General features: G+C 36.9%; 3 protein-coding genes and 1 long non-coding RNA gene across 4 annotated transcripts; 1 reads left to right on the top strand and 3 right to left on the bottom strand.

Annotated features, from left to right (window-relative positions):
• Nucleotides 1–11,501: 11,501 nt before the first annotated feature.
• Nucleotides 11,502–12,876, top strand: LOC119082895 (cell wall adhesin EAP1-like). The gene is made up of 2 exons (XM_037192557.1): nucleotides 11,502–11,587; nucleotides 11,654–12,876. Exons 1-2 carry the CDS (start codon nucleotides 11,537–11,539, stop codon nucleotides 12,482–12,484), a joined length of 882 nt encoding a protein of 293 aa, XP_037048452.1. The 5' UTR covers nucleotides 11,502–11,536; the 3' UTR covers nucleotides 12,485–12,876.
• A 25,616-nt stretch (nucleotides 12,877–38,492) lies between these two features.
• Nucleotides 38,493–39,744, bottom strand: LOC119082902. The gene is made up of 3 exons (XR_005088741.1): nucleotides 39,679–39,744; nucleotides 38,870–39,189; nucleotides 38,493–38,696 (listed from the first exon to the last, which is right to left on the bottom strand). It is a non-coding gene; the product is annotated as an uncharacterized LOC119082902 (long non-coding RNA).
• A 4,822-nt stretch (nucleotides 39,745–44,566) lies between these two features.
• LOC119082894 (replication protein A 70 kDa DNA-binding subunit-like) lies at nucleotides 44,567–46,228 on the bottom strand. Its single transcript, XM_037192556.1, has 5 exons — nucleotides 46,017–46,228; nucleotides 45,665–45,910; nucleotides 45,456–45,612; nucleotides 45,201–45,402; nucleotides 44,567–45,145 (listed from the first exon to the last, which is right to left on the bottom strand). The coding sequence occupies exons 2-5, from the start codon at nucleotides 45,892–45,894 to the stop codon at nucleotides 44,847–44,849; spliced, it is 888 nt and encodes a 295-aa protein (XP_037048451.1). The 5' UTR covers nucleotides 45,895–45,910; nucleotides 46,017–46,228; the 3' UTR covers nucleotides 44,567–44,846.
• Nucleotides 46,229–50,599: 4,371 nt separating this feature from the next.
• On the bottom strand, nucleotides 50,600–52,292 carry LOC119082928 (sperm motility kinase Y-like). The gene is made up of 5 exons (XM_037192584.1): nucleotides 51,645–52,292; nucleotides 51,456–51,575; nucleotides 51,146–51,253; nucleotides 50,917–51,072; nucleotides 50,600–50,842 (listed from the first exon to the last, which is right to left on the bottom strand). The coding sequence occupies exons 1-5, from the start codon at nucleotides 52,290–52,292 to the stop codon at nucleotides 50,600–50,602; spliced, it is 1,275 nt and encodes a 424-aa protein (XP_037048479.1).
• Between the last annotated feature and the right edge of the window lie 12,951 nt (nucleotides 52,293–65,243).

The following is a 65,243-nucleotide window of genomic DNA, read 5'->3' on the forward strand; positions in this document are numbered from 1 at the left end:
GAAAAAATTGTCTTGGTTTTTCGAAAGTCTACTGTTACTGTAGGGTAATTGAGTGCATAAAGAGGTCGCAAAGTGACGTACTGATGTCAAAAATAGATTTATGAATGTGGCAGTAACGTTTTGGAACACTGTGGGCGGGTGCAATATTTTTGATGACAAATTTGTAAACTTGTAAATATTTTCCAGTCATTTTCAAATAAATAAAATAAAAAGTTTTTGTTTCATTTGAGAGATAATTGAATGCCGAATAGAATGGTGGCAAAAAAAGTTTTAAATTTGGGCCCTTGGACTAAGGCCGCTACTCGGCCCTAAGTGTTTTTTGCACATAAATCGAGCAAATCTCATCCGATTTTGCTAATTTTTGTTTTATTTGAGAGGTAATTGAATGCCGAATAGAATGGTGGCAAAAAAAGTTTTAAATTTGGGCACTTGGACTAAGGCCGCTACTCGGCCCTAAGTGTTTTTTGCACATAAATCGAGCAAATCTCATCCGATTTTGCTAGCTTTTGTTTCATTTGAGAGATAATTGAATGCCTAATAGAATGGTGGCAAAAAAAGTTTTAAATTTGGGCCCTTGGACTAAGGCCGCTACTCGGCCCTAAGTGTTTTTTGCACATAAATCGAGTAAATATCATCCGATTTTGCTAATTTTTGTTTTATTTGAGAGGTAATTGAATACCGAAAAGAACGTGGCGAAAAATGTTTCAAATTTGGTCCCTTGGACTAAGGCCGCTACTCGACCCTAAGTGTTTTTTGCACATAAATCGAGTAAATCTCATCCGATTTTGCTAGTTTTTGTTTCATTTGAGAGATAATTGAATGCCGAATAGAATGGTGGCAAAAAAAGTTTTAAATTTGGGCACTTGGACTAAGGCCGCTACTCGGCCCTAAGTGTTTTTTGCACATAAATCGAGTAAATCTCATCCGATTTTGCTAGCTTTTGTTTCATTTGAGAGATAATTGAATGCCGAATAGAATGGTGGCAAAAAAAGTTTTAAATTTGGGCACTCGGACTAAGGCCGCTACTCGGCCCTAAGTGTTTTTTGCACATAAATCGAGCAAATCTCATCCGATTTTCCTAGCTTTTGTTTCATTTGAGAGATAATTGAATGCCGAATAGAATGGTGGCAAAAAAAGTTTTAAATTTGGGCCCTTGGACTAAGGCCGCTACTCGGCCCTAAGTGTTTTTTGCACATAAATCGAGTAAATATCATCCGATTTTGCTAATTTTTGTTTTATTTGAGAGGTAATTGAATACCGAAAAGAACGTGGCGAAATATGTTTCAAATTTGGTCCCTTGGACTACGGCCGCTACTCGACCCTAAGTGTTTTTTGCACATAAATCGAGTAAATCTCATCCGATTTTGCTAGTTTTTGTTTCATTTGAGAGATAATTGAATGCCGAATAGAATGGTGGCAAAAAAAAGTTTTAAATTTGGGCACTTGGACTAAGGCCGCTACTCGGCCCTAAGTGTTTTTTGAACATAAATCGAGTAAATCTCATCCGATTTTGCTAGCTTTTGTTTCATTTGAGAGATAATTGAATGCCGAATAGAATGGTGGCAAAAAAAGTTTTAAATTTGGGCACTCGGACTAAGGCCGCTACTCGGCCCTAAGTGTTTTTTGCACATAAATCGAGCAAATCTCATCCGATTTTCCTAGCTTTTGTTTCATTTGAGAGATAATTGAATGCCGAATAGAATGGTGGCAAAAAAAGTTTTAAATTTGGGCCCTTGGACTAAGGCCGCTACTCGACCCTAAGTGTTTTTTGCACATAAATCGAGTAAATATCATCCGATTTTGCTAATTTTTGTTTTATTTGAGAGGTAATTGAATACCGAAAAGAACGTGGCGAAAAATGTTTCAAATTTGGTCCCTTGGACTAAGGCCGCTACTCGGCCCTAAGTGTTTTTTGCACATAAATCGAGCAAATCTCATCCGATTTTGCTAGCTTTTGTTTCATTTGAGAGATAATTGAATGCCGAATAGAATGGTGGCAAAAAAAGTTTTAAATTTGGGCACTTGGACTAAGGCCGCTACTCGGCCCTAAGTGTTTTTTGCACATAAATCGAGTAAATATCATCCGATTTTGCTAATTTTTGTTTTATTTGAGAGGTAATTGAATACCGAAAAGAACGTGGCGAAAAATGTTTCAAATTTGGTCCCTTGGACTAAGGCCGCTACTCGGCCCTAAGTGTTTTTTGCACATAAATCGAGCAAATCTCATCCGATTTTGCTAGCTTTTGTTTCATTTGAGAGGTAATTGAATACCCAATGGAAAGTTGGCAAAAAAATTTGGGTTTCTAAAATAATGTCGTAAATTGTTGGTTTTATTTGAAAGATACTTCGAACGGGCTTTCGTAATTGCGCTATGCGCAATTTAAAAAATGAACACTTTCAGTAAATTTGATCATGCCCAACTTGACTTGCATTTTGGTAACAGACGCATTAGAGGGTTGTAGACGTATTAGGGTTCCGGGCGTATTATGTTTACGGACGAAATAGGATTACGGGTCGTACGGGGCTAAGTCGCAGCAAACGCTCCGACTGTTCTGATGCCTTGTTATATACCAAGGGGCTGCCGCCCCCTGGACCCCCGCTTTTTAGCCCCGTACGAAGTACAAGGGGCTAATAGGATTACGATGCCGTGTGTAATTGATGGAATTCGAAGCAGACGTTAAGGGCAAAGTGTTTGCCTATGTTCATAGATAACGAATCCGCAATAAAAATTCCGTCCGTCCGTCCGTCCGTCTGTCCGTCCGTCTGTCACGTCGATATCTTGAGTAAATCAAATCCGATTTCAAAAAATTTTTTTCCCTGAAATATAGTCGAAATAGTGAGGCTAAGTTCGAAGATGGGCAATTTTGGGTCGACCCCTCCCGAGCTGTGGCCCCATAACTGATTTAACGTTTTCCGAAGATATCTGCGGCTATTCAAAGGCTAAACATGTAAGTGATACGTCAAATAAAAGGTATTTACAATACCGATCGACGAAGAAAGTCTATGGAAATAAGATGATCGACTCGTTAGTTAGACCGCTTGGTGTGAACGTCGTACGGGGCTTCGTAATTGCGCTATGCGCAATTTTTAAGACGTGCACATTTCACAAGAATTTTAGGTTAGTAGGTTTAGGATAAGAGTAGGACGACCGACGAACTAGGGTCGCGTACGCAATAGATGTACGGGTTCGTACGGGGCTCAGTCGCAGCGAACGCTCCGACTGTTCTGACGGCTCGTTTTATTCACCTACTGTGAGTTTTTAATCGCCCTGCAGGCAGCCTTACATACATGGGGCTCTGCCCCAAACCCCGCTAGGGGCTCTGCCCCTTAGACCCCGCAATGGGGGTTGTACCCCCTTGACCCCCCACTGCGGGGGCTGCCGCCCCTCGACCCCGCTTTTTTTTGTGGGCTTTTATTTTCACGGCCTGCGGCGCATAGCAAAAACTGAAAACAAATTTTGAGAATAACTACTTTACAACTACTGTTACAAAATCTGTTCTTAAATTTTTGCAACTACTTCTGCAACCACTTTAGCAAAAGTAGTTGGAAAAGTAGTTGCAAAAGTAGTTGGAAAAATAGCGGCAAAAATATCGGCTAATATTGAGAGCTGCTTTTGCCACAAAAAGTAGTTGGAAAAGTAGTTTAAAAAGTAGTTGGAAAAGTAGTTGCAAAAGTAGTTGTAAAAATAGTTGGAAAAATAGCGGCAAAAATATCGGCTAATATTGAGACCAGCTTTTGCCATAAAAAGTAGTTGGAAAAGTAGTGGCGAAACCAGCTATAGTTGGAAAAGTAGTCACAAAGCCACCCTTTTTCAACTTCTTTTACAACTACTTCAGGATTTTTGCTAAAAAGCTGAAATAGTGGCAACAGCAGTTGCAAAAAAAATGTATCTAGCCTTCAATCTAGCCTTGCCTGCAGTGTTGCCAGACTCCGTTTTTTTTACAACTACTTCAAGAGACTAACGCAACTATTTTCAACTTGTGATTAGTTTTATGTAATAGCCGAGGTTCTCTCTTTACAACTATACCAAATATGACATCCACGGATCACGACCAACATATTTTTCAATGGCTTTTTCGGCGCAAACTCCTTGTACCAGCCCAATGGAGGCTTTCTCTATCAGAATTAACCTTAACCTCAAATGGTCATTGACTTGTCGATGGAAACGTTGATCAGCCACACCGTGAGACGTGTACGTGTATTAAATCTATTTTATTAATTGAACATTTGAATTTGTTTTCAGTTTCGAAATGTAGGGTGCGCCTAATTACAAAACAACAGTGCCAGATTCCCGGGAACCAGTTTTCGAGAAGTATATATATCATCAGACTTCAGAAGGAGGCCTCGGCGGCAGAACTGAACATAAACCCTATTCAAGTTGCAGTATAGTTCCACAACAGACGTCTTTGCGAATTACTAAAGTTACAAAATAATGGAAAGAAAAAGAAGTCATCAGCATTACCGACGCAACCAATTCAACTGTTGACTTGCAATAAAAAGGATAATGGACCGCCAGCTGCACTGATGCCGACCGGAATGCAACCACAGGAGCTCAATAAGAATCAAAGGACAAATGAAACACCAACTATAGCGACTTTACCGGTCTTACCGACGACGACAAATGAAAATGCAGCCCAACCGGAAACTTGAGGTTACGTAGGTGTTGACTTTTATAGCGGTTTGGATTTCACACCTTGCCAAAGCGAATTCAGTTAAGGTTCTAATTTTACTTCTTCAAATAGTACACCGACACTTGACTTAAGACTTTTTTATGGACTTTTGATTGGTGTATCGACTATTTGTGATTACCTTAATTGCATCACATTATTTTGTATTGATTAAAAATGTTTGTTTTTAGGGTAAAAAATTTTGTAGTATAAAGAAATCAACAAAAAAACTTGTCAAACAATATCTTTGAACTTTCCAGAAGGGCTAGCTCTATGAGCCCCTAGGGGCTATTCATTTAAACACGCTCCGTTCAAAATTTCTGATTAACGCCCTCACTTGGAAGGGCTGACATTTGGGGTTTAGCAAAATGTCAGGATTCGGCACATTTCAAGTGAATGCGGAGGTGAGTCCAAAATTTAACGACTTTTGTAAGCCAACATCTATTACGGTTGTAAATTAATTTTCCATACAACGAAGTCAACCCTAATCCCGTGATACATCTAATCCCGTCAAACACATAAGCACATCCCGTCTTGGTCACCTCAGTACACCACGCGTCACCTCAGTGCCCCACGTGTCACATCGGTACCCCACGCGTCACCTCGGTGCACCACGCGTCACCTCAGTGCACCACGCGTCACCTCAGTACACCACGCGTCACCTCAGTGCACCACGCGTCACCTCAGTGCCCCACGTGTCACATCTGTACACTAACCGTCACCTCGGTGCACCACGCGTCACTACCCCATGCTCCAATGTATTAGCGGCCTTGTTGCCTTGTTCGTAGCGCTGGTCGCTTCCTTCTTTTTAAGAAGAACAAACTGCGTCAAGAACTCCGCTACGTTCATGATCATTTTTCTTAATATTCAGACAACGTGGTTAAATAAAGGACGCATTCAAGTACAAGAAACACGTTCTCTCACCTCAACCACTAACTGGCAAGCATATTTAAGTACAGCTATCAAAAATTAGTTAATATCACACATGTAACATTTCTAACATTGGTTTGGAGATAAACCCCTCAAAATGTGAGTTGTTTTTCTGTGGTGATCGGATCGAATCAGTAGTTCAAGATTTCGAAGCAATATCTACTGGTATCAAAATTGTAACCGATGATCTGGAACTTTTGGGAGCACCAATTTCTGAGGGATCAGAAGAAAAACTTATTTTGAAGAAGCACAATGAGTTGAAAGTGATGTTTGAGCGATTGGATCATCTGAATTGTCACACAGCATATTTCCTACTTAAGACATGCTTCACAGTCCCAAGGTTGACATATTTGCTTCGTACGAGTTCATGCTTCCGTCACAATAATCATTTGAAATCGATCGACGAGGACGTCAAACGAACATTCGAATCAATAACCAATTGCCGTTTGAACGATGAGAAATGGTCCAAGGTTTCAATGCCAATTCGCTTTGGAGGAATGGGAATTAGAAAATGTGAGGACATTGCACTTCCTGCATTTTTGAGCTCAATTAATTCAGTTATTAATCTCGTCACACTCATGTTACCAAATATATCCGATGAGACAATGATAGCCGATTATACCAACGCTCTAAATGAATGGTCGCTAGTGTCCGATTCACTTCCAGATAGAAAGATTTATCAAAATGAATGGGATGATTTACTTATGTTAGACAAAATGGAATCATTCAATTTTCAATCCAATAAAGACAAGGCAAGACACCTAGCATCTTTACACAACGAGTCAAATGCATGGCTGTCAGCTTTACCTTCCAAATTCGTTGGCACATTTTTGGACAACAACACGTTCCGAATCTCTACAGCTATTCGTATCGGTTCCGATCATTTGTAAAACACACAAATGCATTTGTGGTGATATAGTATCAACCGATGGAACACACGGACTAAGCTGTTCAAAAAGGGCAGGCCGTCTACCTCTTCATGCAGATCTCAACACAATCATTCAAAACGCTCTTCATTCGGCTATAATTCCTTCGAGAAAAGAACCACCAGGAATGTTTCGTGATGATGGGAAGAGAGTTGACGGAGTAACCCTTGTGCCATGGAGTCGTGGTCAAATGCTAGTTTGGGATGCGACATGTTCCGACACACTTGCACCATCTTAGCAGCAAAAAATAAACATCGAAAATACAAAGTACTACTGGAGCAGAACTTCTTGATCCTTCCATTTGCTGTGGAAACTTTGGGGGTTTGGTGTTGAGAAGCGATAGATTTCATCGACAAACTCGGCAAAAAAATATCACAAGCAACGGGAGAAAGAAAATCAACAGGCCTCTCACACCTCCTCATTTCCTTGATTTTCCTTATTTTTATGAAAACCTCCTTATTCCTCCTTATTTTGGTAAAAAATCCTTATTTTCCTTAATTTTCGCAAATTTTACTGACAGAAAATCAAAAATTAATAAAAAAAATCGCTGCGCGACAAACATTGATTTTAAAATTACTTTTATTATTTAACACAAAGAACTCTAATAGAAAAGTGAAGTGGTGGCGCATTGTCATTCCAATATGATTGATTTACTGGACTTACCATGTTTTTCTGTGGTTTCCTTCTCGAGTATCACTTATAATACAAAGGTTTTTAAAATGGAATGGAATTACTCATTTATGCGCCTTTCAATTCTAAAAGAAACTGTTTCACATTTTTTTAAATTTCTTATTTTCGGACTTATAGAGGCCAAGCCAAAGTAAATGGCATTCCCTCAAAAAGGGGTTGCAATTTTTTTTTTCGATATAATTGAAGCAAGAGACACAAGAGACACAAATGTTGGTTATGATCACCGGTTAGTACCGATTAACCTTAGGAACTTATATTCGAAAATAAGGTCGATCTTCAATCGAAATTGGAGGCTTGCAATAAAAGATTTCTGCGAAACTTACCCATAACAAAAAAGTGGACAATCGCATCATATGGAAATAAAACCCCATGACTGTTTGTTCTATTGCAAGCTTAGTAGCATAGTGCCTACTGAGTTTTCCATTACAATAAGTGACTCAAGTAAGCTTTCAGCAGGATTTCTTAGATAAAAATCTGCTGAACGTATTCAGTAAAGATCCCATCAGAAGGTGTCGGACAAAATATATTAAAAAAAAATCCGTGAAACAGTTCGAACCTAAAGCCTCTGCTAATCAAATTGATATGTGCAAATATTGATTGCAATCTTTAGTCTATAGACTACTAAACTTTCGAACGATACCATACACGCCCTATTTGGTTCGATAAATATCAATTTTCGTTGCTCGAAGTCGAGTAAACTCGGTACACTTCAAAAAACATGAAAAACCTATTTTGTACTTTTCGAACAGACACTTACAGTCAATACCCTCTCTAGCAAACAAACTGCTTTTTTTAAGAGCTTCCGAGCGTACGCTGAAATTGTAGCCTACATTTCTGCGTTTCGAAATTTTTGATCGCTGATATCTTTTTACGAGAGCCCCTTTTAAAAAATGTACGACCACATTTTCGAGTAAAAATATGTCAGCTTTGAATAAAAAATAAAATTGTCTGTGAAAGTTCCATGTGCTTTGAGAAAAGTGTACCTTAGATGCAAATTTGGGGCACCGGTACAGTTTTCTTAAAGCACATGGAACTTTCACAGACAATTTTATTTTTTATTCAAAGCTGACATATTTTTACTTGAAAATGTGGTCGTACAAATGTACAATGTTCAATAAGGGCTCTCGTAAAAAGATATCAGCGATCAAAAATTTCGAAACGCACAAATGTATGCTACAATTTCAGCGTACGCTCGGAACCTCTTAAGGTGGTGAAAGAATCCAGTCGCCTTTGGAATTTACATTTAGATTACAGCGTAGTCAGTCAAAATGTAGAATAGTGTTTGTAGAATACAAAGAAATAAGGTGTGAATTTGGCACAGAGAGCTGAGAGTTTGGTTGCTAGAGAGAGTATTGTCACAGTTCATGACAAATTCGTTAAATTTGTAAAATAGCGAAAATTTTAAGTTGAAAAATTTGTATTTTTCTCCTTATTTTTCCTTAATTTCAATTAACAATTTCCTTATTTCTCCTTATTTTTGAGCTGAAACCTCCTTAATTCCTTAATAAGGAGTCCGGAATTAGAGTGAGGGGCCTGAATCAAAGGCGTATCTAAAACAACGGATAAGTTTAGCCATTTAAAGAAACAATGCTGCGAGTGTAATGGCTACATTCGATACGTCCGAAAATATGAACGAGATATTTTATATTTTGTAAACGCTTTATTTCTTGTAAAAAAAAACGTTTTGTAATTATGAAAAATAAATGAAAAGTTAATATCACATTTTTGTTTTATGTAGGATCTGATATTTCTAGTCCCACAGACTCTGACAGCTGTTATATTGAATGAAATATTTGAATTTTTTCCCAGTCGAAATTTTTGTCGCACACAGTTTACTGGTATACAAACCAAAAAACCATTCAATATCAAGACTGTCAAATCTGTGGATCTAGAAATTATGTAGAATCTGTTGAAAACGAAAATGTGATATAAAGTAAATTTCTTTAAATGTAATTTGTCAGATTTAAAAAAAATGGGTATGTGCGACTATCAAGCTAAATACAAAAAATTATCACATTATACTCACCCCTCTGGAGCTGGATTGTCGAATATCTGTCGTTGCACTCGTATCGCCGACCTTATCGCCTTAATATCCTTCTATGAGGCGAGTACCGCTATATAATATGGTGGTCGATAAGTTATTGTATGGTTCATTCACTCTCTTCTGTTATTCGTAAGTTTCATGAACATGCTGGATATGGCCAACATTTGTGATTTTTTGTGGCATTTTTTGAACTTTTGTGTTTTCTCGGAGGTAGACTACATCAATCTGGACAATTCCAGTGGCTATCGAAACTTTATATTGGCACCAAACGTTGAGGCCACTTAAAAAAAAAATCGAATGAAAAGTTATCATCAAAAATACATTCCATGGGGGGTCGGAGTGTAGATTACGTTTCAGCTTGCCACCGTTTAATGAATGTGTATTTGAGGAATGGTGGCCATTCTATGGCTTGTAAATTGATGTGATCATCAACTTCTGGAGATTTTAACGCATTGCAACACATCGTGCGGCACGTTTTAACCATAATGTGTTTAGGACATAATGTACAGAATTTTAGAAGTTTTAACGGAGGGATGCTCATTCTATAAAAATTACCAGCTTCATTCAAAGACAAATGCAACAAATTTCGACGATCTTACCTGTATCAGTAGCGTATTTGAATTATTTTTTTGGCCAGTAGCTTAAGAATCCGACAATCCTTAACGTTAGGAGATATTTGTCTTACATCATCGGTTTTGTAGAACTTTTCGACGATACCAAATATGGTCTTCATTAAGTCCTTTTCCGTTGCCGTGTTTCGTGACTGCTATTTCAATCTAGATTTACAATGATACCTCACTTGTCATAGAAGTGACAGGTTCAGGATACTTTTTTTGGGTACAAAGTGAATGATGTTCCAACACACGAAAGCAAAATATTTATTTTAGAAGAATAGACGAATTATGCTGCCTGTATCCACTGATCTAACCATAAACATTCGCCAGGTTCGAAATTTCAACTTTTAAAGTTCATCGAAATTTACAGTCTTTGACTGACACAATATTTTTGTTATTTTCGAACAACGGTACAGGACACGTGAGATATCTGTTATTGCCCCGTTACTCCTTGACAATACCTATCCAATGAGCCCACACAGATGTATGTCCATAGCCTGCAGCGGCAGTAAATCAAGTATAAAAAACACACTTTTTCGACTTTTGGTGGAAGTTCTCCAGCCAATAAAAGAATATTAAAATAAAGCGACTGCGGTTTTAGACTATTGGGGCCAAGGGCTATCTGGGCATGTAAACAAAGAGTCGCTAAAAATAGCTCCGACGGAGCCTGGTCCACTTTCAAAAAAATCTCTCTAAAATAAATAAAAGCTGGGTTCGTTATTTTTCAATCACTTTGTTAAATATTTATTTATTTTCACAATATTCTTCTAAGTTCTTTTATAAAATAATTATTGTTATGAGTGGCGTGAACAATGTAAGAACTTGATTGAGTCCGATGTTCTGACTGACTCGCGTCTCTCATGGAGCCTCTATTTACGTAATCTCAACTGTTCTAAATTGTGTCATAATCTAGAATGACGTGATTTCTAACCAATCATATTTAGCTGATGCAACATTTTAAATTATTGCATCATCTACATAAAATATCCAATAACATCAATGAAATACATCATGTGACATCAATTTAAACCAATCATTCTTCATTACTAATTTTCAATCACATAGCAACCCTAACGGCAGCCATGTTTGTATAACACAATTCTAGACCATTCAAATCAGCTATGACATCATTTCAGACCAATCATATTTCTTTAAATTATCAATCTGGTCTCCCTTAAATTGGAAGCCATATTTAAATCTCTGATCATGTCGAGACATGTTCATCAACCATATTTAATTGTTAGATCGTCCTTCTAATGAAATAAACACCCTCTTGCATAACTTAAACCAATCAGCTGACTTTACACCTTCACAGTACCAGTATAGGTTATGTCTACACCGAACTACTTGAAAACTACTACTTGCCAGTCCAAACTAAGTAGATAAAAGGACTTGCGTCACACTTCCACTGTAAGTGCTGTCATGCCATACATATATTACTTGCAAATCATTATTGTTTCTTGCATATTATATAATAACAAAGTTACGCTTGGGACTATTCGATAAATCAATATTTATTCAACTGTGTACATCCCATCAGTGTACAATTCAACCTTGTATTTTCATTGAACGAAGTTTACTTTCGTATTTAGGTCTGCATAATTTATATAAAAACCGCCTAGTATCATTGTATCGACGATCAGTGAGTTTAAATCAACAGTAAGGATGATGCACTACATTCTCTCGACATTTTGCTTGACTGGCTTATTATTTGGAGTAACATTGATAATTTTAATTGTTCACACATTTGAAGTTAATTTTTGAAATGTAATTTTGAAATAGGTCATTAACGGAAAACCTCAATGGTGGAATCCATTTTCCGGCGCAGGCACAACAAGTTTTGAAGATGATTTGAACAGCGCTGTCGATGAATTCGAAGAATTATTCAGTGGCTTTGTTCCGGTGATGCCGCCCAGTGAATTTCCAGGCATACCAACTCTTCCTGGAATCCCAACTCTTCCAGGCACACCAAATCTTCCTGGAATTCCTACTCTTCCAGGCACGCCAACTCTTCCAGGAACGCCAACTCTCCCTGGAACCCCAACTCTCCCTGTAACACCAACTCTCCCTGTAACACCAACTCTTCCAGGTACACCAACTCTCCCTGGAACACCAACTCTACCTGGAACACCAACTCTTCCAGGGACGCCAACTCTTCCAGAGACGCCAACTCTTCCAGGAACGCCAACTCTCCCTGGAACACCAACTCTTCCAGACACACCAACTCTTCGAGACACGCCAACTCTCCCTGGAACACCAACTCTTCCAGACACGCCAACTCTACCTGGAACACCAATTCTTCCAGTGACGCCAACTCTTCCAGTAACGCCAACTCTTCCTGGAACACCAACTCTTCCAGGAACGCCAACTCTTCCAGGAACGCCAACTCTCCCAGGAACGCCAACTCTCCCTGGAACACCAACTCTCCCTGGAACACCAACTCTTCCTGGAACACCAACTCTTCCAGACACGCCAACTCTCCCTGGAACACCAACTCTTCCTGGAACACCAACTCTTCCAGACACGCCAACTCTCCCTGTAACACCAACTCTTCCAGGAACGCCAACTCTCCCTGGTACACTAACTCTCCCTGGTACACCAACTCTCCCTTGAACACCAAAGTAGTTCTAATTCACCGCTGTATATATTGCTGATTATGAGAAAAATTACGAAATTACTTTAAATGACCGGTTTACAAAAAACTGATACTTCTCACAGGATCACGATTCTATTAGCTTAAATTATAGCAAAATAATTGACTCGATGGTCTTTAACTATTGGAATCTAATCGGAATTATAAAACTTGTTGCACACAGCCATTAATTGAAAAAAACTTTTGACTCAATCGATGACAATATCTTCTTATTCTTTAGCGGTTCAGTGACCCAGTCGCATTGATGTAATCGGTATAGGGAATGCAATCCCGGTACCAATCCCGGTACCAGTACCGGAAAATCCCAGTCCCGAATCCCGGTATTGATCAAAAAATCCCGAGATTAGTACCGAAATTTAAAATCCAGTTTTCACTGACAAAAAAGTTTCGAAAAACTCACCTGTTGGAGGTAACTTTGTCTACAGGTAATCTACATTATCTGCCGCAGCTGTATTTTTTGCATGGGGCGCTACAGTTGTGGCAGCTATTGTATATTACCTGGAGACAAAGTTACCTGCAACAGGTGAGTTCGAATCTTTTTTGTCAGAGTTTTTTTATAAAATTTTGAAATCGATCAACTTGTATGATTCAAACTACTATGGTAATATAAGATAAACATTGAAACATAGGATTAATTAACGTTTTTCTCTTATGTCGTATTATTTGCAAACACAGAAAAAGACGTTTTTAAAACTACGATGGCTAGCAACGCACTTCACGCATGCATGATCATAGTGGTCGGCTGCAGAAAGTACTCTATTTTACATGGAAATATTTTTATAGTGTTCTACGTTTGTATAATACACTGTCCAGTTTCAGTACTCTATTTAGAGTATCATCCATGCTTGAAGTGTTTAAAATCTTTCTGGTGAGTGTCTGCTGCTCATCAAACCAACTAGCGTTGAATCTGAACGTGCATTTCCGGCTTGCCGTTACTTGCGTAGTAAAATATATTGTGGATTTAGGCGATATTTCACAAAACTGCCACTAATTGACGCTGTCGGAAAGTCGGTCTTCTGTCACTTCACACGATTTATATTTTCAAAGGCAGCGTGCTTGAAAATTTACATTACCTAACAAATCAATTAATTTTTAAATCACAAAGCACAAAAATTTGCGATTGTGACGACGACAAGTCCCACAACTTATACGTTCAAGATTGAACGATGATACGTTAAGTGCATTGTGAGCATTTTTCCAAAGAGAAAATTGAATTTACAATGTGACATCTACGCTGTTGCAAACATAAGTTAAAGTTACCCGGCCTTCACACAGCGACGTAAGTATCGAATTTCTTTTGTCGTAGTGTCAAATTTGATATTTAGAACAAAATAAATTCGATACGTGTTTCACTGTGAGTAAGCACACTTAACTGTACCATTAAAAAACTTAAAAAAATGAGAATAAAATGAAAATAATTTCTTTTACTGATAATTAATCCATATCTTTTCAGTACCGGAAATCCCGGTACTGAGTTTCTCAATCCCGAATCCCGGGATTCAAAAATCGGTACGGGATTGCATTCCCTAAATCGGTAGAAGTTGTATTAGCGGGAGGATTTGATTTACTGTGAGTCGCGTCAACAGTCGTCAGAAAATAACTAGGTCCCACCGGTATGGGTGGGTCAGATCCCTTGACTGTTGTGTACATATTTGAAAATTTAAATGAAACAATTACTTTTCTCACTTTTTCCAACTATTTTCAACATCTGAGGTACTATTTGCCCCATTTTCCAACTGAAAACGTTTCGTCTTATCCAGTAAACTTAACAGTATCTTGGAAAATGAATAATACATTTGCCAGGACCTTGCATTCTACAAGTGAATTTTTCTATTATCCTCTTCATATGTGTACCCCTTACGTGGATTTGATTTGGATTTTGGTTGAATACATATTGCCAACATTGATAACTAACTAAAATATGGTTTCTGTAAGTGGCGTACGTATTGTAACCACAAATTGAGTACTAATTTGGAAGCATTTACCGTACAAAATAATTATTGCAAACCCAAACTGATTACGTGTTCAGGCACATAGGGAAAAATTTATAAAATGCCTAAACTCAAAATATTGTCAGTTCGATGAAAAACGAAATATTTGATAGTGTGAGAATTGGTAAGCAAATTAGCGCGAATAATTCGAATTTTTTTCACTTAGAAAATCTTTTGAATTTAAAATAAAATAAAATATTGAAACTATTACCTTCGGGATGAAGTTGGAAACTTTCAGAGACTGGAAGTGTACTCCAAGAGGAGTGCTTTAATCCAATGACTTAAGAAATAAGCGAAGGTTTTCGTGAAAAAAATGTTTTCAAATTCACTCAGTTTCGACAAAATTTGACACTTTTTGTCTGCTCCAAAGCCACATTCGAACAAATGCGTTTGCACAACATTTTTACGATGAATTAATGATAAATTATCCCGAATATAACACAAAAACAAAACTTTACATTCGTGATTCTCAATTTTCAAAATACTAAACTGACAAATACCAAAAATGTCAACGCCTACATGTGTTTGTGTAAATTTCTACGTAAAATCGTACGAAATCTGTATCTTATACAAACTGATGTTGCGCAAATCAATCATCATTAAATTTAGGAATAGCCAAAGAACGCTGTTTAACTTTACGGTACTTAAAAGCAGGATAAATACAATCGTCTCCAATCGTCAGCCCTAAACTAGCCCCAAATTACGTATTAACTATAAAAATATATGGAGGGATTCGTTTGAAAAACAGCCTGCCGAAATCGGACGCATCATCCAGTGAGTTTTTTATATGTGCCTAGATAGCTCCTAGTCCCTAGAAGTCTAAACCACTTTCATAAAAATTCCGATGAGATATGAGTAGTTGCAAATAGGGGTAAAAATTTGATAATTTCGGCAAATCTCTAACGGTTGCTGACCATCCGAAATGTATCGAAAACACAAGAAATTTTGCCTCTGATTGCTACTGGTCTAAGCTTTTCAGTGTCACCCAACATGCAAGGATAGTGTCTCGATGAGTGTGAATTTGAAGTGTAAATTTGACACCTAGTTCAGCTACTCGAAAAATCCCAACCACAGAAAAATTTTACAAATTTTTTTTCCTATAGTAATTTCAGCTGCTGATTAATATTTTCAAAATCGTTATATCTAAAACAATAACGAGAAGCCCGGGATGCGCATGTCTGCTCTAAATTAGGGCAAAAACTTTTTTTATATCCACGGAGAAATGCTTTCGATTTCAGCAGGCTGTTTTTCAAAAGAATTCCTCATTTCCCAAGTAATCCCCGACTAACTACGCTAAAATGTTAAAACAACATGTTTCAAAACTTCAAAGTCTCATTCGCCTTCCCTGAACGAGCCCTAAACAATAAGCCCTTAGTGGACACAGCCCTAAATGGTCTGGGTACACACGACTGATTTTCAAACTTGACCTGTAGAATCGAAATGCGCTTTTTTTGAAACCAAATTTGTAGAATTTGGTTCGAAATTACACGCTCTATCATGTCAACAAACATTTGCTGGCGTCGATTCCACATTTTAAACAAAACCCCCCTGCTACTGGTCTACTCGACCAGATATCCTCATTTTCAAACTTGACTTGTTTGAACTTGATTCTCGGTTGGAATCGATATTGTTTTATTTAAGGACTATCATTTTCATTTTTTGCTACAAAAATTTTTTTTGTTACGGACCTTCATCACGCCCCTCCTCAACAAAAAATAAGTTTTTCCGAAATCGGTCAAGTTACTTCCTCATACAAAATTTTTCATTCCATGAAATTTCATGTGCCCGCGCCCTTTCGAAACCGTTTTGTCACAAAAGTTTGGTTAGTGGACATATTTTGATCTTATAGTCAGAGGTCAAACCTTTCTATCGATACCCCACTCAATATATTTCACGTGAGAAAAATCAGTTTGTTGATTTCAAAATTGTCGTGAAGTTCACCACCTCGGTGAGTGGACATATTTTGATCGAAGTTAATTTGTATCCTATACTCAGAAGTCATACCTTTCTAACGATACCCCACTCAATATATTTCATGCGAGAAAAATCAGTTTGTTGACTTGAAAATTGTCGTGAAGTCACCAACTCGAAAAAACAGTGAACGGAGTAATCAAAGAAAGTATTCATTTTCGTATATTTGTCTTTCAAAAACGTTTTATTTACGGTCCTTCTATCAAAGCCAAATTAAAAATATGAAAAGTATGAAGACTCAATATGATGAGTGTCCTAATTATTTAGCCTGTTTTCGAGTTGGCGGACTTCACGACAATTTTCAAGTCAACAAACCTATTTTTCTCACATGAAATATATTGAGTGGGGTACGTTAGAAAGGTATGACCTCTGACTATAAGTTACAAATTAACTTCGGTTAAAATATGCCCATCCACTGAACTTTTATGCCAAAACGGCTTCGAAGGGGCGCGGGCGCATGAAATTTCATGAAATGAAAAATTTTGTATGGGGAAGGAACTAGACCGATTTTACTGAATGCTGTTCTGAGCTCCCAATAGGTGCCATTTTGGCTGCATTTCCGAAAAACTTCTTTTTTGTAGTGAAGTGGCGTGTTATTTTAAAGTTTTGGTTATCAAACCCTCATTTTCTTTTTTTTCAAAAAAAATATTTTTTTTGGGTTACGGACCCTCATTTTCATTTTTTTTTCTAAAAAAAATATTTTTTTTTTGGGTTACGGACCCTCATTTTCATTTTTTTTTTCTAAAAAGAATTTGGGTTAAGGACCCTCATTTTCATTTTTTTCTAAAAAAATTTTTTTTTTTTGGGTTACGAACCCTCATTTTCATTTTTTTCTAAAAAAAAAAATTTTTTGGGTTACGGACCCTCATTTTTACCCATTTTTGACCGTTAGACCCTGACTTTCAGTCAAGGGAATAATCTGCGAATGTAGTAGCCAGTCAAAGTTTAACAAAAATTGACAAAGTTTCACAAATTTTAACAAAAATGTTAACAAATATTAGGCCCTATTAGTATCTATATTTTCAGTTAATTTTCCGACTATCTGAGATCGCTCTAGCGACGATTTATGCATTTTGTTGCTCAAGCAGTATGAGTACAGCAATCATATCGCAGCATAATTACTTCTCTTACTTTTTTTGTTTAAAATATCGCCTTAATGTTTTATTTCATTCGTTTAAACATTTTATTTACTATAATAGTAGTACTAATGCAGGGGCCACTGAAAGAGATGTGTCCAAAGAGGAGGTGACAATACTTCTCATAATACGTATCCAAGCTCTTTAACCACGTTTTATTTGATTTGAGATGAAATGTACTCGCGATGTTATGTTTCAGTTGATCAATGGTCTCAGTCTCTTCCATATTTCCAGTGAAGTTCTTGGTATGTCCATTTGACAAGGTCATCATTGGAATATCGTTGCGAATTGCACCCAAATAACGTTTTGTTTTGTTGCCCGGCAGCTTGTAGAAAAATAGTGGTCTAAGTTCTTCCTGGTTTTGATCCGTTGGCTGTTCGGTTTCTGGAATGTCTGTCTCTTCTGGAGCGCTTTCATCCACGTCGTAAAGTGAAGATCGAAGTTTTTTTGCAATCGGTTCACCTTCTTCGGTCTCATCTTCATCATCGTCAGGATTCAACGTTCCCTCAGCCTCACGATCTTTTTCACCATCGTCCACATCACCCTCGTTGTCATCATCGTCGCTTCCGGAGCTAGAAACCTCTCGTCGAGGTACTTTTCGTCCTCCACTTGTCAATCCACTCGGCCCTGCGATATCTGTATCAGGGTTTTCAGAGTCCTCAGGATTTTCTTCAACATATCCAGTTACATGGTCAACATCACCCTCTTTGTCATCATCGTCGCTTCCGGAAGTAGAATCTATTACTCGAACAACTTTTCGTTTTCGTACCGGTCGTGTCGATCCACTCGGGGCTACTGTTTCTCTCTCTTCTTCTGTCCCTTCCTGCCTCATCGAATTCGTCCTCGCTGTCCTGTTCCTCTTGCTGCGGATAGATGCCACCAACGTGGTGACTTAGGTTGTCGGAGCCCCCAGCATCTTTGTGCACTAGATATAAATGTTTTCTGTTCGTCGGCGGCGGACCGTGGAAGTTAATCATTCCGAGGAATTTTTTTAATTCCGTGACTGTTTTGGGAAGCGGATAATTCAAAATTGTTTCAACTTTTGATGGCATCATAGGTGAAGTTCCGTTCTCGTTAATTAGGTAACCAAGGAATTTTACTTCTTTTGGCCGAAAACACATTTGTTTAAGTTGATAACAACACCACATTGTTTAAGACGAGAAAAGAGTTTTCTTAACTGTTTCTTGTGTTCGTTTTCATTTTCAGATGCGATTAATATGTCATCTTGATATGCAAAACAAAAGTCTAAATTTTGAATTATTTCGTGAATAAAACGTAGCATTTCGTCTATTTTCTCTTTTGCTATTTTTTTCCGTTTATTTTTGATATTTTATTACAAAACGTTTTTTTTTTACAAGAAATAAAGCGTTTACAAAATATAAAATATCTCGTTCATATTTTCGGACGTATCGAAGGTAGCCATTACACTCGCAGCATTGTTTCTTTGAATGGCTAAACTTATCCGTTGTTTTAGATACGCCTTTGATTTTCTTTCTCCCGTTGCTTGTGATATTTTTTTGCCGAGTTTGTAGATGAAATCTATCGCTTCTACACACCAAACCCCCAAAGTTTCCACAGCAAATGGAAGGATCAAGAAGTTCTGCTCCAGTAGTACTTTGTATTTTCGATGTTTATTTTTTGCTGCTAATTCTGCGACCGACCCACTTTTGGAAGATGATAGATTCAAATAACATGGTGCAAGTGTGTCGGAACATGTCGCATCCCAAACGAGCATTTGACCACGACTCCATGGCACAAGGGTTACTCCGTCAACTCTCTTCCCATCATCACGAAACATTCCTGGTGGTTCTTTTCTCGAAGGAATTATAGCCGAATGAAGAGCGTTTTGAATGATTGTGTTCAGATCTGCATGAAGAGGTAGACTGCCTGCCCTTTTTGAACAGCTTAGTCCGAGTGTTCCATCGGTTGATACTATATCACCACAAATGCATTTGTGTGTTTTACTATTTTCATTTTAGTCGGATTTAGTCTTCTTGCTCTTGAGAAGGACAATTTGTGACAATGTGATGTTTTACATGGTGTTTTCTTGTGTTGGTTTTAGAGGTGGGCGCCGGTCTATATTTTTCGGCGGCGGCTGTAAATTTTTTTTAAAGTATCGGCGGGGGCTTGAATCGGCCAAGCCGATTTTCCGAAATTCTGCGGCGGCGCATTCGGCGCAAAAAACAGCGTTTAACGGAAAATTGTTGTAGAAAAAATTTATTAAATATTACATTTATTTTAGTTAATAGTGTGTTCTAAGAGAGTATAATTATAGCTTGACTTAAACTCTAGCATGCCTCAAATTGGCAGTGTGCAGCGATCCAAGTCATAGATTTGAGCCGTTTGATGAGATCCAAACTGTCTATTTCGTATTGAAGAATATTGCTAAAAGAGATGACTTTTAATAAAGAAGTCTGAGACTACTGTTTCGTCAAAATAGGATCCTAAAATCGTTTTGCCGATAGAAAGAAGATTGTCATTTGTACCATTGAGACAGTATGTAGTAGGGGGGTTGAAAAAGCACTTCGTTCGACTTTTTGGGAATTCTGAAAGGCCATGGCCAGAAACTAAGATTGACAAAAAAAAACAGATAGACCGCTTTTTTGTTTAGCGCAAAATCAAAATGTAAAATGGAGGCAAATGAAGACTTTTCAAAATCGAAGTTAAATGACGTTGCATTACTAACGAAGTGCGAATTGTTGTTTTTTGAAATTTTTAGAGGAGTGCAACCTCAGTGTAAAAATGGACACATTACCCTCCAGCTGTAGCCAATACGGTAAGTGTGGTATTTTCTGAACGGTCTTCACTTGTAGCATACGATTTTGATATATTGTGTGCGAATCGGGCACCCGAGGCGTAGTCACAGTTCACAGCTTTTTATTATTAATAAAAAAACAGCTTTTGAAAAAGTGCTCAATTTTTTTGTGTCAATCTTAGTTTATGGCCATGGCCTTTCAGAATTCCTATTGTTACACAAAAAATACTAAAAAAACATGAAAAGTAAATAACTCAAAAACATTATAAAAACATTTTTCGAAATTTTGATAATTTTTGGAGAAATGTTTTACAAATATTAGGTTGTGCTTTGGTTTTAAATGAAGTCGCAACATTGGTAAATTGCGCCGAAAATTAATAAAAAAAAACAAGCCGGTGGCGGCGGCGGTGCAGTGTTTTAATTTTACCGGCGGCGGCGCGATCTGCTAGCCGATTTTAATGTTTCGGCGGCGGCGACGTCTTTTTTAGCTCTTTTATCGGCGACGCTCGGCGCGGCTGGCGTCGGCGCCCACCTCTAGTTGGTTTTAAATGTTGACATGTCAAGTATTTCAGGATATTCCTCGACTACTTGATGCTAGAAGGAAATATTTGAAAGTGTTTTGACTGAAGAAATATTTTTGCTCACTTTTGAACCAGTTGTAGAAATTGATGTTAAATTGTCAATTAGTTTTTTATTTTTTATGTCTACCAAAGATCAAATCTTTGAAGAAGTTAGAACCTATAATTGGCTGTTGGACGTCTGCAACAATACAAATCCAATTAATATTGCGTCGGAGGCCAAGATTGAGGCTTATTTACTTGCTGCCATAGGTTTCTATCTTGGTTATCTCCGTTTGCGGCATGCAGAGTAACGTTGCATGGAGCATTACCCTTTTCTTTGGAAGTTGGTGGAATGACAGAAATGTCAGCACCAGTGTCTATGAGGTAGTTTCGTTTAGAATCTGTTCCTGAATATATAAGCGACTTATGTTTTTTGTTTCGTCAAATTGCGCTGTGTTTGAACGATTGATTAGTTTTTTGATTTACGTTTTTGATCCTCTTAGTAAGTGCAAGGAGGATTGCATTTTATGGCTTTGTCTTTGAACAGTTTGTGAAACCAACAGTGTGTCTTATTTTGTTGATCTGTTCGAGATTTCGAACGAGATTTAGATGTCGTTGGCACCCCCACCATTTAGTGCTGGTTTAGGATTAGGCCTATCATTTAGTGCTCGTTTAGTGCTATTGAATGAGCCCTCACTCGAGTTTGGTGCTGTTCAGATACCCGAGAAAAATGTATTTGAAAGTATGATTTTCGACATTTGGCTCAAGATGGGTACTAAACATATTGGAGTGTGTATAGTGCTCATTTAGTGCTGTCAAATGAAACCGGTCCGGAGTTTGGTGCTGTCTGTTGAGAGAAGTTATCCAACTTTTTATTACAAAAAGCATGTCGTTTTAAGGGTTTTGGCTCGAAATTAAAAAAATTTTAATTTTATATTTGTGGCTGTTAAATCCCAAGTAGCATTTCATAGCCGCGGTTGGAAAATTGACTAATTCGTTGCAAACGTTTTCGTTGTCCAACGGTTATGTAACGAATACGTTATGTTCACAACTAATTAACAACTAATTCGTTATCATTCAATTTTTAACGAATTAGTTGTACTACCGTTATAAAACGAATAAGTGAATCGACAATTTTTGTCAAAAACTTATTCGTCGATTAACTGTTATGCAACCAATAAGTTGGAGTAATCTACTTAACTAATTCGTCTTAAAACGGTTATGGAACCAATACATTTTCAGTTGTTGATTTATGACATCTTGATTCTAACTGACGCGTCAGTTGGAATCAAGATGTCATGCAAAAAAGATCGGTCGGAGATGTAATCTGTGAGAAACTTGTTGTGCTTTAGTAATGCTTTAGTGATGCAATTTTAATACGATGCCATAATGTGAAACAATGAATTAATGTGAAGTTTGAAAATTGTGATGAAAATTGATCGTATTTTGTGAATAGTCATTTTGTATCTTTATGCCAATTTGTAAATCAGCATTTTATTGATCAATTTCACAACTTTTGTCTGCCGCTGTCGTCGAAGTTAGGATTCTTATGTCTTGTTAGGTCTCTTTAGGAATATCCCGCTAGGATTTAGGATCGACAACAGTTTCTTACAATAAAAGTGAAATAGATCGATAAAATTTTGTTTAACTGGCATAGCAGTGAAATCTTTCATTATCAATGTCCGGAAAATTGGAAAAACGTCTGACTGACTAATTGTTGACCAAAATCAAACTGTGAAGAAAATAGGTCTTACTTTATTTACACACCAAATAAGGAATAATTAATTTAAAAAAATCGATTGCAGTGCATACAAACGTCTTTTCTGTGCATATAAATAATTGATCTACGAATATCCTATCGCAGATAGAAACGTGTTCTTGAAAATGTAGTTAGAAGCTGAAAATAATGATAAACGAAAAAGTTGTCAAACGGTAGAACAACCGTGCTACAACCTAAAAGTGAGACAATATTGAAATTTCAAATGTGATTTATAAGTCCTACGACGCACAGTGTTCCAAAACGTTACTGCCACATTCATAAATCTATTTTTGACATCAGTACGTCACTTTGCGACCCCTTTATGTCCGGAATTACCCTACAGTAACAGTAGACTTTCGAAAAACCAAGAAAAATTTTTGTTGGTTTTTTGGGTTTTGGAGCCCATTTTCCCCGTGAGGGGTTTGTAAATTTTCCTTGTTAAATATAAAAATCTTAAGGACCTTGCAACTTGCATTGAGACACCTCAAGCACACTTCTTATGGTATTTTCTATGTTCCCCTGCCTCTCGCCTTCACTTACTACTGCAGAAATGTTAGAGACAACGATTTTATTTCATGAGGCTTTTTTGAATTTTTTTGGTTATTGATGAAAATGTGGAATAAGAGATCTGTTTTACAGCCATTGGTGAGCAGGTAGGTTCGGGAACATAGAAAATACCATAAGGAGTATGCTTGAGGTGTCTCAATGCAAGTTGCAACGTCCTTAGGATTTTTATATTTAACATGGAAAATTTACAAACCCCTCACGGGGAAAATGGGCTCCAAAACCCAAAAAACCAACAAAATTTTTTCTTGGTTTTTCGAAAGTCTACTGTTACTGTAGGGTAATTCCGGACATAAAGGGGTCGCAAAGTGACGTACTGATGTCAAAAATAGATTTATGAATGTGGCAGTAACGTTTTGGAACACTGTACGACGGTTTTGCAACCCTTTCACAACTTTAACCAATTCGTTGTATAACCGTCACACAACCAATTCGTTAATAGAATTTCACAACTGGGCAAAAACCGTTGTGCAACCGTTGCTACAACGTTGTAGTAACGTTGCGACAACTAATTAGTTATTTTGGGTTATCTCCAAATTATTTATAACCGCGGTTATATAACGGTTGTACAACCGAATTTTAACAGTTGAATGCTACTTGGGATGTATTCATTTAGTGCTGGCGAATGAGCCCTCACTCGAGTTTAGTGCTGTCAGCTGACCGGAGATATTACACTTTCACCTTAATCTTGAAAAATTCATTACCTCACTTAATTTGATAGCACCAATTTTTAAGACGTACAAATTTTATAAGAATTTTACTTTACCGACGTTTACGGGCGCAGTAGACTTACGGCAAGAGTACGGCGACGGACGAACTAGGGTCACGTGCGCAATAGATGTACGGGTTCGTACGGGGCTCAGTCGCAGCAAACGCTCCGACTGTTTTGACGGCTCGTTTTAGCGCAACTTAATACTCGTCCAACGGTCGAATTATTGTAGTGAGAATAAAACTTTGCGAAACAGCAGCAAAATATTGAAAATATATAAATTGTTTTGGTAGTTGTGAGTTGCAATATAATTATGGCCTGATATGTCTCGCTAATGTGATTGGACATAACGACGTGGAAATGTCAATTAAATATCGCTGATCACCTCGCTTTTTTCAATGTGTTCTACATTATGCGATTATTACCGTTTAAAACGTTTTTTTTTTATTAAAAAAAACTTTGACAATCCGGTCGCATGCAATAATTTGTGACACTCACTTGCATAATTTTTCAGGTATCAGTCAGTCGAAATTTTTTGGAGCCGATTACATTATCATATTTTGTCGTTGTTAAGCAATATATTGTAGAAGGAAGAATATTTGTATTGTTTAATATAATGACTTCGGTCAGAAATTCGTTGTGTTTGATGGCCCCTCTAATTGCGGTTTTCCTCATCAACATGCAGTTTACATTAGCAGGGGTTCGTTTGAAAAATTAAAATAAAAAATTTCCTTTTTCCAAAATGTTTAACTTTAGGTGAACCAAGTGATATTTGAAAGACTTCAATGCCTTCCGAATCGAAACAGTGGTGCATCAGTTAATAAATGTCTTGTAAAATTGATAGACCGAAATCATTTCCGCATTGATGTAGAAGCGTCAATTAACCATACACTTAAGTCGATTTTCCTTGATTTTAAAGTTTTCTATCAAATTAGCACCAACGAATTCAAACAGTTTATCAGTGTAGTGGAAGACTTTTGCGCGTACATGAAAAAGGATTTCAGAAATTTAATTCTAGATCGAACTGTTCCGTATTTTATCAATCTCACATCGACAAACGCGTTTCATGAATGTCCATATGCACCGGGAAAGTATTTTATAAGAAATTCGAATTTAAGTGTATTTTGGTTGGCGCCAGCACAATTTGCGCCGTCTGGAAGATATCGTGTCGAATTTGCCTTACATGAAGGATTTCAAGGTGTGCTGTTGGGAAAGGCGATCGGCTATGGAAGTATCTCCGATCATCGAATTGAAAAATTTTGATTTTTTGTTAAAATCGACAGTTCAATGAAGACATGGCTACAAGCTTATAAGGCTACGGACCAATTGTTTTTTCAATTTTTTTGATAGGTTTAAGGTAGTCTGGTGTTGAATTTGGAGTTATAATTTCGCACGATTTCGAGTTTCATAACACCCAAGGTTTTTAGCCCCGTACGAAGGGGCTTATAGGATTACGATGCCGTGTGTAATTGATGGAATTCGAAGCAGACGGTAAGGGCAAAGTGTTTGCCTATGTTCATAGATAACGAATCCGCAATAAAAATTTTGTCCGTCCGTCCGTCCGTCTGTCCGTCCGTCTGTCACGTCGATATCTTGAGTAAATCAAATCCGATTTCAATTTTTTTTTTTCCCCTGAAAGATAGTCAAAATAGTGAGGCTAATTTCGAAGATGGGCGATTTTGGGTCGACCCTTCCGGAGCTGGGGCCCAATAAGTGCCTAACTGTTTTTCGCCGATATCTCCAGACATTTAAGCACTACACTTGTAAGTGATACGTCAAATGAAAGGTATTTACAATACCGATCGACAAAAAAAAGGTTATGAAAATTGGATGACCGACTCGTGAGTTAGACCCCTTGGTGTGAACTAGGTACAGGGCGGTAAGCCGTTTTTGCTTGTAGGTTGGCCAAATTTGAACGTATTTAGATGGATTTTGCTTTATTAGATAGGTATTGACCGTACCAATCAGGGAAAAATGAAATGAAATTCGATTCACCGGAGTGTGAGCTAGGTCTCTTGGAGTGAGCTTATATGTGGCTACTCGGCCGTACAGTGAAGGTGGTGTTTTTTGTTAATATCTCGAGTAAACTTTGACCGAATTTCAATTTTTTTTTGAAAGGTACTAACGAATGTAAAGCAGCCGTACTACTTTCCACCTCCTAACAAAATGGCCGTCGGCCGCCATTTTGGATTTTTGTAAAATCAATATAAATCTGTGTAAATGATACTTACTTAATATTAGGTCAATTCGAAATTTGTGTTACATTTGAAAAGAACGTCGTACGGGGCTTCGTAATGGGTGGTAATAAACCGATCGACAGAAAATTCATTTTGATCGACCAAAAATAAAATTCTACCAAATGAAAATTACAATTTACCGACCGAAAGGTGATCGACTAAAAATTGAAAATAATCGACCTTAAATTAAGATTGGATCGACACCGTTGGTACCTTCCATTTAATAAATATTCCCGACTAGAATTTACCGTACGAATGCCGCTGATCGACTCAGAAATATGAATTACCGACGAAGATGGTAGTTTGTAGGGAAAGGATGGGTACGGTAAATTTGAATTTTTGGTCGTTATTTATTATTTTGTCCGGTAATTTGCTTTTTTTGTCGATACTTTAATATTTTGGTCGATCGTTTTTTGTCGATACATAATTTTTTTGATGGGTCAATTATAGTAGGTGATTTGAAATTACTTGGCGGTACCTAATCTATTTCTGTCGGTCGTAATGAAAAAAAAACCTGAATGTTATTTACAACCGATCACAAATAGTTACTTTCGACTATATTTATTCCAGGGGTCCAACATTATGTCGCTCGCTTTGATATGAGTTTTTTTTACAGAATTTTGTCCTTATTTTTTACGAAAGAAATGTCCTTATGTCCTTAACCGATTCTGTGGGACCCCTGTTATTCCAACCCGAGAGCAATTTGTACCAGAAATGAAGACGGTATGGTTTAACCCAGAAATAGGCTTATCGATGGAATAATTATATCGCCAAATCGTGAAATAAACTAGTTTTTTTTGGCGTCCACAACCGTTCACAACTAAATTCAAGAAGGCAGCATAGCATTTAGGAATTACGATTGTTACATTTGTAACTTTGTGGCCAAATCTACGGTAGACCCTCCTCTATAGAAACTGAATATTTTGTAAGAAAGGGAAAATTCTTCAAGGTCATTTAATTGGACTAATTAAAGTCTTCGCTACATTTGGAAATAGGGCAAATCCGGTGAGGTCGAGCTATTTTAGCGTTTCCGCTACATTTCGTAAAAGGACAAAATCTATGAGATCGATCTATTAGCATCTTTACTACAATGTGTAAAAGAGCAAATCCGTCTATAATTTGGTTTTGTAAATTTTAATTTTATATAACAAAAATTACACAGACTAATTATTAGACGATGCGAGAGAAAAAAAATTAACACCTAAGTTACCGACACCGTTCCGGCGCCCGGCTCGCATTGCGGCCCTCCGCTTCGCTCCGGGGCAATGGGCCGGATCGCTCGGCGTGTTAAAACACTTTTTGTGTGCAATGAAAATTGGTATTAATTTCGTAAAAAGATGAGTTCTGTAGGGACGAACTAAACTCCTTTACGTTACTTACGTTAATTCATAATATTTTGTTTGTTGGTTAATTACCTTTTATGATAAAATTTCGTTTCAGTTTTGATAACAAAGAATTTAAGAATATTTAACGTTCACTTAACACTTCAAATATTACTTTGAAAGAAGAACATTAACTATACTTCGTCCGTCAGTAATCTATACACGACGGAACATAATTCTTAAATGATCTGAAATACGCAAATAGATATGATGGTTCACCCGATTTATTGTTTCAAAATAACAATAACAGCAAAAACAAAACATTGCAGTGTCATGGAAAGTTGATATTGCAGTTTTTGTTGTTCGCTGAGGTGAACATTCTTTCACGCGCTTTTAATTTCAAATAATTTTTTTCGGGTTGAAAGCGTGAAGAACTTACAAAATAGTAAAATTAAAATACCGAAAATTAAATTGATAATACAATCTGCGAGGAACGACTATTAAAAACAACGACTGACCATTTAATTAAAAAACTGACCAAAAAAAGAAATTACCGACCGGAACAGATCGACAGAAATAATAAATTACCGACGGACAAGTGATCGACTATTAAATTAGGTTAACGACAATAAATTCAAAGTTACCGAAACGTAAATCGAAAGTACCGGAAACATACCATCGACGGAAAATACGAAACTACCGACTGAGAATTTTATTAACCGGTCGATCAAACACATTAAACGGTCGATCGAAAAGATTTTTGGCCGGTAGTTTTACCATTTTAGTCGATCTTTCGTTTTATTGGTCGGTAATTTTCAATTTTTTGTCGATCTACTTCTGTCGGTAAATTTGATTTTATTTTCGGTGAAATTGAATAAATGGATGGTATTTAATAATTTCAGTCGATCAATTCAATTTTTGGTTCGATACTTTCGTTTTATTGTACTCGGCCAATATAATGTTCCCTTCGTAATTGCGCTATGCGCAAATTTTAAGACGTACACATTTCATAAGAATTTTACTTTACCGACGTTTACGGGCGCAGTAGGCTTACGGTAAGAGTAGGGCGACGGACGAACTAGGGTCACGTACGCAATAGATGTACGGGTTTGTACGGGGCTCAGTCGCAGCAAACGCTCCGACTGTTCTGACGGCTCGTTTTTTGTGGATCTACGTTAATCCAAGAAGTGCTGTGTGAGGAACCCATACTTACGAGCAGCGGTTCACACTATGTGTGGAATAGCTTCAGAATTTTGGCAGAAATTTCGTGGACATTTTTTTTTATTTGTTTCATTTTATTTGTATCGATTTTTTGGGTGATGTGACTAATACATTTTTATTCGTCTTTCAACGTGATATTACATTTTTTTATTTAAAAGCGAAAAAAGGCTGCAAGGCGCAACTAGTAAAAAACGATCTTTTGAAAAACCAATATTTACAATAAATAAAAATCAACAACTCTATTATGTCCCTGTGGCGACATTAACCCAAGTTAAATAACTCATGGCAAATCAAAATGATCGTAGGTTGCCAATCAATTAAATCGACTCAAGTTATCCTAGAACCTGCCTATACCCTGTATATTGTAAGAATAAAATCAAAATTGTTTTAACCTCACACGAGGAAACACCTCTCTTTCAATATGTAGAGTATAAATACCTCCACATCTGGTGACCCCGACGTTCTAACAAAGAACACAAAATTATTTTTTATTGGTGTTTGGAGTCAGTCATGTGTGACTGACTCCAAACACCAATAAAAAAATAATTTTCTAATTATCTAAAGAATACCATCAACCATTTAATAGCTTTCGCTCAATACCACCTCATCAAGAAACGAACTTTATGATACTCCATAATGATTTCTTCACATCACCAATTTCGACTCAAAGGAATTGAGAATATATGCGTTCCGCCCGTTCCATGTAATGCTGGTATTTAGGAACGTCTTCTTTGTGATACCTTGTTGAGGTCCAACGTTTATCGTAAGAAACACTTAGTGGGAAACAAATTAAACAATTTTTTTCATCAACACTAGCGAAGCAGAAGAAGCTGAAATGTATGAAGAAATTTCAAAGTTACTACCAGGAATCAGAAAAGTTGACGAAACGATGGTCGAATTGCTTGGAGCTCCAATTTTCGAAAAAGGGACGCAAAGAATGTTATCGTCAAAAATGGAAAGCGTCGAATTATTATCAAGTCGCTTGAAGCTTTTGGATGTTCATCCAGCTCTTTGCATTTTTAAAAGTTCTCTTTCAGCTCCTCGGTTTAATTACCTCCTTCGGACTTGTAAAACTTTTCTTGTTCCAGGTTTACTGGAGTCAATAGATGAGATGTTCCGCAATACCATTGAAATTATTACGAATACAAAGCTTAACGTAATTTCTTGGAATCAGGCATCTCTACCTCTTTCTTTCGGTGGACTAGGTATAAGAAAAGCTTCAGATGTGGCTCATCCAGCGTATCTTTCGTCAGTTCATCAATCGTCAAGTTTATCAAACGCGATTTTAGAAAAATTTGGTTTAAACATATTGAATAATGATATATCTTCTATAGTGGAGAGCCTACCTTCTGAATTTTCTTTATTAGACGAAAATTCAAGAAAAGTTCAAAAAAAATTGGATTTGATCGGTTTTCAAAACCGTTTTGACAATATGTTGGCTTCGAGTGAACCAGTGGACCGGGCGAGATTACTTGCGTCATCAACAAAAGAATCCTCAAAGTGGCTGCAAGTTATCCCATCCAGTAACCTTGGTCTTCTCTTAGACAATAATGCTGCAAGAATAGCCGTTGCTCTGCGTCTGGGCTGCAACATTTGCAAAGAACACAATTGCTTATGTGGAAAATTAGTGAATAAAGACGGTTTACACGGCCTGTCATGTAAGTTTAGTAAAGGATGGATCCCAAGACATAACATGGTTAACAATATTTATTCACATGCATTCTCATCCACTGACATTCCAAATATTATTCAACCGCCCGGTATTTCGAGAGTTGATGGCAAAAGACCAGTTGGTATGGTATGACGTTAATTCCTTGGAGCAGGGGAAAATCTTTGATTTGGGACGTCACTATTCTAGATACATTAGCTCCATCATACTTGAAAATGTCATCTTCAAAAGCTGGTAGTGTTGCAGAACAAGCAGAACGTAAAAAACACAATCATTACATCAATTAAACAAGAAGATGTTTGTTGTTTGAATACACATACGAGAATGGGAATTCGTTTATTTGTGACCATCTTAAATACTAAAATACATGACATCGAATGTCAAACTTGATGACATAATTCAAATGAGTTTGTTTGATACGCACAGCGATTGATGATGTTGACGATATGTGGAGATGCCACGAAGCTGAAGAGTGTAGATGCCACATGGCTCCCCTGTAGTAAGGTCTTTGGAGGTCCATTGGAAAAGACAAGGTAGAAAAATTGATTAGCCACAAATCGAGTCAGAGTATTTTCTGATGAGTAAACGTATTGGTGGTGCTGGCTGATTCCGGACTTAGAAGATTGAAAGACCACAAGCATATTGAATGAGAAAAAAAGATTATTTCAAGAAATATTTGTGGTTTTAACAATGATACTGGTGAGTGAATGATAGGTTGACTGAAATCGTTGACTTATTTAGCCGGTTGTGAGTCCTCGCCGTCCGAATCTGAAGAATCACACGTGTCGGAAGAGGAAGACGCGTTTGTCCACGCTCAGCAACAGCAACGATTATTTCGTTCCAACATTCATCTCACAAACTCAAAATAGGTACATGTCAGAGGTGCAAATATGGCGAATAAACGTGATGAAATTGACCGTCAATTGATCAATGAACATGTTGGCGTTGTAGCAGTACAGTAAACTAAATTGACAACCCGAATCTGTGATACTCACAACTACAAATGGGCACTAGGAAAGGGTAATAACGACAACAGAATTGCACGTCGACTGACATTTTGGTTAACCGCTCATTCACTAGTTTAATAAACAATAGAATGGATGTCACCCCTAACGCCCTAACCTGCAGGTTATCGCATTGAAATTTGCGAACTCCAACGTCCTCTCAATTCTCTCCAACTTTCAATGCCCGCATCCCAAAAGGCGACAGTGATCACGACTACGATGTACTGCTATCATTTATCATGAAATATTCCAACCATTCGATTATTCTGATGGGAGACTTCAACGCACACATTGGCCGAATGGACCTTACTGCCACGGATTCATAGGACCGCAATTACTCCATGGCCATTACAACAATAATGGAGAAGAGTTAAAGAACATTATTCATTCAGGCAGCTTTAGCGTCCTGAACTCATGGAGCCGATCCATATCTGTACTAGTTACCTGGAAATCTGGAAAGATGACATCGCAAATCGATCACATGCTATGTAACTCAAACCCTCCCACAAAATCTTCGAAATATGGAACCACAATTTAGGAACAGATCATGCACTTCTGACGGCGAAAATGGAGCAAACAAGCGTAAGAATAAGGTAAGTGAGGTAGTAGCTGACCGGCTAAGCAATTTTTCAACTTTGGTCATCAGTATCTCAGGATGATTTCGATGAAACTAAGTTTTTCCTTCGTCAGAATTTAATTTGATCTGTTCCCATTCCGTAGAATATCAGAAATATTGACAATTAATTAATTTTTATTGTAAAAAACTGATTTTACTGAAGCACTGTTTTTGATGCAGTAGCTGACCACTAAAAAACGGATGTTTTTATACCTGACCAGTCTTGTTGCAGTAGTAGACCGCTACAAAATTAAGACATTTTTCACATTTTTCGCAATAATTTCGCATTATTCGACACATTTTCACTCTTCGTTCGCTGATACTAACCAATTTCAATGATAAAAACTCATAAAAACACAAAATATCAACGAATTTTAATCACATCATTTTGTACGCAACAATGCACATGGAAGGTGAATTTGTCACATGAAGAAAAATGTACGGAATTTGGAGCGGTCAACTACACAAACATGGCATATTTTTGATTCAATGTTTTGACCACCATGTAATTAATCAAATATTAACTTTTAGACGCTATTTATGTTAATAATATTAATTGTCGAACTATTTACTACCTAAAAACACCAAAACTTTGTCCGTTAATAATTCTTTTGTCAATAAAAACCTTAAATTAGACCACACCGATCTTACGATTTTCTTAAGAAATGTGCAACTTTGTACTGGGATGGTGCACTGGTTTCATTTTATGGTTTTATCAAATAAGTAAACATAATAATCGCATTATTTTCATGAAAAAATTAATCTTTCGGCTCTCAAGATTTATTATAACGTTCATTTGCGTATTTTCATTTGTAATTATTTTCCAAAACTGATAAATAATGTAGCTGGTCAGGTACACCTGCACGGTCAGCTATACCCTCGCTTACCTTACTCAAACGATTGATTATGATGTGATATGATGCTTGTACATGATAATGATATGAAATTTCTATACATTCAGATCGCATGTAAGAATTACTATATGCGCGCGCATATTCATGCTCGCGCATGCCCAATGCATTAACGATTTCGTACATCCAGGTGGATTCACTGGAAAATTATTATTTTTCTTGGAATGATAACATCCTTCGCAGTTTTGTATAATTATGTATAATAGAATTGTTATACCTGAATCATATACGCGACATTATAACCGAATGTAAAGAATTATATGCGCGAATGTAAACATTGCAATCATTAACGTGTAATATGATATGCATTACGCGAAATATGTAGTAAAAGGATGCTAAATGATTTATGGTAAACATTTCTTGGAAATGTTTATAATAAATTGTCATTCTTGAAACATTTATTCCAAATACTTTTTCGGAATAAATGTATTAACCAAATTATGGAAAAGGATGAACGTCACATCCGGTGCATTGCTTAATTACTATGTGAACCAAGCGTTAGAATTATTCCCATGATAATTATAAGTGATTGTAATTATAACAATAAGTTCTTTGTTTAGATTAAGTATAAATACTGCATTCATTCAAAGAATAAGATCAGAGTTTAATCTGCACTTGAAGAGTGAACAAGTAAAGCTTAGTTCCTGGCAGGCTTCTTTAATGCCTGACCAGGAACATACATAACTATTGAATATAAGTAGATTGTTAAATAGTACTTAAAAGTGATAAATAAAATGTTAATAAAAGCAATACAATAAGTGTTTATAAAATATAAAAATATCCTCTAAGGAGGTACGTTAAGAAAAAGCTCTTAATGGTTAAAACATTGGTGACCCCGAACGCTTGAAATGAGCGCAAGTAATTAAAAGTTAAATGTATCAGAAAAAATCGAACATAAAACAAAGGAAAATCAATCGCAGACTGCAGCCGTTGATTTATTAAACAATTAAAAAGTGTAAGGGTATTACGCAAAAAGTGCACTTAAATCAACACGATGTGTTAAAACTAGGCCCCACCTCATGGGTGGGTCGGGTCCCTTGACTGACAATTATCCATACGAACTTCTGAAATATTCAGAAAAAAAATTGAATCTACGCCTGAACTCTATTTTCCAGCTACGATTTTATTCAAAACTATTGAGAAAAAATGATTTCTGGGTGTGTTAAAAAAACGTTCCGAATTGGTAATTTTTGGTGTGTGAGGCTACGATGCTTCATTTGTTGAATTCCATAGGGCCAAGCCAGTGAGACGTCTATATTCTCCGGTTTGTATGGATCGATGTTTTACACGTTCATTCATAAAATTAACAATATTCGTTTAAACCGCAAAAATATTTTTTTGGAACACATAAAAACTTTGTTTAGCTCCATATCCTGAGTCGTTACGCGTGTGTGGTATCGACAAACTTCACACTTGTGCAAGTCGCTTGTTTATTATCTCTGTCTCCTTCTTTCCTAATTAAAGTTAACTAGCAACTTGATAGTCATGAACTCGTAATAGAATATCGTTACTCGTGTGAATTACGGCCCTCGCTTCGCTCAACTATTGCCGCAATAGTCAACTATTGCCGCAATAGTCAACTTCGTGAAACAACGAATGAAATTTTGGGTGGGTCAGGTTCCTTGACTGATCAATTATTGTTGGTTATTTCACAACTGATCCTCTCATTTGAAAAAAAAGAAAATTCGTGTAACGGACCACGCTAAGCTCTGACCGTCACTGAATTCGGAATTCGAAACATTTTATTCGTCTTGGATGTGCTATACGCGAACCATGGGAAATGGAAGAGTGCATTGGCCTGTTACACAATAATATGATTTGTATGACACGATTTTGATTTGAGACAAATTTATAGTCATTGTAGTAACAGATTGAGAAGTCAATCAAATCAAATGAAGTAATAAATCCGACATTGAAATTGACGATATGCTTGCCGTCTCTGACAGGTTAATTAGCTTGTTGACACGACTTTGATTTGAGACAAATTTATAGGCATTGCAGCTCTCCCACTCGATTTCATTTCAATAAAATGTACCCACCGTTGTTCTCTTGATTCATAGTTGTGTTTTTCTTAACCCTTATGTATCATGTGCCCGTTGTTAAACCGTAACGTAAAAAAGCTTGAATTTCTGAATCATGTTGTACAGGAGTTGTGGCGAAATTTCCCTAAAGTATAATCAATCATCACTTTGGAAGCAAGAAACACCCTACATCGTAACAAAGATGACATGGATATTGTTGGCATTCGTATAAAGACAATTTACCCAGATCAGACTGATAAAATAAATGTACTTCTCAAAAGATATTACGGTCTTCTAGTAAAACCAATTTACGAATGTTTTTATAAAATAGTTTTATTCAAGTCAATACAAATTGTACAAGAAAGAAGAATCCATATATCATTGGATATAAAATACTTTTTTATATATCGACATAATCGCCAAAAGTTGTCTTAATTGCTTCCAATTTAATTTGTAGATCTTCATACCCCGTCGGGCACTGTGCACTTTGATAGGCACGGTGGTCCCGGAACGTGCAGAAATGTGCGGGTCAGAGCTCGAGGATTACCGGGGGCGAGCAAAGTAAAGCTTTCATACTCACCAACCCGCAGTAGCAAGCGTGGTGTTTTAATGCTAAAAACCTTCAAACGAAGCCATAACGAATTATACATTGCCACATATAATGCCAGAACATTGTCGTCAAGACAAAAAATGCAAGAAATGGAAGAAGAGCTAGAAAAGATAAAATGGGATGTTGTGGGAGTGAGCGAAGTGAGAAAACCTGGAGAGGAATGCCTGAAATTACAATCAGGGCATACATTCTTCTACCGAGGAAGTGACAGTCAGATGCTGATGCACGGTGTCGGATTGTTCATAAACAAGCGGTGGTCGGATCGCATAATTCACACGAAAAGCATATCCGATCGAGTGATATACGTAAGCCTGAAGATAAATAACAGATACAGTGTCAAATTAATTCAGGTTTACGCACCCACGTCCACTCATGATGACGAAGAAGTAGAAAGATTCTATGAAGATGTCGAGAAAGCTCTGGACGAAAACCCTTCACATTACCAATATCTAATCGGTGATTTCAATGCGAAGCTGGGAAAACGAGAAGAAGACTCCGAAGTTTCTGTTGGTAGTTTTAGCAACGACCAAAGAAATGAGCGTGGAAATACTTTACTCAACTTCTTACAGCAACACAATTTGTACGCAATGAATTCATTTTTTGCAGGAAAGCCTCAACGGAAATGGACTTGGGCTAGTGCAGATGGTGTAACGAAAAATGAGATCGATTACATCATAACTGGCTGTAAGTCAACCGTTAAGAACATTACGGTCCTAAACAATTTTTCAACCGGTAGTGATCACCGAATGGTTCGTGCAAGAGTCACGTTAAATACCAGATTTCAAAGATCACAACTAGTTCAGAAAAGTGAAAGGATTGACGTACAACGGCTTTACACACAAAATGAAGAATTTGCTACGAAAATGACTGCCGAATTAGATAACGTCAACAATCAATGTGAAACATTGGACGAATTGAATACCAAAATCGTCGATACAATAATGGGTTTCATGAAATCCAAATGCAAATCCGTCCAAGGGAAAGAATCAAAACTCAGCAGAGAAACATTAGACCTGATCGCAAGCAGAGCAGAGTTGGTAAAAAACGGAGGACGAGATTCGGTGGAATACCGGAACCTGTCTAAAAGTATCAACAGAGCAAGGAGATCAGATGAAAGAAAATATAATGTCCAATTGGCTCGAAACATAATTGAAGCTAACTGCAATATGAAAGTCCTACGGAGAAAAATGACAAACGCCAAAATAGAAATCTTCAAATTACGAGACAAAACAGGAACGATCCAAACGGATCGAAATGCGATATTAAACATTGCAACAGAATTTTATGAGAATTTGTTTTCTTCAGCAAGACAGAGTCCAACGGAAGAAACCGAAGATAGACCAATAATAAGAAACGTGGGATCGGAGGATATGCCCGACATAACTGTTGATGAAGTCAAAGCTGCAGTAGCCGAGATGAAAAACAAAAAGTCTCCCGGAGAAGATGGTGTTCCAGTGGAAGCCATTAAACTAGGTGGAGACTCATTATTAAAGGCAATCACGGCTTTGTTTAATCAATGTCTCCAATGGGAAGAAGTACCAGAAGCCTGGGAAAATGCGGTAATTACATTGCTGCATAAAAAAGGAGACATAACAAAGCTGGAAAATTACCGACCCATAAGCCTATTGTCAACACTCTACAAGTTGTTTATGAAAATCATTACGAAGAGGAACACTAACAAGTTCGACTTCTACCAACCTGTTGAACAAGCTGCTTTCAGATCTGGTTTCAGCACAAACGACCATTTGCAGGTGATGAGAACGCTTATTGATAAGTGTCGTGAATACAACATCGACATAGTCTTGCTATTCATAGACTTCGAAAAAGCTTTCGATTCAGTGGAAACATGGTCGATATTGGACGCATTAGACGAATGTAGAGTAGACTCAAGGTACTCCAACACAATTCGATATGTGTACAAAAGTGCTACTTCATGTATAAAACTTCATAAGAGCACGGAGAAATTCAGAATTGGCCGAGGTGTAAGGCAGGGTGACACCATTTCACCGAAATTATTCACGGCGATTCTGCAGAGTATTTTTAGGAAGTTAAACTGGAGTAAAATGGGAATAAAGATAAATGGAGAGTACCTGAGCAATCTCCGCTTCGCTGATGACATTGTACCGATAGCAGCGAATCTAGGTCAGGCTCAGCTTATGCTACAACAGTTAAGTGAAGAGGCGAGCAAAGTTGGCCTCAAGATGAACTTATCGAAAACAAAAGTCATGACCAACATCGGGGACGATAGAGAAATCAAAATTGGTGACACTGTCATTGAACGAGTCGACAGCTATGTATATCTAGGACATAAACTGAAGTTAGGTCTGGACAACCAAACTGCAGAAATAAGACGTAGGATTGGTCTTGCATGGGCAGCGTTCGGAAAACTCAGACTAATTTTCAAAAGCAAAATGAATAATAGTCTGAAACGCAAAGTTTTCGACACTTGTGTCCTTCCAGTGCTCACTTATGGAGCGGAAACGTTAACTTTAACAAAAGCATCCGAAGATAAATTGAGAGTGACACAAAGAGCCATGGAACGGAGTATGCTCGGAATAACACTCAGAGACAGAATGACGAATAAATGGATTCGACAACAAACCAGGGTCGTTGATGTCATGGAAAGAATAGCATCTCTGAAATGGAGCTGGGCGGGACATATTGCAAGAAGGACAGACGAACGTTGGACCAAAAAGATCATGAACTGGCGACCATATAAAAGACGAGCTATAGGTAGACCACCAGAGAGATGGACAAACGGAATTAAGAATATTGCAGGTACAAACTGGCAGCAAATGGCAATGGATCGTACGAAATGGAAAGAAGTTGGAGAGGCCTACATCCAGCAGTGGATAGAAACAGGCTGAAAAAGAAGAAAGAAGAAGAAGAAGAAGATCTTCATACAATCCGTGAAAATTGTCGAAGTTTACTCTCATTTGTTCCCAGCAGACGTAGAGTTCTTTTAAATCATGAAGCTCATATTGAAGTTTGGCATTAACGTTTGACCAAATTTTTTTAAATGGATTTTGATCGATCATTATATCTGGCCAATATACAAATTTCACTTCAGGATGAATAATACGCCACAAACGACTTAAATGTGTTTGTCTTTTGTCCTAGTTTGAAAAAAAAACTTTTAGCGAAAGGTATAAGAAATAAGGTAATAGAATAGATATAAGCATTAACATTCTCAACGGAACATAAACGCACATGCGCGCAATTAAACCATTTACTTCGTATTAAGACAGTGTTAAATAACATAATTTTAAACAAATTTTTAATTTCTCACATGCATAAACACCAAATCTTTATTATTTTTCCACATTGGCAAAATTACATCATCCAAGAAGGAGACATACTGATCCGTTTTCAAGTTCGTAGGAACTGCACGAAAGGCGCATCCATCGTATTGACTGATCATACCCCACATGTCAACACCATTGATTTTGTTGAGTCCCATAAAGACAACTGTGCTCGAACCCATAGACAAATATTGATTGGAGAAATTATATCGTGTTTTTTTTTGTGACTTCGTCAAAACTTTTGTTGCACGGTTAACTTCCATGATGTTAAACTGAATTGATCATTAAATTTGAATTGCCGTCAGAACTAAAATCGATATTCAAGACTGCGTACTTACTGACAATATTAGCTTGTTAATTATAATTGTTAGTTGACAGTAAATACTTCTAAAGTTATGAAATTGTCCTTGACCTATTGTACCTTTGATATTTGTTTTGCGGTAATAATGTATAATGTTCAAGAGCTCAGCACCCACTAATGAAATTATTCTACTTCGTCGCGTTTATATTGTCCAACTATCTCATACTCAAGTATCAAGTTGATAATTAAGTATCATGTTGAGATTTGCTAAATATTCGAGTATCAACCGATTATCAACTTGTTATCTTGCTATCTCCTGGGTTTCCACGAAGAGCTTATATGTTCGTTAAAAGTACACCAGACGCTCCCTGAAGTGCGCCAAACGCTCTTTCTATGATCTACTTCATCCTGCTTCTTACTCTTGCTATTGCAATTCTCAAGGATGCATTTATTTCACTTTTTTCACTTATTTTAGAAAATTCAAAAATTACTCACTTTTTCATTCCTTCACTTGATAATGGATGAAGAATTTTTCAGTTCGAGACCTATACAGCAACTGATAGAATTATCCTCACTGCCTGGCTATTTATCGCCAAATATCTGATAATTTGATAATAGATTATCACGATGATAATTGAATATCATGATAATAATAATATGATAATTGAATATCACAATGATATGCTGAAGGCATATTGTAGTTATCAAATATTAACAATAATATTAACAAGTATTAACGAAAACATTAATTTTTCCGTTATTGATTTCTATATCTTCTAGTAAATCTATAGCATTTAAGAATGTTTCGTCGTAGTCCGAATTAACTACGTTTTGATACGATATACAATTCTCATAGTAGATCTGACCTGCTCGAATTATATTATTCATATCGTTTGAATCCCAAGAAAGGACATCTTTAAAGGACGCAGTTGCTAATGCAATAGTTGCCATAGCAGTACATTGACGTTGTGGAAGTGGAAATTCGTTTGAAAATTGAGAAAAGTCGCCAACAATATTTTTTGGTAAAGAGGCTTGGATATGAGATTCTGCATTTTGATCTTTTTTGTGTTTCAATTCGTAAGGAACAATATCCGCGTGAGTTGAAGGGACATTTTTAAAATTGCTCGGACTTGTTTCTTTGGATTCGCGAGGATTTATGGAAATAACATCTTTAGGTTTTACAGTGTTACTTTCCTTACGCCTTCGAATATCACACTCTTTTCTTTGTTTGGATCTTTGTGATTTGGATTGACTTTTCAGTTTTGGCATTTTTAAAGACAACAATTATATTTCCAGAATATTTATTTATTAGTTGTTTATATCAATACTGTAATTTTCCGTTTCCAAATTATTTCTCTCAACGTTTTTGTAGGAGCTACCAACTTCAATCGGATGTGCAAGAGAAGTATAGAAGATTATTGTTGTTACAATGCTTTCTTTAGCACTGCAAATGTAAACTATATTGTTATTTTCACAATATTTCCCGTCTGTAACAAGTAACAATGATTATTTCAAAGTTTACAAGATTTTCTGGTTAATGGGCTTTATACGCTGTGAGTGTAGTTCTTAGTTTTCCAATGCTTTTTTAGCACTGATCAGTGACCAGTCTTAAGTAGATTGGATCTTTATGTTCTCAATACAGTGTTTTGCAGAGAATTCTTACTTTTACAATGCTTTTTTAGCACTGACCAGTATTCAGTACGCTGGATCTTTATGTTCTCAATACAGTGTTTTGCAGAGAATTCTTACTTTTACCATGCTTTTTTAGCACTGACAAGTCTAAAGTACGCTGGATCTTTATATTCTCAATACAGTGTTTTGCAGAGAGTTCTTTCAGCTAATACTTCTTATTTTAAAATATCGGCAAGCGATTTGGGTTTTGAGTTTAAAAACTGCTCCGTTTAGATTGTACCAAGTAATTTCTTATTTGTTGTGCTTCAATATTTGTTGTACCAGTGAAAAGGTGTTGGGTTCAATATTTTCATATGTTTGATAGTTATTCTGATAGTTGACTCTGATATTTGATGAAATTTCAAAGAGATCGTAGTGTATTCTTTGAAAGTTGATTCGAGAATGACAAAAATATTAGCTCGTTCTTCTTATTTATAGCTTCTGTCTTCAATTATCAATTTGATATTTTACAATTATTTTGATATTTGGTTTGCGAGTTTGATAATTTATTATCACGTTGATAATAAATTGTCGACTTGATAATCAGGGAATCATCTCTTCCTCATACTACTAGAGGTCATTCAAGTAGTACGTAGAGGGGGTTGTTCTAAAAAGGGTGCAGAAACGTGCAAGGGTGGAAGGAGGAGTCAGCTGAAAGAGTACGCACGCTTGACGAGAATGTTTTTTTTTGTATTAACACGTTTTTGATGTTAACAGATAAAAAATATTTGAGCCCTGTTTCGAGCCCTGCTCGTGGCATTCAGACCTATCCAGGGACATACAACAAACCCTTTTCAAAAGAATCACTCAAGACATTTTTTTTTCTTATACATTCAAATCGTAGCAGAATATAGCCTCAAGCCATACCTTGATTTCAATAACAGAACCTTTGATCGTGCAAATACAATTATTCGCGAAATTTCAATTAAGTTGAAAAGCAGAAGTTCCTTGAAACTTTGAGGATCGCAAAAACTCTTAATATTTATAAGCTCGTAATAAAATCAATGGACACTTTTTTGCAATTTTCTTAACGCGCCGAATCGTGCAAAAGGGGAGGGGTGTCGAAAATCATTGTTTTTAGCGTACGTACTACTTGAATGACCCCTTACATATTCCAGCCTATTTTAGATTACCACAATCCCAACATATTCCCGAAATTCTCTAAAATTCCTTGAAATTGCCAAAAGTCACTCAATTTTATTTTCTGTTAAGTTTCATCAAATATCATTAGCCTTAAGTCTAAAATGCAGAAAAGTCATAAAACAACAGACACATCTCGAACTATTATCAATTCAAAGAAAAATCAAGAATGTAAGGTGAAAATTAAGGAATTTTTGAAAATTAATTATCTTGCTCAAATCACATGACATGTTTTTGCTAACTGGATAGAATATAAGGTGTTCCTATGATCCCAAACACGCTCTGGACCCACAACTTCAAACAAACTCAGAATTTCAAAATTCAGTCGAACCACGATTATTTACCATATTATTATCAACTGTATAAACAAATTTATGGTACAGTCATCGAACTTTCCAATGCTCCATATCGAGCATATCAAAAGTATCGCGCCTATTACTTTTTTTGATCAAAGTATTTTCGTAGTTATTGATCGTAGATAATTGTGAAATTGTGATTATTTTGAGAATAGTCAAGCTTTTCTGCACAATTTTCAGAGACATTTATCCAACTAAAGAAATGTTGATATTTTGATAATTAAAAATGATCAAGATATCGATTTTACATATCTTGATATTTTGATATTTATCTGAAATTATCTAATATCTCAATTTTTTCTCAAGTTTTTATCGCACATGCCTTTTTTGAGTCTGGATAAAAGGATAAACATTGTTCGTTTTTCAAGAATTTTTAATAATAAAATTAATGTATGAACAATGTTAATTGAAAATGGATAACAATTCAGACAAAGTTGTAGAATTATAGGATTTATAACCAAATCTTATAATTATTTTTATCAGTAGGATGTATCCATAGGACTTTGGTTACGAATATTGCTTCTCCGACCACGACCAGAACTTCCTCGAGCACGACCGCGCCCATTACTTGACCACTCATTGCTACGGTAATTAAAACGATTGTTTCTCCACCCACGACGATTTCTTTCCCTACCACGTACCCGCCCTCGTTCATTGCTGTCGCGACTATTACCATCCTTTGCGAAATTGTGATTGCTAACTCGTTTCTTATTAAATTCACTTCGAATTTCTATTAATTGTCCTTCAAAGTATTTTTCCACATTTTTCATTGACTTGCAACGTATTTCGTAATCTAAAATTTTCGATAATTGAATACCCAACAAATTACACAGATCCAAATAATGTTATGCTATATTATTACCTATATTAGTAATAAGTCCATCTCGAAATGCCAGGGAAATTTCGTTGTAAAACAATGAAATAGCTTCATTAAATTCTTTTTGGTCGTCAACGAACGCGTAATATTTCCTATTACGAGAAAGTCCTGCGGTCTCTATTTTGATAATTCTCTCACGAAACTGATTTTTGTCGCCATCATTGAATTTTATTTCTTGAACTTCAAATTCTCTGTCTTTAAGATGATTGAGGACTTGTTTATCGAAGTGTTGGATCATATGCTCGTAATTTTCTAAATCTTAAAATTATATAATTAATTTGATTTTTTATGACAGTTTTAATTGATTTTACTTTCTGCTGTAAAATCGCCGTCATGCTTTGATAATTGTACTGCGATATAAAATGCTTTCTTCAAGTTGTCGTAAGACGAGCATGATTCCAAATATTCGGAATATGCTTTGTTGCGTAGAGAACCGCAGTCATTTACATATTTTTTTCTCGTTTGAAATTTATCAACATTTGCATTAGTATTCATATTTTTAACTTTTATTGATAGTTTCGATGTATTCGTTTTTTCGGTGTATTGTTTTTGAGAAGTTCACTAATCGATTACTCTAAATCAAGTGAACAAATTGCATTTGCGAAACTTGTATTTATACCCTTCGGAATTATCAATTATCAATTATCAAATTGATATTCATGCATCAAACTTTGCGTATATAAATTGTATGTTCTAACGTAGCGGAGATGTTGTCTATTGGATAGTGATTTAATGAATGATGAGACTATTTATGTACTTTGCTTATTTATATCTACCTACTCTCCCATATATATTCCAAATGTCTATTAATGAAATATCGACCTGATAATTAATTATCAAACTGATAATTAACTATCAATCTGATAATTGATTATCAATCTGATAATTAATTATCAAATTAATCATTTGTTCGTTCCTTTCATAATGTATTCACTTCACAGTTTCACACATTCGCACCCACACACATAACATGTCTTGTACTTCGTGAAATCACTTCTCATTCGTGAAATCATTCTCAAATTAAACATCAAATTAAATAACTTCTACAATTCTTAAAATAGTAGGTATTTTACCATCGCATCTCCGGCGCGATACCGCTCATTTCTACTATCTCGCTAGCTGTGTAAATATAACTTACAGATTGGAAGATCTTTTGATACGCAAGAAAGAATTAGTAACGAGGTTGGATAGATATGAACTTCGTTCGATCCTGGTTTTTTATTTTAGTTTTTTTTTTCTGTTTGTTTCTGTCTGTTTTGTCAAGTATCGTTGTTCCATTTGTATCTTATCATCCTTTTAAATAAAATTAATTGAATAATAAATGAAATTTCAGTTTATTTGAAAAGAATCAATGTATAATATTTCTTAATGAAAATAGTATCATTCTGTTGAAATAACTATTGCTATAATATTTGAATTTATTTCAGGATATTTATAATTTAAAAAACGATTGACTTCTTGAAAGTGGCTCACACAATGAAGTCCTGGTTTGATTTAATTTAGATTACCCTGACGTAATAGCTAGTAAAATTTAGATTTCATAATGTATAAATAAAGAATTCATTCATTCAATACGAAATTTCAACTTTTTTTCAAAGCAAATTGAAAGTATTTTTCATTTAATCAAATTTTTCATCGTCGAACCATAACTTCAACTCTTCGGCAGCAGAATTGCTTGGATTACGCCAAAACAATGTGCGTGCGGCACAAGTAATTGTTCGTGATTCATTGTAGTCATGCACGACGCCATTGTGAATTATTATTGGGATTTCTTCGGAATCAAATTCGTCATATTCCTCTCCCCACAGCGTCAAGATTATACATTCTTTGCTCTTATCTGTTATAGTCACATCACGTTTCACTTTATTGTCTCCAATAATTTCTTTCCCCCAATTCTTAACGATGATACCAATGACATCTGCGAAAAATTTACATTGAATATGGGAAATCATGCCTAACAAGTCAAATTTTACCGCATTTCGAATTTGGTTCCAAATTTTTAATTCCGTCGATTGGTACGAAATTAAACTTCAGTTCGCTAATTATATTATCATCAAGGGCTTCGATTTTGGAACTTCCCAATAAACAAATATATTTTCCGTTTCCAAGGAATAGCGGAAAATTACTATCCTCTTTTTTAACATTGAAATTCGTCAATTCGAAGGTGCGATTGAACTAAAAGAAATGAATGACTTATTCTGCCACAAAAAATATAAAGAATTGACTACTTCAATTAGATCAAAAAAAGAAGCAGTTTCTTCTGGGAACACAGTCACTTGTATTTCACCATCTGGATCAGCAATATGGAAATTAAACATATCGCCATTCTTAGACGATCTCTTTCCAGATTTAAATGACACTCGGAATCGAATTGGTCGATTGAAACTAAATCAATTTGTGGATACAATTAGAAGAAAAAAGTTAAATTATAACTAACCACATTCCGAAGTTAAGTTCGGATATAGAAATTGCACCGACAACGGCATCACTTTCAGTTTTTTTCCAAAAGTTGAAATCATATTTTGAGCTGTGTTTGGCTCGCTTTGCAAGATTCGAGGTCAAGATTGGCTCCTTTTCAACATTTGTGGTCAACATTGATTCCTCGGTTTTAATGCGTTGAGTTTTTTTAACTGCTTTTCCCTTACCTTCGGATGAACGCATCGCCATTGCTTTAATTAAAATTCTTAAAAATAAAAAATAGGACTCATAAACTAGGTACTCTTATGTTGATAGTTAGCTAATTCAAGCTAATTAACTATAAAGATAATATTAAACTATCAGCGTTATACCTAAATGCTGATATTCACTTGGAATGTAAAACTGACTACGTTGATAGTTCACTATTACTGTTCTCGATTATAAGTAACAATTGTGTCTTCGATTATCAAAATCTTGACACTCCATACAGTTTACCACTCGCTCAAATGATATTTGATTATCCAGTCGATAATTTTCGATGATTTTGCCTTCTTTAATATCGATGATAGTCCGTACAATTAAACGTCTGTGCAACAACTGATGGAATTATATCCAATGCTTGCCTATTTATTACAATAATATTTGATAATTGATAATTGATAATTGATATCAATTGATAATTGATAATTGATAATCATTATCAAGTTGAGATTTAAATACCAAATTGATAATTGAGTATCAAATTGATAATAATCTTCTTTATTATTTTGTATTCTTCATAATCAATATAATTATTCGACGTATATTGATGAAATTCTTAACTTAATATAAATACATCCAATGCATGCAAAATGCTTCAACAAAATGCTGAATGTATATAAATATGCAATATTGATGTGTCATAATGAATTATCATATCGGCAGATAATTGAATATCAAAAATTTTATATAAAGCCGATTAGCTTTAATGAGAAAAATGCGAAAACTTTGTCACTTTGCAAAAGTTCCGGGGATAACACTAAAGAAAAATCGAATGAAAAAAAAATTGCCATTATTGTCGCGAAGATTCCATTTCATCAACCATGCCTCATAAAACAACAATGAGTCCTATGGACAATATAGTTAAAAGTGTTTCTCGTCCGAAGGAAAAAATTAAATGTCATTATTGTTGCGAGTATCCTGTTTTCCCAACTATGGTACCAGTTAATACAACCACATCCAAGATAGATGCAAATACCAAATAATTATAACGTGAAATGAGTCGTATCCGCCATTGATTATCTATTTCTGTATTAGTACAATAACTCATCAATTTATTGGTAATAAATGATTTCTGCACATACGACTTTGAATATAATCTGGGAAAGAGCGCTCTATCGCATGCATAGATGGTAAAAATAGTATCATTTAATGTTAGTAAGTGAATCATGAAAGTAATAACATTTCTTGTGTATGTATCTTTCAATTCCTAAATACTACGTGAGATTCATCACAGTGTGACCACACACTACCCCTCAAGTATGCACACCTCTTCTACCACTAAATTGTTCCACTTTATTTCTTTCTTCTAGCGTAAACTTCCTTAACATTTTTAAGGATATTACAATATATTTATACTTTTCGTTCACTAATTGTTTTGACATTTTCATACGAGAGGCTCGCTTATCATCTATAATTTTTGTAATGCAACTTCCATGCCTTGCATTGGTTATTCTCATTTTATATATTGGGAATGGAATTTCGTCACAGCTTCCCTTCATATAATTTTTTTTTTTTTTTTTTTTTTTTTTTTTTTTTTTTTTTTTTTTTTTTTTTTTTTTTTTTTTTTTATTCATACGCAATTTTTATTTAGTAATCAATTCAAATTTTCTACATAAATATCATCATGAAAAATGTACAGTTAAAATATCACAGGAAAAATGAACGGTTTTAGAACAAAAGTATCACAAGAAATAATTCGTATCACGTCCCTCACCGAACGTATCTCTAATGCAAATTGAATTTCCTCTTTGAATCGCGATGGACACCCTCTGCATCAAATAATCCAGGGAACGTGGTTCGCCAGTGTTTTTCGTCATCATTTTGCCCAACTTCTTTAGGAAAATTGATGTCTCTGGCCCGGTAGCTCCAAAGGTTTCGAATGCGAGAGGCGTAAAATTGTAGTTCGTTTTCAAGTCGATGTAGTTGTTATGTTTGTTTCGCTCCGCTTGGTCTGCCGCTGCCCCACTAGTTACCGATGACGCGTTCAAGTAAGTTGCCGCAACGGTATTCACAACGGTCACGTCCCAAATTAATGGCCTGCCGCGGCTCCATGGATAGCTGGTTATGCCGTCCGGACGTTTGCCATCACGTCTAGAAAGACCGTAAGGCTCGGTGTTGTTGGGAACTCCGGCGGAAGAGAAGGCCATCGAAAAAGTGTTGTTGATTTCACCATGGCGTGGGTATTTCCCTTTGGATTTGTTGCATGAAAGAGCGTGGTAACCTTTTGAATCGGCAATTTCCCCGCAAACACAACGATGAGGCTCGCACACATCATTGCCACAACGAAGCGCCACTGCAATCCTTGCCGAATTGTTATCGAGTAGTAGTCCTAGTTGGGGAGAAGGAACTGCCTGGAGCCACTTAGAAGATGTTTTGGTGGATGACGCCAGCAGTCTAGCCCTATCTATTGGACCACTAGACAACAGCAATTCGTTGAAAATGGACTTAGATCGTATATCGTCCCATGCACTCTGGAACTTAGTTGAATTTTCTTCGGCTGGTAACCACTCGTTAGGATATTCGCTGATCAATGATGTGATGTGTTGGTCGATAATTTGTAGATTAGAGTTTGCCAGTATGATGTTAGACAGTTCCTCTGATTGAAACAATGATGAGAAATAAGCTGAGTGAGCCAAATCCGTTGTCCTTCTCAAACCGAGCCCCGCCATTGACATTGGGAGAGTGGCTTGGGTCCACGACGTATCGCTGAATTTGTTGTTGGTGATGGATTCGGTGATATGGCGATAAAAATTGTCAATTTCCTCTAACTTTGCCGGATGTAGAAACGATGGAGTCGTACGCAGCAAATACTGGAATCTTGGGGAAGCCAAAGAACATCGTAAAATTCGCAGAGCCGGGTGAATGTCCAGTAAAGGGAGGCGCTTGCACATAACTTTCACCGATTCGAGACACTTTGACAGCGAGTCGTTGATGCCTTCGTCCAGTATCGGTGCACCCAGCAGTGTAAACGACGAGTCATCCAGAACTTTAATGCCCGGCAACAAGATGTTCAGCTCGTTTAGCATATCATCTTTGGCTTCTGGCGTGGTGTTGATGAAGTAAACTTCACACTTTACAGGGTTCAATGTTAAACCTGATTCCGTGGAGAAAGCTAGTACTCGCCGAATGTCCTCCAATACTGCGTTAAACGTGTCACCAATCACGCCGTCATCCAGGAACCACGAATTGAGGGTAGATTTTAGAGAATGAGTCAGGCGTCTCAACCCGATGCTGAAAGCTGCTGGAGCGCAAGGATCCCCTTGCTGGGTGCCTCTTTTTGATGAAATGATAGCGTCCCCGAAAAATAGGCTGCTTGGGAAACGATAAGCCTGATGCAGCATTGGGTAAAGTGATGGCGCGGTTGTTTTGATTTCCTGCAGCAAAAATTTCCTCAGTAATTCGTTGAATGCGTTCCGGTAGTCGAACTTTATTATTGCAGTCGGATTGGGATGATGGCCCCGAGCGAAGGCTCGCACAGCGTGGACTATTGCTTCTGAACCTCCGGGCACGCCGAAACCGTTTTGAATAGGGCGGAGCAATTGTGAAAGGGGTTCCTTCACCGCGAAACATCCAATCTTGCCGGCCAACCGGCGCCAAACCAAACCAATAGCAATCGGTCTGAGGTCTCCATTGTCTTTTGCTAGCGCGATTAGTGAAGCGCCATAGAAAATCGGAAGGATGTCATTGTATATCTCACCTGATCTGATGAGGTTGACTAATTTCGCCATCGCAGCCGTTAAGTTCCCACCTGCGTCACCACAGGAAAAGGAAATCAAATCCTTGAGGTGGCGTGGCCTTAATCCATCGATACCCCCGGATATATGGCCTATTTTTGAGAGAATGCATTGACGTTGAGAATGCACTCTCGAGAGTGTGATGAATTTGGCTTCATGTGTAAAGTATTGACAATGCAAGAATCAAAATACGGCCATGAGCTAAGATCCTTAAATATTGTCCGTCGTTTGTTCATTGCATATACACAAAATGCGTACCGAATCTTACGATTTGTCCATACAGAATAATTATTTTTTACCATACAAAATTCTTGACCTATCCACCTCAAATCTACGTCAATTGTGTACAATGCTCAATTAATTCAACGTTGCAACGCTAAATTGATTACATTTGTATCGATTTTCATGATTTGTGTGTTTGTTTTTAAAGGTCGGGATGAATTCCTTATCAAAAGAAATATCGGGTTCCCAAATGTTAGAATTTAAAAAAAAAATTGAAGTAGTAGAATCACAGAATGAAAATGACTAAATGAGAAGTTTTTCATCAATGTTTTTCACTGTGTATTTGTGGGTCTACCTATCCCTAAAAATCCCTTTAGGGGTGCGCTAGATTGTGTCAGAAAAAATATTAAAAGAAAGGATTTGGCTAGAACTTTTAGTTTGACTAGGATCTCATCAAAAATTTTCGCTCCGCTCGCTCCCAATTACAATTATTCGCTAGATGATATTTATCTTCCAAATTTTCTTCAACTTATGCAGACACGACCTACCGTCTGGCGATGTATTCTTCATACGGCCCTTAATTCAACTTCAATTCAATCAAAATTTAGAATTTTTTCTGTTTATTATCAACGATTAACAAGTGTTATGAAATGGTTATGAAAACATTATATACAAGGTTTAAAAACAAAGGAACAATCAATTGTTATACGAAAGGGATATAGGTGTAGCTCTATGAATTAACGATTTTTTTTCGGTAGGTGTTTCGCAAAATGATAGCGGAACGGCTGCGCCGACCAATTAACATTGACGTCCTTCACACCTCTGTACTTTTCTCTCGTCTTGATCAGTTTACGGCACGCACAGCATCGAATGTGGAAGAACGACTGAAACCAAACTATTTGTGAGCTTCTCGCCAATGTTGTTTTTTGAATGTATTTCTTCATTTCGTCTTTCAGCAGACACAGTCCAGCCCGTAATTTCTGAAATTATGAAAATCATTATGAGGCATGATGAATGAAGTGATTTTTGAAACATGAATTTGAATGGAACTCACCTTGTTGCTGATCTTCTTGTTTTCATTGAAATCCATTCCAGTGCGGTCCACTAAAAATTCGTCAGCGGAAACAACCGGTTCATCATCGGACACGGTCTGCTCGTAACAGGAAATCTCCATCTTTTCGAAAGTTGCAGTTTTTTGTGTTGCAATGTCCTGTTACAATTATAGCACATTCAATTTAAATTGAGAACCTAACCATAATAAAATTTAGAAATTAATGACTCACAAATGACTGGATAACAGGAACATCAATGACAATTACATTGGATCCACTCCCATACAGCTCGTTTTTCTGTGAACCGATACTTTGCATGGACGTTGAAGTCACTTGTGCCTGCAATAAGACAAATGTACGAATCTATTACTTCACGCACGCTAAAAATGCCGATTTTTAGACCCCCCCTCCCCCTTGCACGCGAAAATACATGGAATAAAAATTCAAAATGTATGAAGCGCACTCTTTCGTCTGACCCCCCTCCTCCTTCGACAGCGTGCGCACTATTTGAATGACCCCTTAAAATGTAATATTGACTCACAGTGGTCTCTGGCGGCGGCATCATAATCGAAAGTTCTGCCTCAATTGCCTGCCAGTCGATGTTACTATCGATCCAGGACGTCTGCGTGCCGGCATTTATAGTAGTGCACAGTGTGGGCTCCTACAATTTCATAAGAAAATTACTTTGCAGGCTATGAATCTGTCAATAATTTTTAAAGGGGTGACTCACCTCCAAACCTGTGACTTTCCCGAAAAAATATTGATTGTCGATGAACTCTATGTCGCCGACGTTCGGAATTATGACAGTGTCCTTCGAATATGTTCCTCTCGCCACGTTCACGAATGGACGGATGAACTGATGATTGAGCACTGTGGAATGATCCAACCGGTGTTCCATGATGCATAATGTCGAATGTATAAACAAGCATCCGTTAGCCGGGACTTCCGGCATTCGATACTGCAATGCCATTGTGTTTGTTTTGATTTCGTTTTCGATGACACCGAATGGATGAATTCCTGCGGTCATCATAACGTAAATGATACCAACCACAAAATAGTCGACGCGCTCGTCCCACAGGCCATTCTGGATAAGTTGTTCGGGGGCCTGGTAGTCCACTGTGCCCCAAACGTTGTTGTAAAACCGACCAGGTTCGATGGGCAGACTCATGCCAAAATCTGCTAACTGAGCACGCATTCGACCATTCAGTAAAACATTTTCGGGTTTCATGTCGCCATGTATTATTGACATCGAATGCAAATGATGAAGCCCAATGCACATATCCACAATAATCTGTTGCGCTTGCTCCACCGGAATATTGTCTGGTCGACTGTTCATGTAATCCAGTAAGCTGCCGTTTTGCTGGTATTCCATAACCATCCAGATAGTTACTTGGTTCACGATGACTCCATACAATTGTGAAAGGAATTTTTCACCTTTCACTTTTCGCAAGTTCTGAAGAGAAATAGTAAAAATTGTAGCGAAGGTATTAAAGGTGCAGGCAGACCAAAATTCAACTATCAATATCAGTTAGAAAAAGCAAAACTGTGGTCTCTTGGAGAGCTCTTAAAGGAAGTTGAATTTTGCTCTTCGTGCACATTAAGAAGTTTCAGTTTTTCAATGGTTAATGAAGGGTTAATGAATGGAATAGTTGAATAATGAATGGAATAGTAATGAATGGAATAGTAATGAATGGAATAGTAATGAATGGAATAGTAATGAATGGAATAGTTGCATTATAATCAGAGTGAATCGTAATTTTGTTCATGATTTGTTGAGCGAACACAGAGTTTGTAAATCGGGCTTGTGTTTGTAATGATACTACACTCAAACGTAATATTTGGAGTGAAACTAGTCTTCATGTGGGTTCGCTACCCATTCAATAACTCTACACTTCATTCCACCAACTCAAATGGTACTCAGATGGACCGTTGCCATTGAGTAAACATTGGAGTCACATTCATTGGAGTCAATTGAATAAACGTTGGAATCACATTTCAGGTACGCATGAAAGCAAAAATACCATTCTGTGTGGACGTGACAAAGAGTTCATTTGAAAATCGACATTAATCGGAAAGAAAGGATATGTTGAGTTTGTGAACGTAGGACCGGTCGAAGAGGCGTGATCTGCTAGGAGATAATTGCGGAGGTCCTAATCGCGATCCCAACTCTTCCCAGCGTGTAAGCCTATGTAAAAACCAGATCCGCTATTGAAGTGAAAATGACCGCGAGACAGTGAGACCGTTCAGACATCGGTCTGATGCTTACGGCGTTAAATGTGAATGGATCGGAAGATTTTTTAATAACTAAAATAAAAGACGTCGAATGCGTTAGATGTGAACAGGTCACTAAGTCCTTCATCGTTTTTTAGGATGTTGCAGCAGCGCTATCTTCTTAACGGTATTTATACTGAGTTATAGACTCAAACTCATTTATGTTTATGTCACGAGAGATGAATTTTGATTGATCTATGATATTTTGTTCTAAATTTTTGAACTTTGTTCATGATCTATGTTAATCTGATGTGAGGTTGACATGTAATTTGAAAGGAAACAGTTGTTGTGGTGATGTGGATTACTATATGACGCATTGGGAAACTTAAGGAAAATTTTGAACAAATGGGGAAAGAATTTCTTAAAAATACTTCCTGTATTCCCATGATTGAAAATGATCCTGGTGACGTCCTGTACAACAAATTAAAAAAATCGACACCAAATAATGCCAGTATCTAGCTTACCATACCCATACTCTCATGTGAAGTAATGTCTGTCACTTCCTCTACATCATTATCGTTTATTTAGCTGGTCCTTCACTGAAGTGAAAACAGCTAAACTGAAATACATTTATAAAATACATATTGAGAACCTATTACTATTACCCGAGTCATCAATAATTAAAGCACTAACACAAAGCTTGTTTAAATTATCATACACAGCAATCACACATTGAAGTTTAATGATTAATTTGTCTTACTTGCAAACAGTGGCGCATCTAGCCCTGTGAGCGAGCGCCCTGACCAACTCACTACACATGTAGCGACTATTATTCTTGTTATTTATATTTTGAAATTATTGACCTAAATAAATTTTGTGTATTTTAAAATTTAGAAACCATACGCTACAATAGTTGGATCAAAGTCACAACTATAAGAGGCGAAATTTTTTTTTGTTTCCGAGTCAGATACGTTCAATCATTTCTTGCTTCAAAGAATTATTCATATACTCATGCACATACTTATACACATAGCAGTATACTGCTTCAAGTAATAAAAACACATTAAGAATCTAAAACTAATCTATCTAATAAAACTTTTGCCCAAGTCATAAGCAATTATTAGTTCGAGAAAATCAACAATACAATATCGAGTGCGAAGTACTAGGTTCTAAATGTTTAATACTGACTCGAGAATGCAATCCACACATTAAAGATTAATTATTCATTCGCTCATACGTCATTACCATTCACCCTTATTTGTAAAACTCAACGTGCATGGAATGATCCATATTTGACATTTCATCTGGCAAATATCAACTTGATATTTCATCTCGTCAAATATCAATTTGATATTTCATCTCGTCAAATATCAATTTGATATTTCATCTCGTCAAATATCAATTTGATATTTGATTTCGTCAAATATCAACTTGATATTTGATTTCGTCAAATATCAACTTGATATTTCATCTGGTCAAATATCAAAAAAATATTCAAATATGGACACCAAATCACTGAAACACATGAAAACTTACCTTCAATTCCCGGGAAATGCTCTTGGTATGCTTCCGCGGAATGGCCTTTAGCGCAACGGATTCATTTTCTTTAAATCCATTACGTCCTTTCACATTAACTCCTAAATAAACTTTCCCATAACCCCCTTCACCCAACGACGAAATTACTTTAAAATCACTTAATTGCATTTTTAGCACAATGAATATAAATCCGAATTTAATAAAATTCACAGAATATAATCCCAGGATTATTATTATTATTATATTATTATATTTATGTCCCAGAATATAATCACAACTTTCAAAATTAGAATTATGTCACAGACTGGCAACAGACTTATTTGTGTCGCACAGAGATACGAGATCTTCGGTAGTAACTATAAGAATGAACAGTCATGGTAGTTATGCTTACGTCATGACTTGCTGCGATTATGTCTCGATTTATGCCAGTGGACGTGATTACTGCGATTGCTGCGACTTTGTCGCATGTATTGATCATTCGTTATAGTTTCATTTTTTTATTTTCACGATTATGAAAATCCATTGAAAGAAGGAAATTTGATTTTTTATAAGATTAAAAATAACTTTTCTATATAATTTAAAGTAAATTGTGGGGATCATTTTGATGAATATTTTTAGATCCGAACGAAGTGTATTTTGTATTTCAATTATCAATTATCAATTATCATCAATTAACAAATATCACCATAACATTTCAAACACTCTCATTTTCTGGGATAACTTCCGAATCCTTGGTCACATATAGCTCATCTTCGAACTTGACCTCAAGATTTTCATTCCACACATTTTAAAAAAAGTTTCATCCAAATCGATTGATTTTTACTCAAGTTATCTTGCTCGCAAGAAAAAAAATTTCACACATTTAACGTTTTTTCATACATTTTCTGGGATAACTTCCGAATCCTTGGTCAGATATAGCTCATCTTCGAACTTGACCTCAAGATTTTCATTCCACACATTTTAAAAAAAGTTTCATCCAAATCGATTGATTTTTACTCGAGTTATCTTGCTCGCAAGCAGAAAATTTTACAGATATTTAAACGTTTTTTCTAACATTTTTCATACAGTTCCATTTTCACATCATCATCATCATAGTGTAGACATTTTTCGGACATTTTTCGGCTATTTTCCGGCGTAAGACCCTTGACTTTCAGTCAAGGGAATAAAATAAAAAACAAATAACATGGTGTGTTATAAAAAATAAAAACTTAAGTTAAATCCTCAAGCAGCACGGTCTGTTAGAGGAAAAATAAAGTGACACGGTGTGTCGCAAAAATAAAAAGTTGAATTCAAAATCCACAAACGGCACTGGCTGTTAAAGTAAAAGTGGGAATTCTTAACAAAAAATAACGCGGCGCGTTAAAATAAAAATAAAGTAGCCTTGGAAACTACATATAGACATAGGTTGTCACAAAAAGTGAGAGTCCAAGCTATAATAGAAATAGAACTGAGACCCACAATAAAAAAAAAGAAAGACAGTAGCCTTGCAAACTACGTATCGGCGCGGTGTGTCGAAAATGTTAAAAAATTATTGGTGGTCTAGCTAGAAAAGCCACAAATAAAGAAAAAACATAATAAATACTTGAGTACTACAATGTAGTACTACTACATCCAAAAAAAGGGGAGTGCACAAGAAGAAATAACGCGGTGCCGTTATTTCACAAGTAACACAGGTTGTTACAAACATAGCAAGAGGTTAAATCTATGAAAAATTAGAATTTGACTCTGCAAAATAATGCGGTGCGTTAAAAAATCGGTTAGTTGCGCAACAGAACCGATTTAAGCAGTATGTATTCAAAAACAACAGTTATGTTAAAGAATCAGATATGCAAAACCGAACGTACATTGATCGTAGTCGGAATAACAGGATAAAGGATCCTAAAACAAAAAGACTCAAGATGTCAAAAAATATGCATTGTGATCATGCTTATTCGCATAAGAAACAAGCGTATGCAACTGCTTTGAAAGCGAAAAAGGTCATAGGCGACAAGATTCACTTAAGATTGACCAATCATCAATTAACGGCTATTGACACGAAAATTATCAATATGTCCAGTAATTGAAACAAAAACCATGCATAGTGTGAACTGCAAGCTGCGGATCCAGAGTTGAATTCGGCAACCCTTACCATATGAATTATAAAGAAAAATGGTTAGGAAATTCAACTTAATACATCAGCCGTATTAAAATCCGATTTCTGGAAATGGCCAAAACTACAGCACCAGTCTGAGAAATGGACAGTAATAACAGAAAAATGGAAAAGTTTAACAAGCAAACGGAAACAACCATCGTAGGACGATGAGCACAATGACTCAACAATTGCGTCACAAAGTGGCAGATGATTCGGCCTTCTTCCGTTTAAATTCCATTATTTCACGACGGATTTTGTCCTATTTTCATAGCCATGGTTACCTCAACATCTGCCACTTTGTGACGCAATTTTTTTTTTGTCAAATTTTCTTTCTGAAACTTTTTGGGTCACTTTTCGGTTGATAAAAAGTTTACGTACAGGCGCAGAATGCGTCACCCTCAGCGATATCAGTTATTTTGTAAGTAAGATAAAGGACTTGCGTCACATTTACCCTTCTGGGTTTTTTGGGGGATATCAGTTCTTTTGGAAGTTTAGGGGTAAGGGTCACTGGTTTTGTAAGCATCTCACGTCGACTGCAGCTCAAATCCATCGAAAATACGATGGAAGTTAGGAAGTGCCAGATGAATCATCTGTCATCCCAAAATATAGGAACCAACCTTGGAACACCTCACTTATGTCGAAAATAACCCGAATCCATCAAAAAATCCGAAGGAAGTTAGGAAGTGCTAGAGGAATCATCTGTCATCCCAAAATTTAGGAACCAACCTTGGAACACCTCACTTATGTCGAAAATAACCCGAATCCATCAAAAAATCAGATGGAAGTTAGGAAGTGCTAGAGGAATCATCTGTCATCCCAAAATTTAGGAACCAACCTTGGAACACCTTACTTATGTCGAAAATAACCCAAAACCATCAAAAAATCCGATGGAAGTTAGGAAGTGCCAGAGGAATCATCTGTCATCCCAAAATTTAGGAACCAACCTTGGAACACCTCACTTATGTCGAAAATAACCCGAATCCATCAAAAAAACCGATGGAAGTTAGGAAGTGCCAGAGGAATCATCTGTCATCCCAAAATTTAGGAACCAACCTTGGAACACCTCACTTATGTCGAAAATAACCTGAATCCATCAAAAAATCCGATGGAAGTTAGGAAGTGCTAGAGGAATCATCTGTCATCCCAAAATTTAGGAGCCAACCTTGGAACACCTCACTTATGTCGAAAATAACCCGAATCCATCAAAAAATCAGATGGAAGTTAGGAAGTGCTAGAGGAATCATCTGTCATCCCAAAATTTAGGAACCAACCTTGGAACACCTTACTTATGTCGAAAATAACCCAAAACCATCAAAAAATCCGATGGAAGTTAGGAAGTGCCAGAGGAATCATCTGTCATCCCAAAATTTAGGAACCAACCTTGGAACACCTCACTTATGTCGAAAATAACCTGAATCCATCAAAAAATCCGATGGAAGTTAGGAAGTGCTAGAGGAATCATCTGTCATCCCAAAATTTAGGAGCCAACCTTGGAACACCTCACTTATGTCGAAAATAACCCGAATCCATCAAAAAATCAGATGGAAGTTAGGAAGTGCTAGAGGAATCATCTGTCATCCCAAAATTTAGGAACCAACCTTGGAACACCTTACTTATGTCGAAAATAACCCAAAACCATCAAAAAAACCGATGGAAGTTAGGAAGTGCCAGAGGAATCATCTGTCATCCCAAAATTTAGGAACCAACCTTGGAACACCTCACTTATGTCGAAAATAACCCGAATCCATCAAAAAATCAGATGGAAGTTAGGAAGTGCTAGAGGAATCATCTGTCATCCCAAAATTTAGGAACCAACCTTGGAACACCTTACTTATGTCGAAAATAACCCGAATCCATCAAAAAAACCGATGGAAGTTAGGAAGTGCCAGAGGAATCATCTGTCATCCCAAAATTTAGGAACCAACCTTGGAACACCTCACTTATGTCGAAAATAACCTGAATCCATCAAAAAATCCGATGGAAGTTAGGAAGTGCTAGAGGAATCATCTGTCATCCCAAAATTTAGGAGCCAACCTTGGAACACCTCACTTATGTCGAAAATAACCCGAATCCATCAAAAAATCAGATGGAAGTTAGGAAGTGCTAGAGGAATCATCTGTCATCCCAAAATTTAGGAACCAACCTTGGAACACCTTACTTATGTCGAAAATAACCCAAAACCATCAAAAAAACCGATGGAAGTTAGGAAGTGCCAGAGGAATCATCTGTCATCCCAAAATTTAGGAACCAACCTTGGAACACCTCACTTATGTCGAAAATAACCCGAATCCATCAAAAAATCAGATGGAAGTTAGGAAGTGCTAGAGGAATCATCTGTCATCCCAAAATTTAGGAACCAACCTTGGAACACCTTACTTATGTCGAAAATAACCCAAAACCATCAAAAAATCCGATGGAAGTTAGGAAGTGCCAGAGGAATCATCTGTCATCCCAAAATTTAGGAACCAACCTTGGAACACCTCACTTATGTCGAAAATAACCTGAATCCATCAAAAAATCCGATGGAAGTTAGGAAGTGCTAGAGGAATCATCTGTCATCCCAAAATTTAGGAGCCAACCTTGGAACACCTCACTTATGTCGAAAATAACCCAAAACCATCAAAAAATCCGATGGAAGTTAGGAAGTGCCAGAGGAATCATCTGTCATCCCAAAACTTAGGAACCAACCTTGGAACACCTCACTTATGTCGAAAATAACCTGAATCCATCAAAAAAACCGATGGAAGTTAGGAAGTGCTAGAGGAATCATCTGTCATCCCAAAATTTAGGAATCAACCTTGGAACACCTCACTTATGTCGAAAATAACCTGAATCCATCAAAAAAACCGATGGAAGTTAGGAAGTGCCAGAGGAATCATCTGTCATCCCAAAATTTAGGAACCAACCTTGGAACACCTCACTTATGTCGAAAATAACCCGAATCCATCAAAAAAACCGATGGAAGTTAGGAAGGGCCAGAGGAATCATCTGTCATCCCAAAATTTAGGAACCAACCTTGGAACACCTCACTTATGTCGAAAATAACCCAAAACCATCAAAAAATCCGATGGAAGTTAGGAAGTGCCAGAGGAATCATCTGTCATCCCAAAATTTAGGAACCAACCTTGGAACACCTCACTTATGTCGAAAATAACCTGAATCCATCAAAAAATCCGATGGAACTTAGGAAGTGCTAGAGGAATCATCTGTCATCCCAAAACTTAGGAGCCAACCTTGGAACACCTCACTTATGTCGAAAATAACCCGAATCCATCAAAAAAACCGATGGAAGTTAGGAAGGGCCAGAGGAATCATCTGTCATCCCAAAATTTAGGAACCAACCTTGGAACACCTCACTTATGTCGAAAATAACCCAAAACCATCAAAAAATCCGATGGAAGTTAGGAAGTGCCAGAGGAATCATCTGTCATCCCAAAATTTAGGAACCAACCTTGGAACACCTCACTTATGTCGAAAATAACCTGAATCCATCAAAAAAACCGATGGAAGTTAGGAAGTGCCAGAGGAATCATCTGTCATCCCAAAATTTAGGAATCAACCTTGGAACACCTCACTTATGTCGAAAATAACCTGAATCCATCAAAAAATCCGATGGAAGTTAGGAAGTGCTAGAGGAATCATCTGTCATCCCAAAACTTAGGAGCCAACCTTGGAACACCTCACTTATGTCGAAAATAACCCGAATCCATCAAAAAAACCGATGGAAGTTAGGAAGGGCCAGAGGAATCATCTGTCATCCCAAAATTTAGGAACCAACCTTGGAACACCTCACTTATGTCGAAAATAACCCAAAACCATCAAAAAATCCGATGGAAGTTAGGAAGTGCCAGAGGAATCATCTGTCATCCCAAAATTTAGGAACCAACCTTGGAACACCTCACTTATGTCGAAAATAACCTGAATCCATCAAAAAATCCGATGGAACTTAGGAAGTGCTAGAGGAATCATCTGTCATCCCAAAATTTAGGAACCAACCTTGGAACACCTCACTTATGTCGAAAATAACCCGAATCCATCAAAAAAACCGATGGAAGTTAGGAAGGGCCAGAGGAATCATCTGTCATCCCAAAATTTAGGAACCAACCTTGGAACGCCTCACTTATGTCGAAAATAACCCAAAACCTTCAAAAAATCCGATGGAAGTTAGGAAGTGCCAGAGGAATCATCTGTCATCCCAAAATTTAGGAACCAACCTTGGAACACCTCACTTATGTCGAAAATAACCCAAATCCATCAAAAAATCCGATGGAAGGTAGGAAGTGCCAGAGGAATCATCTGTCATCCCAAAATTTGGGAACCGACCTGGTGTAAGTTAATATTTAATAATTCACACAATTTCCAACAAGAAACACATCCAAAAACAACACACACCTTTCACCACATTACCATCCATAAATATCATGCACTAAATTATACAAAACACACACACACACATACAAATTGGTTTTTATATGACATTTGTATATGGAGACTTTGAGGAGCTCCAGCTCCCAAGATATGAGCTTTTTCCAACTTTTGAAAATTCCATTGTTTTTTTTGGGCCATTATTAGCGTATAACCAAAGTTTCAGGAACATCTATAGAAACGTTTAGGAGTCCTGGATCCTGGAATCCTGGAACTAAGTAACTAACTAAGTAACTAACTAACGTAGGCGATTTCAGTTATCTGAAAAAACGAAATTTTGCTTATTTCCATACAAACATCAATATTTCCGAAGTTCAATATCTCAGCCAATTTTGAAGCTGCCAGTAACGTGTGATAGCTCATTGAACTCGTATGGATTCTTAGATTCCAGATATCCTAGTTTTAAGGTCGTTGCGAGTTAAGGGGGAGAAGTCAAAAAGTTGCTGGTAAATATGCTCCGCCGTCCCCAAAAAATTTTTTTTTGTAAAACATTTTTGGTAGTGGACTTGCGTCACGCCCGCCTAAACTAACGTGCGGGCATGATAATCACTACAAAAAGTTTTTTTTTTTGATAAAATAACTGCAAAGCGCCTCCACGCTTCCAACTGACCAATTCAAGAAGTTAAACAATTGTAAGAAGTGACCGAATTGACTCATTAATATGACATGATTTAAGTATTGCTCTTCTTTTAATTCGGTAATGAACGTCGTCGAAATGAATTATTTGGGATAATTAATTATTATAGTTTTTGATACTTTGAAGCACTTGTCTCAATTCGATGAAGTTATGGAATATCTTAAACAGAAGCAATTTGAATTTCCAAACTTATTCCTTGCCATGAGTAAGGTTATATTTGTTTGTAAAAAAGGGTCGAATTGTAATGTATTTCTGCACTTCATATGGAAAGTGCGTTGAAATTCAGTTTATTGCCAATTTTTTCAAATCAATAAGCTTATTACTTTGAGGAAAATATTGGGATAGTAAAATTTTAAAATTTCTACATTTTCTAAAAAATGGAAAAACTCACAAAATAATTCATATGACGGACGTGTATCTTTTGCAAATGGAGAGACGTTAAAGATAATAAATTATGTCATCTCAGTAACATACTGGAACATACAGAACGATATTCTCGTTTATTGTTTTCGGCGATTGGGAAAGAATTCCACATTAATGTGATGGGGATAATAGATTAAGATTGACTTGTTCGGTATGTGTTTTGTATGTAGATAGAAGCACGGGGTTTGGGTGGGTTTTGGAATTCAGTCTCTTTATGTTATCCACATTGCAATGTCAAACATATGTGCAAGGTCTTTAATTTGTGCTAGGTGAAGTCCTTTTTCACCAAGCGACCAGCGTAAACCTCCAATAAAAATATCTTGAAATTGTCAATAACGTGTGGCGACATATAAAAAAGAAAAACCAAAACCCACCCAGAAACCGGTGGCGAATCCACTTGTCAACGAACAATACATAAGGCAGTTTCCACGCTCAGTGAGAATTCACAATTTGTACTAACACACAGGGACTGTCGTACTAGTGTTAAAAATATACATTTACCGGTATTTTACAGAAATTTGTAGCGGATTTTTGGTTGCTACCGGTATTTGGCGTCATTAATCTTTTGTTTTTAATGTAAAATAGCGCGCAAAGCGCTATTTGTATACCAATTTAATGCCTTTAGTAGCCGGTTTGTTTCGAAAATGTTTTGCCTATCGGTATGATGTTTTGGATTTTTTTTACTAAGGAAACGTTCGGAACGGTGATATTTTTAATTATTTTATATTAATTTTTCCAATCAAATTTAACTTAATCTGTGATTAAAATGAAGTTTTGCCCTTCTTCTTATTTTTTAAATTAAGTAATGGTTCAAATTTTAATTATGAAACTATAAGAAAACACCTTTGCCGTCGATGACTGCATACAATTTTTCTCACTTTAGAAACGTTCGGAACGACGATTGATTTTGTTGTACTTGGCAGATTTTGCATAAAAATTTAGATTTTTTTGTCTTAATATGAAGATTCATCCTCATTTATCATTAAGAAACAGTTTTCAAATCATTTCCAATGTTTGCAATATCTTTATTTTGTATTGAAAAACACCATGCACGAAAATGTTACAAAAGAACATGCCATAAACAAATTCCTTAAACATCTTGATTCAGAAAGAGAGTCATGTTATTCAAGATTGGTTGAAAGTACTCTTACGACGATTGGTTTTGAAATTGTCGCAATTGACCATGCTGTCTATTCTTATATACAAGCGACGTAGAGCTGGAGAAATTCAAAACCTTCTTTGACGGATTTTGAGAAGCGGGACAATTATAGCGAATCTATGCGAAATGTTGTTTGAATGAGATACCGGATGCAGTGAGACGTACCATAAAAAGCCGGTTGGAGGTCAGGAACAAGCTGGGCAAAAGATTGGTTCCGGGTTTTGTTAAAGCACCACTGGGATGATTGTTTGGTCCTCCTACTCCGATATCGTAAAGCCGCTGGCATAGCTGATGACAATGCGTTTTTGTTTGCCTTACCAACACAGTTAAAAAAGATCAAAACGGAAAATGTCTGTGCGTTAATGAGATCGTTATCGTTGTCCTGTGGCGCTGAAAATCCCTCTAGTTTGAGGGGGACCAATTTGAGAAAACTTATGGCAAGCTTCACCTCGACGAAAGATTTAAGCGATAATGACATCAGCAATCTCGCAGCTTTTATGGGGCATGAAGAAGCTGTGCACCGAACGCATTATCGGACAAACCCACTTACCAACCAAGTAGGAAAAATAAGCTTGCTCCTTGATTCCGCATTGGGGAATGACAATTCGCATGACAGTGGAGATGACAGTAACAACGACAGTGACAATGAGAGTGAGTATTACGAAAGCGATGATAGTGAACCGGAAGCCGTTATTTCTTCGGAAGCAGCTCGTAGTGCTGGGAAGAAAAAGAATGTCAAAAGAACAACCAACAAACAGAAGATGAAGAAAAAAATAAATGTCAGATCCAAGAAAACGACCAAACCACGTGAGAAGAGTAAGGCGACCACCGAAGGTAAAAAGAGAAAGATCAGCGATCTGTATCACACCGGCAGTGATCTGTATCACACCGGCAGTGATCTGTATCACACCGGCAGTGATTTGTATCACATCGGCAGTGATTTGTATCACACCGGCAGTGATTTGTATCGCACCGGCAGTGATTTGTATCGCACCGGCAGTGATTTGTATCGCACCGGCAGTGATTTGTATCGCACCGGCAGTGATTTGTATCGCACCGGCAGTGATTTGTATCACACCGGCAGTGATCTGTATCACACCGGCAGTGATTTGTATCGCACCGGCAGTGATTTGTATCGCACCGGCAGTGATTTGTATCGCACCGGCAGTGATCTGTATCGCACCGGCAGTGATCTGTATCGCACCGGCAGTGATTTGTATCGCACCGGCAGTGATTTGTATCGCACCGGCAGTGATTTGTATCGCACCGGCAGTGATTTGTATCGCACCGGCAGTGATTTGTATCGCACCGGCAGTGATTTGTATCGCACCGGCAGTGATTTGTATCGCACCGGCAGTGATTTGTATCGCACCGGCAGTGATTTGTATCGCACCGGCAGTGATCTGTATCACACCGGCAGTGATCTGTATCACACCGGCAGTGATCTGTATCACACCGGCAGTGATCTGTATCACACCGGCAGTGATCTGTATCACACCGGCAGTGATCTGTATCACACCGGCAGTGATTTGTATCACACCGGCAGTGATCTGTATCACACCGGCAGTGAATTATAAGTTCACAGCGGCATGGATCTTGTCAACTCGTGAGGTCGGCAAAAATGACTGGACATTTAAAAATTACTAAAAATTTAAAAATAGAAAATTTGAATAGGTCCTTAGTTCTATAGGTAAAAGTTGGATGCAGTGTGTTTAGATGTGTAAATAAAGTGAAATTCTTCATGTTTTGTGTCCAGTGAAGCGATGTTTTAAAACCGTAATGTCTTTCGTTTGATGCAATTTTTAAA

Source organism: Bradysia coprophila, unplaced genomic scaffold, assembly GCF_014529535.1.
Source record: "Bradysia coprophila strain Holo2 unplaced genomic scaffold, BU_Bcop_v1 contig_50, whole genome shotgun sequence".
NCBI lineage: Eukaryota > Metazoa > Arthropoda > Insecta > Diptera > Sciaridae > Bradysia > Bradysia coprophila.

Coding starts and splice junctions, on each gene's coding strand:
- LOC119082895 (XM_037192557.1), top strand. CDS start 11,537: ATGATGCACTACATTCTCTCGACATTTTGCTTGACTGGCTTATTATTT. Junction 11,588..11,653: donor TGACTGGCTTATTATTTGGA/GTAACATTGATA, acceptor ATTTTGAAATAG/GTCATTAACGGAAAACCTCA.
- LOC119082894 (XM_037192556.1), bottom strand. CDS start 45,894: ATGGCGATGCGTTCATCCGAAGGTAAGGGAAAAGCAGTTAAAAAAACT. Junction 45,403..45,455: donor CTTTTTTTGATCTAATTGAA/GTAGTCAATTCT, acceptor CATTTCTTTTAG/TTCAATCGCACCTTCGAATT. Junction 45,146..45,200: donor GGAACCAAATTCGAAATGCG/GTAAAATTTGAC, acceptor AATTTTTCGCAG/ATGTCATTGGTATCATCGTT.
- LOC119082928 (XM_037192584.1), bottom strand. CDS start 52,292: ATGGTTATGGAATACCAGCAAAACGGCAGCTTACTGGATTACATGAAC. Junction 51,073..51,145: donor TTCCTGTTATCCAGTCATTT/GTGAGTCATTAA, acceptor TAATTGTAACAG/GACATTGCAACACAAAAAAC. Junction 50,843..50,916: donor ACAAGAAGATCAGCAACAAG/GTGAGTTCCATT, acceptor TCATAATTTCAG/AAATTACGGGCTGGACTGTG.